Below are 69,103 nucleotides of genomic sequence, written 5' to 3'. Positions count from 1 at the left end.
CACAATCCTAAGCCTCGAAATAAAACTTCTCAACCACACAACGTGTCAGGTAGCCTCGAAACAAGATACGGACTTGGCCTCTGTGGTAGATGTAGCAGTTAGTGTCTACTTGGCACTCCTCCAAGATATTGCTCCACTGGCAAGCAGGAAAACATATCCTAATGTCGATTTTCGTAAATCGACACATCGAGCAAAGTCTAAATCTAAGTAGCCTATCACCTCCAAGTTCTCTATTCGTCAGTGCATGAGCATGTAATCCTTGGTCCCCTTAAGGTACCTCATCACTTTCTTTGCAGCTCTTCAGTGATCCATTCCTGGATTACTCTGATATTTACCTAACATTCCAACAGCAAATGTAATGTCAAGACTTGTACAAACCTAAGCGTACATAAGGCTCTCGACAGCCGAAGCATATGGAATGTTCTGCATTGCTTCCATTTCGAGGCTGTTATTCGAGCACTAGTTCAAATTGAACCCGTCACCCTTCACAATGGGTGCTATACTTGGTGAATAGTCTTTCATCCTGAATTTCTCTAAGACTTTATTGATAGAGATTTCCTAAGATAAACCTAAAATGTTGCGAGGTCTCCCTATGGATCTTAATGCCAATGAAATAAAATGACTCACTTATATCCTTCATGTCAAAACTTTTAGAAAGAAATTGTTTCACCTCATACAACAATTCCTGATCATTCGTTGCAAGCAATATGTCATCCACATACAGAATTAGAAAATAAACTTTACTCCCATTAATCTTGTAGTATATACATTGATCCATGATATTCTCTTCAAAACCAAATGAAGAAATGACATCATGAAATTTCAGGTACCACTTGTTTCAATCTGTATATGGATTTATTAAGCTTGCACGCTAGATGCTCACCGTCACTAGAGAGGGATCATTCAAGTTGCTTCATATAAACCTCCTATGCTCGGTCTCTATTGAGAAATGTAGTTTTCACATCCATTTGATGCAGTTCCATGTCAAAATGTGCAACCAATGCCATGATGATATGCAAGGAATCTTTCTTAGATACATGAGAAAAAGTCTCCGTGTAATCGACTCCTTCCTTATGAAAAAATCCTTTGGCTGCTAATATTGCTTTATATCTTTCGACGTTGCCTAATGAATCTCTTTTGGTTTTAAAGACCCATTTGCACCCGATGGCCTTCGAACCCTTAAGCAACTCAACAAGATTCCAAACTTTGTTTAGTGTCATAGAATTCATCTCTTCTTTCATGGCATTGTACCTTAATATAGATTCACTGCAACTCATGGCTTGTGAAAATGTCTCGGGATCATTTTCGACCCCAATATTGTAGTCGAATTCCTGTAGATACACAATATAATCACTAGGAATTACTGATTTTCTTTCCCTAGTAGATCATCTTAAGGTTGTTTACTCATGCTCCTGAGGGGCGTGTCCCACAATAGACTACTCAACAATGTCTGGAAACTGTTGAGCTGTTGGATCTACCGGATCGTCATCAACAATTTGTGGAGTCTCAATGATGGGTTGCATTATGAATGACAATCTATCTACTACTTGGAATGGGAGTTTGTTTATTCACATGATCATCCACAGGAAATGAATTCTAAGTCTAATCACTCCCACTAATCAAGTCATTCTCTAGAAATTTCGCATTTCTAGACTCCACAAATCTAGCGATATGAGACGAACAATAAAATCTATATACTTTCAGCATATCCAACGAAATACCCAGATATAATCCTCGAATCCAATTTCTTCTCTTGTGGATTATAAACTCTTATTTCAGCTGAGCATCCCCACACCCGTATATATATCTCAAACTCGATTTCCAACATTTTCACAACTCGAATGGCGTTTTGGGAACAACCTTAGTTGGACCACGATTTAATATATACACAATTGTCTTAAGAGTTTCAGTCTACAAGGATTTGGGAAGCTTGGAGCTACTAAGCATACTCCGCACCATGTCTAATAATGTTCAGTTTCTTTTCTTTGATACACCGTTTTGATATGGAGATCCAAGCATAGTGTACTGGGCAACTATCCCATTCTCTTGAAGAAACTTCGCAAATTGTCCATGTGCTTCTCCATCCTCAGTGTATCTACTGTAATATTCACCTCCTCTATCCGATCTCACGATCTTTATTTGCTTTCCACATTATTTCTTTAGTTCTGCCTTAAAAACTTTGAAGGCATCCAATGCTTCGTTCTTATTATGAAGCAAGTAAACATATATATATATATATATATATATATATATATCGTGAATAATCATCAATTGAATGATTTCTGACTACATGAGTCCATGTCTGGACTACAAATATTAGTATGTATGATCTCCAATAATTCCAAACTTCTCTTGACAACTTTCTTTGGCATGTTAGTATGTTTTTCCTTTATATAGTCTATACATGTCTCAAAGTCAGTGAAATCTAGAGTAGCAAGTACTCATTCATTCACCAACCTCTTTATCTTGTCAATGAATATATGTCATAATCATCGATGCCACAAAATAGAGAAATTTTTATTTTTAACACTTCTTTTAATCATAAGTGGAATTGTCTTGCAAATTAATTCCGAAAAGACCATCAGACATTGTACCATTCCTAACAAGATCAGATTTGTAAAATAAACCGCATAACGAATCTGAAAACTTAAAGGAATATCCAAGAGGTACAAATATGGAAACTGAAATCAAATTCCTAGAGAAATTTCGAACATAAAATGTCTTTTCTAAATGCAACACAAATCCAGAACTTAAAATAAACCAGCATGTTCCAATAGCCTCCACATGTGAGCGCACTCCATTTCCAGTATAAATGTTATGCTCACTGCCCATTGGCTTCCTTTGGTTTAGAAAACCCTACAAGGTATTGAAAATATGGATTGTAGAACAAAGTGTTAGGACAAATATCTGCAATATTTGATTCATAACAAACTAAAGAGATTGAAATACCTTTCTTCTCAAGCCACAGCTTAAATTTGAATGGGCATTTTATCGTTTCCATTAAGCTTAGCTTGTTTTTTCTTCCTTCCATGCGTAGCCAAATGTGCGCTCTCATCCATCTCAGCAAGTAGCCTCCCTTCCTCTTGCACACATATGGTCAAAAGCTCATTAATTGACCATTTTTCCTTATGGGTTATCGGAGATTTTGAAGGCCCCTACTGCTTCGGCAAAGAGTTCAGAATGTAATGCACCAGGAAGGACTCGAACATATCAACCTCTAGTTTCTTGAGTTGGGCCGTAATATCCCTCATCTACATGATGTGCTCACGCACATCTCTGACTCTAGTGAGCCTCATGGATGATAAATTAGTCATAAGAGTGCTAGCAAATTCCTTATCTGAAAACTCAAACTACTCATCTATGGCCTTCAGCGATTCCTTCACATTGTTACGCTCCCCAATGGAACCACGAATGCTATATGGATTTGCGTCTTAATGAACATTATACTCAAGCAATTAGATCGCTCCCATTGTTCATAAAGCGCAACCTCAGCCGGAGTGCTAGCATCTATAGGAGCAGGTGATTCCTCCTTCCTTATGGCGTAATCAATGTCATGACATCCCAAATGAAGGAGAATTCTCTCCCTCCATGCCTTATAATTATCACCAGTACTTATAATCAAAGTAAGTCACAGGGTTGTATAACTGCAAATTAAATAAAAATACATGTTCATGATCATAAAAGAGGCAATCTAAATCATGTTATACTAATTTAAACATGCATCAAGTGACAAATATGCAACAAACAATAAAACTGCCTGTGGGCTCAGTTTTATTTCAAGATTCATATTTAACCTTATGATGAAACTAACAAAATTATAAACATCTATTCATGTGGGCAAGTCGATGAATATAATATGTTATTCCATTCTAATTAATCATGTCCATATAATAAAAATTCCTGTGGGGGTAAAATTTATTATATAGGAGCAATCAATTACAATAGATGTTATTTTCCAATATGTGAAGTGAACGAAGCTTAATTTATGCAATTTAACATGATCAAAGATGTTGTGGCTACTCTCTAATCAGTCAAAATTACATAACTGATGTGACATCTCAATTTCATAAATATTACTCAATGAGCGTTAGTCACAACTAATGTAATCACATAAACCACTCCACCAAAAACATTCATGCAATACTCTAGGATTTATATATATATATGTAAGTCAAATAATGCATGTCACTTAATCTGTAGAAGAGTGGACAAGCATGGCCCCACATAAAATAAGAACATGGCCTAGAATCCGAAAGAAGCCACAATATTAACGAGCATAAAAATTATCAAAGTCTGGTCCATAAAAAAACCAAGGCTTAACCACACAGCTTACTCACAAACACGCATGCCCCAAATTTAAAAATCACCGGTCTGGCACATGTTTCAAAATTCATGCTAGTCATAGATTCGTTCATGAGCCAAAATTAATTCTATGAATAAAATCCTAGGAGAGTTAATATGCTCCCATAGAAGGCAACAAAGCATGCGGCTACTTGGATGCATGAATTCAACTAGAAAATCCTTTAACACAAAGACAGATTCCTCTTTCTAATGCCATGCGTGCCAATAACCACGAAAACACGTTTGAAGAATATATAATTTATAACAGCACACGATTTTCAAGGCACAAAATTACCCTAGATTGTAGCTATAAAACTACGATCACTATATATTCATGAAGATATCATAAGGGCATAGAACAATTTATCTCCGCAGATTCGTCAAGTCTCCAAATCAACGGATTAAATATTGATCCACAAAATGAAGAACATACAGAACGTGCGATAACTTCTAGCACAAAATTTCATAAAATCAAACCCAATCAAGGCGGAGGCTAAGTGGCTCTGATACCAAATGTGAGTACAAATCGAATAATTTTTCACATCATAGAGCACGTACTAAATGCGGAAGTGAGATTAGGAATACCTCTAGCCATTGAAAAGCTTGATGGATTGAGACGAACTCAACAAGAGGACTTGAACGATAGTTGCTGTGGGAAGTGAATCTAGTCCTTATGAAGCGGCTATTGTGACCGGATCGAGACAACATACATCGGAAGCCGAAATGCCATTAAGACTCTCAAGAGGTCTCATTGGAAGAAGGTAACTAGTTACCACAGGAGCGACGGTGAGGGACCTATCACAAGGGGCATAGTAGATTGTCCAAGGCGCGAAAAGTCTAACAATAGCGAATATAGAGGCGACAGAGCATACCGATGGAGAAAGTGATACTTTCACAGTTACGACAGATGAGGGGACAAATACTCTCACTACATCAGTTTTCGATTCGGGAAACTCTTACCATATTTGTCATGATAAAGAATTGTTTACCTCTTATCAGACAACAGATGGTGGTAGAATTCTTATGGTTGATGTTGTTGGGACTGGTAGAATTAGAATCGAGATGTGTGATGGTAGTGAGGTAACAGTATCAGATGTTAGGCATGTCCCTGGTATAAGGAAAATTTTAATCTCATTAGGGAGTCTTAATGCTCTTGGTTACAAGTACAGGGCACAAGACGAAATCATGAAAGTCTCAAAAATGCTCTCATAGTGATGAAAGGGGTATTACTAGAAGGATTATATGTCTCGCAAAATAAAACCTATTCTACGTCAGCAATCAAGTGGACTCTCGAAGAAAAGTACTTGGGTAATCTTGGCGTTGACAGGGTGAAGGAGTGCAGGCCAATGCACTTGATCAATATGCCCTTGAAATTCCTTGTCAATCGAATAATTGCTTTTGATAAAGCTATTTTGGTGGAACTGTGTAAGAGTTGGAGCCCGTGACAAGTGGAGAAGCTTGTGAAAAAGGTGGAGTTAGTGTTGGAAGTCACAGAGACTCTTGATACTGGAGACAACATTCTTTATGGAGTAGATAGTGAACAAGAGACAAGCAGAGGAAGTAGTCAAGGCCGTTGAAAAAATATGCGCTTGGAGAACTAATGGTTATGGAGAATGTTGAAGTCACGTCAAATTCGACTTTTCTTATGGTCGATGAAAGTTCTATAGCAATTCTAACGAAGCCTGACACCTCCGAAAAGTCCAAGGGTGGCTTGGACTTGAGCGGCACGCATAAAAATTAAGGTGGTGTCAATAAGGGTTGAGCCTGTGAGGGCTGTAGTAGAGCAGTCAACTATGAAAAGATAGATCGTGGTTTGGCTCGATGCGACCCAAGGTGGATTTTTGTTGGAGATGTCTTGCGTTAAGTCCAAAAGACTCGAAGACCCAAAGACCCGAAGTAAGGATGAAAGATCGACCGGAGACAAGGAGAAGCGTTCAGCAATTTGTGCTGCAGCACAGAACAGGTTATGATGCCGCACACATTGTACAAAGTTGAATAAGTTGTTTGTGTTGCAACACAAAAAACAGCGTTGTCGCACTTGAGGCCGAGTGAAATTTTCTTGTGCACGATTCAATTTCCACTTTAGTGCGATTTTCATTGCAACTCAAAATACATTCAAAGGAGAAATCGGTGGTCTTATGCATATCCTTAGAGATAAATATTTTAGCATATATTCCTTGGGAATATTTAGAATATATATTTGATACTATGAATGTGAGTTTTGTCTATAAATAAGGAGTAAGAGTCATGTATCAATATACGTTGTGTGAAAATCACTTGTAGTCCTTCTAGAGTTATTCTCTTGGTGTCTTTAGGGTTCATAGAGTAAGAGAGTTGTAAGAGTTAAGGAAATTGTGAGGCCTTTTCTCGGGTTGAATCTTTTAAGGGGGGTTAAAAAAGACGAGCGTGATCTCTGTTGTGATCTCATGTTTTCAATCTAATGGATACTCATGCTCTGTCCGTAAATGTGCTCTTCACCTTTGTGATTTTACCACATATATTTGGTACCATTTATTTATTTTTATTTCTCGTTATTCTAATATCGTTTGGGCATCTTATTACAACATAAGTTTTAATTGTTTTTTATGTGATAATATCAAATTTGCTAATAAAATAATAATGGTTTATATTCAAGAAGATTAATCTTGTGCTCTTTCTAATCAGTGAGCAATTATGTTTCAACACATGCATATAATCCCGACTGCCCTGTACTAACTGTCAATCAGCAAATTGTGTGCATGCACCTGAAAGAATCTGATTGTTTCTTTAATTTATAATTACACAATCTTGTCAAGGTACATCTAAGCCAATGCTCGTGATTTTTTCAAATTGTACATCCTCAGTAAGACATTAGATATTTATACCAATTAAATATTCATTTATATATATATATATATATATATATTTCTTATGGTTGCTTGGAATTAGTCAATCTTATATTTTTTATGTAACAAATTACTCATGCTGATTGACATCTAGTCTTCCTGCTTGCTGGATGATTCATAAATCAGATAGATCTGGGAAAAAAAATTAGATTGAGATAACAAAATATTCAGAAACACTTGGAGGAATATTAGATGCAAATCAAACTGTAGTGACACATGCTAACTATACATTTTCGATAAATAAATCCAAAGTGGTTGATTCCGTAAATAAACAAATCCCACGTTGATCAACTAGCATCTGTTATGTCCTCTTGTGTTACTAATTTGTTTCGTGGTGCTTGTCCAATAGAAATATTTTGAAACCAGCAGCTGACGTGAAACTAGAAAATCTTTTTTTCCTTTCTTTTTCGTCGGTGTGCACCCTCAGTATATGGAAGCTCAATGAATCTCAATTAATCTAGATTCGAGCTGAGTCGGTCCATTAAGAGAAAAACCTCTTCAAATCGTAATTTTTTTCTATTTACGATACTTGAATGTGAGACTTTATTTTTAAAAAGAACGTCTGATGAACCCCTAAATCAAATCCGCATAGGTTGAAATTAGAAATTCTTTCTATGGCAGTCGTGTAAGCATTCGGTGTCGTCCTATTGTCGAACCCATAAAGAAAAATGATCTGCCTAAGAATTATTGACTCGAGAAATGAGCTTTGCGGTCGGGAGCAGCCCATTGATCACTTAAGTGATTAATCCTAGATATATATCATGGGTCAACAGACATACTTGATCAACTTTACATGGCTTGAATGATTAATCCTAGTATATATCATGAGTCGACAGAAATAATTGATCAACTTTACATGATACTGACACAACTATTTCGTTTACTATATCGTCCATTTAAAAAGACAAAATTGATACTGTATTTTAGAATCGTACGTAACGCTGAGAGTCCATTCTAGACCAAGAATATGGTTGTCCATATGTGCCTGTGTTCATTAAATGATCGATATATGTTGTCAATCTTTTCCTTGGCAATGAAATTGACCTTTGCATGGCAATTGATGGAAACGCATCGATTGGGCTTTTGCATGAAGAATCGCTGGGATGGGTACTTAGGGTGGGGTTCTAAATTGCTAGGTCATATACGAGACCTTCCTTTGGTCCCCCCCACCACACACCCAAATAAATACGATGTTATCTTAAATTCTACTATATTACAGAAACTACGGAATATTTTAAATTTTTGTATTGTATGTATATCATACTGTATGCGACAGAGACCAATCATATACTAATTCGTGGCTACTCGAATTTGTGGAAGACAAATATGAAGGCAGTAGATGTTGACAGTGATCTCCACAAAAATTGAGGTGATCAAAGGTAACCACCTATATAATAAATGATTCTCATTTATATTCGAAATTTATAATTACAGTTTTTAAAAATAATTAGAACATTTTACACAAATTTTTTAATTTGTTGAGAACGCGGAATTTTTTCACAATCATACAAGAATTTATATATTATTTCGAGACAAATAACCATTATGTTCTATGTGTGGCCCAAAACCATTTTTTTTTTCTGGTAATATATGTTCTCCAATCCTTAATGCTTTTCTACATAACACATTTATTTGTAAGATAATTTTTTTTTCTTTTTAACAAGGGATACCATGGAAAAGGAATAAACGGACACAAGAGTTCCATTAGTAAGGATCAAAGTTGAAATCTCTTATTTCAAGTCAGTGACTTGTGTGACTACACTGAATTTTACCGATAAGAAGAACGGTTTTTTTGCCACATGGAAGGCCTTTGTTTTCCTCTTGTCCTCTCTCTGTTTTTTGTTTTTTGTTTTTTTTTGTTTTTCTTTTTGGTTAATCTCCCTCTCAAAATTGCAAGTCCTTTTCAAGTATGGATGTTGTGCTGTGAGGGGGTTGTCTCCATCTTGATGTTCTCAGGATAAGGAGAAACTTCCAAAGCAGATGACAATACAGAAACCTAAAAGCTCCAAGAATCAACCTAATCTGCCTCCTTTTTAGGTTTTAAAAAATACCAAAAAAAAAAAGAGTTGACGAAAGCTATATATATATATCACGGATATAATGGGACTGCCTAGAGGTCAATTGCCTCACAGACGCGGGTACACTGATCACGATTGTATGGGGAGGCCTTGAAAAGTAACTTCCATGAATCAGTTAGACTCGATACAGATAACCTATTTGGATCCATTTGGAGAGGAATTAGGATGTAGTTTAATTTGAGGGAATAATGATACATTTGGTTTCAAAGTTAAAATAATTTTGATTTTGATTGTGGAAAATGACAAATGGTTGTGTAGTGTATTGAGTCAAAGTTAAAGTTTAAATTTTTTACTTGAAAAATATGTATTTTTATTGTGTAGTGTGTTGAGTTAAAATTAAAATTAAATTTTTTGTGATTTTAACTGCGAAATAAAAAAGAGCAAAAAATCCTTATATTGGAAGGAAAAGTAAACGAGGGAGATTGAGTTGTTTGGTTGGTTTTGAAAACTGTGGGTTATTGAAGTAAACTAGACGACAAGTTTGCGGATATGCACGGGCTAAATTTATTAGACCGAATGATTTTCTTGCTTTAATAATTTTTTACGAAAATAAGAATTCTATTAATATCTTGAATTGAGACACTACAAACCAACGGAAATTATTTTAAAAATGATACTGAAATGGAATATTATATTAGCATGAGCTCTTACAGGATAAACTGGAGGTGCATGCAAGGAGCGGATCTACATTGAACCTCGTGGGGTCAATCGAACACACACAATTTTTGAAAAATCAAATGTGTTAAAATTTATAAATAGTTCTTTAATTTGATTAACTTTCTTATGAAATTCTCTAAATAAGTGTGATGTAAAATATAGTCTGGCCCCAGTTCTTCTCTTTGAATAATATTCATTAGTTTCTTTTTTGCGTTGACTGTCACTGTGCATAGGTGGTTTTCTTTCTCCAATTTTATGTAAAGAAAATGTTGGGAATTTAAGAAAAATTTATAAATGAATAATTACTTAATTACTTCTTTTGAGAGAGCGTATGCTTTGATGCGATTATTGATACACAAAGATTTTGAAATATGAAATCCTAAAGAGAATTTTTAATTTTTTATTATTTCCTATTTATGATACATAAAAATATTATTTATCATTTCATTTATAAGTATTTTTTTTTGTGAATCTTGATATTCGGAAGCTCAATTGGGTCTCGATTAATCCAGTTGAGCCGAATTGGCCTACTACGGGGTAAAACTCTCTCGGTATGAATTTTCTACATTCAAAAGGACTCGAACCTGAAACATTACTTATTTTATTTTAATTCCATCGGTTCTCCTACATTACATCAGCGAAAACTTCTTATAGTGAGTACTTTCATTTATTTTATTTTATTTTATAAATGTCTGTACTGAAGATATGATCTTTACACCTTTCACGGCGTCCGTTTCGATTAGTGAGATGGCATCATGGCACGTTATCACTTGTCAAATTGTCATTGATGGTTATAAGAAATATCACGTGAGAAGAATCCTCCACCGTCCTATACGTGGGATTGATATATGCGTCATTTTTTATATAGATATATAAATGAGGGAGGTTGAGAACTGTGGGTGTGGAATAATCTTGTGCCATCTTTTTTATGAATAGAATCTTGTGCCATCACGTCAATAAGGATTGTCCTAAACTAGCTGGACTTAATGCTAGCATCATTATTAATATATCCACATTTATCAAAAGAAAATATAAAGCAATGACGTACGTTTCGCCTGTTGATTTAGAGATCGCAGATTCAATATCTAATGGGACTATCTGTATTCATTTATTGGTAGTTTAAGATTTTTCTTTTATTATACTAGGTCTTGTGCCTCTTTCGTAACTGAAAAAAAAAATCCACATTATCATATATATATATTAGTTTCTTTGTTCGTGCTTTAATTTGCACAGATTAAAGATTATTTATTTAAATTTCTATAGTTTAATTTTAATGGATATGCAAAATAATTCTAATTGATATTAGTGATTCAAAGATATTATATTTTAATAATAATTATGAATTTTACAAATATATTCAAATTAGTCAATATAATTGAAAGTTAAAATAAATATGTTTCTAGAGATATATTGGTGTACATAAATTGTAGGTTCATGGAAAAAAAAATTGAATTTCCTCTAAACTTCTCGTCAATTTGCATATAATACACGTATTACTTTAGATAGTTTGAAAATTATTTATCATATTGAAAGTATTTATTTATCATATTGAAAATTATTATCTATGTAAAATATACTTATACTAATTAATCAGGTAGATATATATAATTATATTTATCCTGTAAAATTTTTTATTTATAGTAAATTGTATATATACTGAAATGTTTAATTATATTTATATGAATTTAGTAGTAATTTTTTGTTAAAAAGAATTTATTTTTTGCACCGAATATTATACATGTAAAATATACTTAAATTAATTGAGTAGATACTTTTAAGGAGAATTATTGTGTAGAATTACATATCGAAATATATGTAGTTATTTTTATATGAATTAACTGTCAAAATTTATGTTAATATAAACATTTCATAATTTGACTATAATATATACTTAATTTATGATTTTAACCCTATTAATTAATTTGTACTCAACTTTATATATATATATATATATAAATGTTGATTGAGTGGTAAGCAGTTTTAATCTTCATAAGGAGACACAAACTCGAGCTCCGAAGGCACACTTGTTATGAAGAAAAAGAATAACATTTAATACTTGATCTCTAAAATCGCAAAAGCAATATATCCCACAATTTTTTTTCCACCTAAAAAACTTAATCCTACCCAAAAAAATATAAAAATATATGTTTTGATAATGATCTTGAGCCGTTCCTTTTTTCATTACAAATGCTTTTTTTGCTTACAAATATTTATAGGTCAAGAAAAGGAAAAATATATAGGCATGGAAAGCGCATTATTGCCGCATATAATGGGAAGGGAAATATGGTTGTTTCCCACATGTAAAGTAAATCACTCTAATTCATCATAAAATTAAGTTACATACATTTTGAATAAAATTATAAATATAATTTTGTTTGATAACTTTTGCATAACAAATTTATTTTATATAAGTTTTTAATAAATTACTTGATTGTGTGATACCATCTTTTTGCGTGTATTATAAAATTTCTCATATATAATCTATTACGATCTTTCACTTAATTGTTTGATATTTCGACTTTTCACGGTCTTCTAGACTCTGGAAGCTAAAAATACTAGCTTATGGATCTCTTTATTATAACCGCAAACAGGCAAGGCAAAGCATTGAATAAGCTAATAAGCCATCGGCCTCGTTTTTCCGCCAAAACAACAAAACGTTAAAACATGCTAAGCTCATTCAATTGAGAATTACAAAAAATGGGAAAAAAAAAACTCTTGTCCTAACCCTCAAATAAAAAGAAAAGAAAAGAAAAGTTTTGGCTTCAATTTTGATTTACCAACAAAATGTTGATCTAGTGATAAGCAACTCCAACCCCATAAGGAGAATAATACAAATTTGAATTCCGAAAAATGGTACTTGTCGGAAGAATAAATAACATTTATTGCTTCATTTTTCAAAATTGCAAAAATAATATCTTTCATAATTTTTTTCTCCGGGAAAAAAATAAAAAAAGGATTACACAATGATGATAGAGAGTAACGGCGGCAAGTGGTAATGCGGCCTCCCTTCAAGTTCGAGATCAGTGGTTGAGCTATCAACTGACTCGTAAGGGTGCTGAAATTGTTTTATATATGCCCAATGATTGATGATTGGGTTATTCCAAACCCGTGATTTAAACTGCTTAATGTTTTGAGAGGAGCTTAATTATTACTCGAGGGCAATTCTGCCAAGCCATGATTGAGGATGATGATAAAGTTTTGAATGCAGATAATAGATTGAATATATATGTGATCTCAGAAAAGAAAAAAAAAATTTATCGTAATATATTAGCGAAGGGAAAAGAAAGCGAAAAAAGGTTTAATCTGAATATAAAAGTCTAATTCAAATTAGTATTTGAACGTTGTAGGTTACGATAATTTCGAAGGACTTATATTACCTAAATACGACTAGAATGAAACATTTTACGATTTATGGAATGGAATGTAATTAAGTTGAAGATGATCCCAAATACTATATGCACGCGTATAAAGGATGAATAAAGCTTAGCTCTTTGGAGACTTTTTATAGTGACTCGTCCACTCCATGCCATCGGCTGATGACAAGAACATGCGTACGGTCTGCTATTTTGTCCGATTCGGCACTGCCGAACAACACACAGGGGCAACTTTTGTAATTTTCAGAAAAGTCAAGGGCACTTTTATTGTGAGAGATAGTCGGAGGATCTTCCTCCGAATTTTTTCGGAGGAAAATCAAATTCCCCGTACAATATATAGGATGGCGTCACGAGTCATTTCTCATGGCCCATGAAAAAATATAATCAAAAAAGTCTACGTTTGAAATCTCTAAACTGGTCATGTATGCCATTTTATGATCTTATAATTTTTAAGCATATAATATATAATCTTTTGGTGGACAGATTTTTCAGTGTGAACCCTGATATCCGAAAATACAATGGACTCCGACTAATTCAGTCGAATCGAATCGACTCATTAAAAGGTAAAATTCTTCCGGCCTGAATTTTTCAGTGGAGATATGGTGTGTTTGGTTTTAGAGTTAAGTAGAGTTGAGTTTTGATTTTAATTGGATTATAATGATTGTATTGTTGAATTATGAGAAAAAGTATGAAAAAGTAATAAATAGTTTAGTATTAAAAATTGAATTGAGTATAATAGAATTATATGTGAATTTATATACGGGGTTCACCTTTTTGAATTGGAAGGGTTGATTTTTGTTGTATAATGAGTATAGTTAAAGTTAGAATTAAAATTTTAAAATAAGATTGTAAAATCAAACGAGATTGTTTAGCGACAAATAAAATTATAATTGGACCGACAAATTTGAGGTTGATAAGTTCTATCTTTGGTAGAAAAGTTTTAAGCATATATTCTTGATACTAAATGAATGAATGTCACATTGAGTCAACAAAATATTAGACGATCGCAACGCGCGCAAATGTTACCTGCAACATCCAATCAGAAAAGGACATTTGGTTAGAAGTTAGAACGCGTTCCGAATTTTTTATAACAATCAACAATGATCGTGACTGATTCGATAAATCTTTTACGGTCTCGATGAAAAATTTTAACCGCTGAGAGATCATTTTGTCTTTATCTTCACTGCAACGTCCCGCGTGTGCTCTCGGGACATGGGACTCCCCCTTGGGCAGACCACTTCACACATGCAACTCTTACCAAACAAATTTATAAAATAATCACGAAAATATAATTCAAAGGTAAATTTAGCTTTTAACTAGCTTATAACGATCCTAATAGATTATAAATTCGAAACTTATTCGAGCTCATAGACAAATTAATATCTAAACTAAATTAGTATCGGTCAATAAACTGAGGATATCGTGGTCGCGTCGAAATGAAATAATTAGCTAATAAAATGAAATAAAACGAAAATCCCATGACTCTCTCTCTCTCTCTCTCTCTCTCCTCGCCTCCGCGCTTCTCACAGCACATTGACGCGCCTGTCGCCATAACTGAAGAGCTTCCATTTTCTAGGGTTCATGATTGGGCTTCTTCTTCTCGTCCTTTAGGGAAGATATTTCTTGCTTCCTCTGTTCCTTCTTCTTCTTCCCTTCCTTCGTGTTCTGCAGCGGCGATCCTTTTTGACGGAGGGAACCGTCGACAGTTTTCTCGGAAAACCCCGACGGCACGTTTTCCACAAATAAAGAAACCCCTCACCCCCACCCCCACCCCCACAATTATTGTACCGTCTGAGACCAAACCAGAATCTTCTATCTTTTTCCGCCCTTTTTCCTTCTCTAGGGTTCCGCATCCCATCGTCTGTAGAAATTCCTTTCTTTTTCGGGGGGTTTTCTTCCGATCTCACCCCCACCCCTTCATCCCTCTCCCTCAAATGGAACCTCGCATTTGATCTCCGGGCTCGTTCATTTTCGCCATTTTGCTCTGAGATTGCCTGCTTTGTTTCGGTTGGGCATTTAGTCGAACGGGTGGTCCGCGGATAAAGTCGCCGGATATTCGGCTGCCCCCTGGCATGGGGTGCGCCCACGGAAAGTGCTGTGGCCGGTACCCGAAGTCCTCCAACGAGGGTTCCGGGGAATTCCACGAAGTGGGTCCCTTCGGCAAGCACGTACTCACGGAGAGATCGATCGAATGCGTCCCTGTCCCCTCCCACAACTTCCGGTTGGAGTACTCTGTTCTGACCCAGCGGGGCTACTACCCCGACTCGCCCGATAAAGAAAACCAGGACAGCTTCTGCATCAAGACGCAGCTCCGAGGTAACGCCAACGTCCATTTCTTCGGTGTGTTTGATGGGCACGGCCAATTCGGGACGCAATGTGCGAACTTCGTCCGGGATAGGCTAGTCGAAGCCTTATTGGAGGAGCCCTCCTTGTTGGATGACCCTGTTAAAGCCTACAACTCTGCCTTCCTGAGAACCAATCAGGAGCTTCATGAGAGCGGAATAGACGACTCGATGAGCGGGACCACTGCAATCACGGTCCTCGTTGTCGAGGATAAGATTTTTGTTGCAAATGTAGGCGATTCTCGAGCAGTTATTGCAGTGCAGGCTGGGGATAAGGTCCTAGCAGAGGACCTCTCCTGCGATCAGACGCCCTTTAGGAGGGACGAATACGAAAGGGTGAAGGCTTGTGGAGCTAGGGTTCTGAGTGTGGATCAGGTGGAGGGCCTCAAAGACCCGGATATACAGTCGTGGGGGGATGAGGAGAGTCAGGGCAATGATCCTCCAAGGCTATGGGTTCAGAATGGCATGTATCCGGGGACGGCATTCACAAGGAGTATAGGGGACAGCATAGCTGAGAAGATTGGTGTGGTTGCTGATCCAGAAGTATCTGTGTTTCAACTAAGATCAGATCACTTGTTCTTTGTCGTTGCGAGTGATGGGGTCTTTGAGTTCCTTTCGAGCCAAGCTGTTGTCAACATGGTAATTTCTTTAGTCCATATTAAGAAATGATTTGGCTGTTTGTTTCAGGATTCAGTTGTTATACAATCTGCCTTATAACTGGTGCAAAAGTCGAATTCTTTGTGTTATTTGATGCATAGTCTTAATTGGTTATTGCATTAGCAGATAATTTTTAGAATTTTTATCAGGATAAGCTACGACAGTCTTCTTAGCTTATTTTTTCTTAGCATGCTTCCACATTTGCTCTTAGATGCATGATTTCATTTATGTTTCTTCTGATGAGTCTCTTATGTTTTATTTTGTTGGTTTGTAGAGTTATTTTGGTTAATTAAACAATTTACTGTGTTTTCTGGATGAATTGGCAGTTGCCTCCTGTTCTTTAAGCATTTCCAGTCGGGCAAGTTCAAAGCGGTCTGATGTAATCTTATTACTTATGTTCTTTTTTTTTTTTCACTGCTTTGTTCTGAACAGTACGTGTGTCATTTCTCTCTACAGGTTGCAAGCTACTCAGATCCTCGGGATGCATGTGCTGCTATTGCTGGAGAATCTTATAAATTATGGTTGGAGAACGAGAATCGGACAGATGACATTACTATCATCATTGCACATATCAAGGACTTGTCTCATGTAATTGCAGTTTGATCTAGTATTCTCTTATGTATTCGTTGTACGTGAAAATGGTGGTCAATTTTGACTTCTAATTCTCGCACTTTGCCTGTTGAAACTCATATCCGTCTTAACTTTCTGGAGCAATTACTCTTAGGCAGGTGCTGACTCGATAGATGGAATGAGCAGAGTTTCTGTGAAGCCAACAATCCTGAGGGCAGCAAAGGGCAGCAAAGGTTCCTCTGTTACGTCTGGATCCGAGATATTTAGATCCATTCGGAGCAGTGATGGATCGGATTTACATTCTTGCCAGTGCAGCATCTCCATGAACAGAAGCCCGGCAATTGTGGTCCCATCACCTACACATCATCAGACTTTGCAGATGGTAAGTATATGGAGAGGCTCTGATTTTGCACTGCAGCCCTTTCTCTGGGAAACATGTACACATGAATTTAATTCTTGTAGAGCAAAAATTGTGAAAGATAGGTTGTCTTTCGAATATGCGTGCACATATCTTTCTTATCTTGAATATGAATATTTGGTTGGTCACAGGATGGGGGCTAAGAGCCGTTCGATTGGGGTCCGAGAGAATTCCGATTGGTTACTTTTGGTAAGGCTGCTATTTCATCCTCCGATGACTACATTCTTTGCCAACACTACGAGTCGGAGGACTCATTGCTCTTCTATGGCCTTGCAATTTCTGTAACTGTAAAGGGCAGGAGTAGATCAGGAGAGGAGAGTAGGAACTCCCATTTGGTTAGTTTCGGGATGGGGGAGGGGCTTTGTGAGATTGTGTCATTCCACTAATAGATCAATGTGTATTCATTTATGCTGAATTCGGTCAGTACTGGTAAAAGAATGTCGATTCGCCCTTTAGTGATGTTATCCAGAAAATTCAATGGCATCGATTATGTTTTCTATCTTGATATCTTTTACCCCTATATATCGACTCAAGATGTAACAGAAAAATAGATGAACACAAAAACATAATGGCAACGTTAAACAGGAAGTCAGATGCTTGAGCACAAAAAAAGGAATGTCATTAGGTTGCTAAAAAAAATCTCCACAACTCATCAAACAAGGAGATCGCACTGCACAAAGACTGCGTGCGAGTATGCACATATATAACTCGAGCCGCATAAGGTGGAAGTATCATTATATGTACTGTGGAAAAAAAAACAGAGAAAAATTCTTCCACCACAGCAATCAAATCAGCTCTACTAACAGAAATAAAGAGACAACTTCTCATCTATCACATTCTGCACTATGTTACATTGCTGCAGTAACCTGCTCAAATTTTCTGTTTGCTCGCTCACCTCAGTCGAATCAAACCCGATGCTACCTCTACTTCTCGATGCATTACTAATCGTATAATCAGCAGTATCACCTCTTGAAGCCATTTCTCTGTTCAGTTGATCTCCATCTCTCTCAGTATGATCTTCCCTGTGGTGGACTCCACCATTAGACATGGACCCGTTGATAGGTTCCGAAATCTTGGGCTGTGCATCAGGTTCCACCAAAGGACTAAGAGAGCGACCAACTTGAAGCATTTCGTCTAGAGATGGATATTCGAAACTATGATCCAGAAGCATGCCTTCTTCATTTATCGGTTCAGAAACATGCGAAGTTTGAAGCGGTACAGCATCTTGCTCGAGGATATAACATGTGGAGAGGTCCTCTCGCGACAAACTCATCAACCGCCAATTGAATATCCTCCGGAATATTGGCTCCCACATGGGAATGATAAAGTAGGCAGAGTCTCTGAGCTCAAGTCGGACATTCCTTTGCACCATTAAAGAAGCCTCGCTTCTTGCAAGTGGGTTTCCCATTATATTCGTCGACTCTGTGAGGTATCTAATCAAGAAGTCTTCAAGTAGCAATCTCCGCATCTCAATGTCCCCGCCTATATAACAACCTCTATTCAACCACGAAATGTCATCGTCGAAGTTGGGAAGCTTACAGTCTCTAAGGGCAGACAAAAGAGGATTGATCTTCGAGTCTGAGCTCCACTTTATGGTGGGTAAATACTGCTCAGCAAATCTCCGCTCATCACAAAACTCATTCAGCAGAACAATCTCGGGGCAAGGCCAACCCGAAGCGTTCAAATTTGCAGCACTTATAACTTTACTGAATGATTGATCCACAGCTTCATTGAAGGCAGATACATACCGGTTTACTTCCACTGCAGCACCAGTTCTCCCAAGAATTTCTAGTGACGAACTCAGATGGCTTTGAACGAGACCGCGCATTTGCACCCTGAGAAGAACAGGTTGAGGAGGCGATTTCCCTGCGAGCCATTGCAGCCCTTCCCTAAGCCGCCGGTCACTGTAAAACCCATCCAAGTGGTTCGTCTGTTCATCTTCATTTAGGAAGACCACTGTGCAACTGCCTACCCTTGATGGGTCAACTTCATGGAGGCCTAAGTTGCTAATAATAGCTGAAGGAGCCTCTTTGGTGAATGAGTCTGATAGTATCAGAAGAGGCAATTGGGAACCTGGGGGCAATGAGTTCAAAAGGTTCCGAAGTCTGATCTTTTGATGTTCCAAACTGATCCCCGCACACACAAGAAAAAGAACAGCACATGCTCCAAGGACAGATTCATTCAGATTGTCACTGTAAGTTATGTCCTTAACTACAGACAGACAGCAGGTTAAGTCAGACCTAGATTGGGGCGCTACCCATTTCCTCCATATTGAAAGACCAGGATTAGAGTGGACTAGTTCATCATCCTCCTCGTCTTTGCCCGGCATCAACTTTGCAAGCAGCCAATCCAATGCTGTTAAGTGGGTGCCTTGGCAAGTCTGATTGCGCATCTCACTATCTGAACCATCCATTGGGGAGCATAAAATGATTTTCCAGCAGAGGCATTTAGCTTCTGGGTTTCTATCTGTGAGTGTGCATGCTGCCACATCGGCAACGTTCAGCCTTGACCATGATTGCTCATGCTTTCCGTATCTCGCCCTTGTTATGCGGTCAATATCAAAAATGCCAAAGCTGCCCCCATGCTGCATGAGGAAACAAGCAATAAGAAGCTCGTAAAAATGAATTGATAGGAAAAGAGTCAGATGCCATCAGAATAAAGCCTCCTTTCCAGTGAAAAACAACAATATCATCAGTAACCACATTAAAAACACCAAAAAATACTCAATTTCCCCCCCTTTTCTTTTGACAAGTAAAATCACTAATGATTTCTTTTTCCTTTTAGCAAACGATATAACGGGGGACAAGCTTGGCGGAAACCACATTAAAGAGAAATCAACCGTGGGCAAAAACCAATTTGATCTGACCATTTCCTCAAAACTATACATGATATTCTGCAATGCCCAGAAGCAAGCAAAGAGGACCATAACAATAGGCTAAGAATTCAAAGAACTGTGACTTGATGACATAAGTTGCTGCTAATAATGATGAGGGAATTGAAACTTACATCTTTCTTCCTTTGGATAGGCGGCCCTAATGTCAACGTATTCAATGCATCAGCTCCCACTAATTGCCGCTGCTCGCGCAACTCCCTCCTCTTGGAAGACCGCCGCTTCCACGACCTGCAAATGGAATGAAGATGCAGGAAAGTTATGAAGAGGACGAGAGAATTGCCTCAATCTCAAAAAGAGATGACAAGAGCACAAGAACCTCAGAATCAGCTTCAGTTTTGCTTCAGCCACTTCTTTGTCTTCATCCTCAACCAAAACTTCTTCTGCTGCATTTTTTTGACATATGTCTAGGTCATCTTCAAACTCTTGAGGATATTCATTCAGAGGTTCTTCATTTTCCAAGCCGCTTATGGCTTCACTCCTAACCAAGGAATTTTCAAAAGCACCGTTGGAAACCCCAAGGGACATGTCTTGTGGGAACATTGCTGGAACAACTGGCGGCAGCGTCACTTCCATTGCAGAAGGAATACTCGTATCAAGAGAACTCCTTGAATTATTACTAAAGTTATCCACTATATTAAATGAAGGTGCTTTAGGCGAGCTCGGAGTCATTGGGAAATTCAAAGAATTTCTCGAATTATCACCGAACTTGAATGTTTCCCCAAAATTAATTGGCGGAACTTTGGGCGAGGGAGGAGTCATAGGAAAGTTCCAGGATAAATTTGCAGATGAGGCCACTGTCTGGCTGCTTTCCTTTTCTCGACTTACTGCAGGAAGTTTGAAGGGTAAATGCTCTTGATTGTTCTGCTTCGGTGATTGCCTAGCTTTGGAATCATCTGATTTTTCATCTTCTTCCATTTGACTTCTCTTTTCTGCAGGTAAGTGAGTCTTCTTCTGTATACTGAAGCTTCTATCCAACTGAGCTTTTGTCCCTTTCTTGGAAGGTGAGGATATGGATCGGTAAGACAGAACATCATCCACTATCCTAGGAGACTTCTTTAGGTGAACGAGGTTGGAACACTTAGTAGGATAATCCCTATCACTGTGGAGAAATGGACCTTCTTTCACCATGTATTGCTCTTTAAACTCCTTTATGACAAACCCATGGTACTCTAGAACATTCTCTATGTCTTCTTCCTAGTTCAATTGCAGAAACATCTAATCAGCGGAATTCTACAGAATCAAAGAAAAATTTATATCAATATTGGGTTAGAAAAAGAATACCTCCATTGCAAGCCAACTGGCGACAACAGAAACAGGGAGACCTTGGTTGCTCTGTAGACCAGAGTGCAGGGAAGCAAGTGCTTGGGATCGTAACTGATCAAAACAGCAAAATGTGTAAGGACATTACTTTCTCATAATTGGGCAATGTGCAAAGAAGGCAAAGGAAAATGAAGCATTAAAACATATGCAAGAAATATAGTGTGCATTCCTAGTACTTCATCTTGAAGAAGCTAGAGCCCGAAGTTTAATCTTGAATTTCTTGATTACTGTGTGTACTGGGAGAAACAGTAGATGTCTACAGCCGAGCTTATAGATGAAGCAGGGTTTAAAGGTGCTTCTTGTACATGGATGTCACACCTTTCCAGCAGCTTAAGCTAACAAATCGTTTAATGAGAAGTAAAGATCTGAAAAAGCATATCTCGTCAATAACACTACAACAGAGGATCGCCAAGAAAAGATCACGACACGTAAAAGCAATTGAAAATTTAGAACCTAAAAGTTCCATTAGATAAACTCACACCTTAGCAAAGTGCGCATGCATCAGGCAAGCTTGAAGGTAACTTGCTTTTCTTGCAAGCCGGAAGAAACTAATAAAGTTCCCTGTCCTACATGCCCTGACGAGACCAAAGAAAAGAAAAGGAAAAATACTGTTACGTAATCATGTCAAAGCCAAAGTCAAGCTACAGTAACTGAAAGTAAGCTAAAGGAGAGCAAAAACCTTGCTACAGCACGGGCAAACCGGATCTCTGATGATTGCCTTATCTCTGGAGTCATCTTCGCAAGATCAAGTGAAAGTTCTGCAGGTTCAACCTAACGGCAATAGCTTAATATTTTGGAGACATGTTTTTGAATCCTTTACAGTAGTAAAGGGTGATAAGCAATAGCTCACTTTATATCCAGGATGCCTGTCCAGTTTTAGGAGCGCGTAATATCCTCTAAACTCCTTCTCAGTGGGCACGTCTATTCCTTTCCTCCTGTGATCATCATACAATTGGAACAATTCAGCTGATGCTTTGTTCATTTGCTCTATGTTGAGGTGCGCGTCGAATCCCTCCGAGAAGCCCTCCCCCTTCTCATACTCGCACAGTTCGTGCATGGCGATTATGTGAAGTCTGATCTGACAAAATCAACCACAGCACCAGTTGTTTAGCCATCGGGATAGTTTTCAAAAAAGTGGACCAAATGAACCACTCAAACTAAGAATTGAAACCTGGGCTGGTAGTTTCTGCAAATAAAGCCATCGAACAAGCTATTTTTTAATATTTCTTTCTATAAGTAAATTTTCATTAAAATTATTTGCATCAGAGGATCTTTCTACGATTGTGGCCCCCTATATTACAAAAATATCCTTATCTTGAAGGATGTATTTAGTTATTCTATAATTCAAACAATTAATATGTCTGAATCCAGTTATCTGAACACCACCGACATGAAATTGACCTAGGAAGAAACTTGAAAGTGCATCTGTACAAATACTGGTCATGCATTTCAACAACGTATGGGGAAAATAAACGTAAATGAATACAAACCATTTGTTCAAGCATCTTCACAGATTCAATGTTAAAAATGTGCTGCATCCTTAGGTCCATTCGGACAGCTCTCATCCTATCCCAGAGGAAGTTATATATGCCAAGAAACCGATCATCATAAGGTTGATCCAGCAGACTTAGCAAATACTCCATTGTCCTTTGTAGGACCGGCATGGGCCTTATCAAGTTTGCCTCCCTCTCTGCTGTCCTATTGTACTACAGGAAAGTCGGGTGAGAAACATGTCATACTCAGATCCCATTTCTGAACTTAAAGCAGTATATAAGAGATTAAGTAAGCTTACCTTCTTCACAGCAAGAAACTCAGCTGTTTGATTTCTATCTCCATCCACGCGTTCATACTGGTCTAGATCTCCTTTCCGCTCACGTTCTGCCCTTTCCGACTCTGCAAACATGAAAATTACTATCATTAAATTTTGAAAGCATAGTTTAAGAAGCCATAATGGACTTGCTAGTCCACACAGAGAACCTCAGCTCTGGCCGGTTCCTACTTTGAATTTGAAATGCGAATAAACCCATTGAAGCCTCGCTTTCCTTGAAATTATTGAACTGGTATTTTTAATTAAAAAATTAATATCTTACAATTTATTTTTGCAAATCTTGTTGGACTGCTCATCTTTAGCTGAAAACATGAAACCCCCAAGCTTGGCCAGTTCAATGTCTGATCCGACTCATTACAACTACCATGGAATGCACAGGATAATAAAGATGGAGGTATAATTTATCATACCTGGACACATATCTCGGCATAACCCAATAATGATACCCGATGGTTCCGAGCCGTCATAATCCTGTACAGGGTCACTAGATGGGTAATCCTCTGACAACTCCATAGAAGCTTTTCCAGAGAGATTGCCCCCCTCCACCATGGAAGTATCACGTCTCATAGAAGCGACTTTCGAATCAATAAACTCAGAGCCGCTCTGCGGAGATTCAATCAACTCAACTTTGAAGCGCGCCAGTCGCTTAGCCTTCGCCTGCATCTCCCTGTAACTGATTGGCATAAGTATAAACGCATATTATGCATAAAAAATTTATACAATGTGTCAAAGTTTCAGGATTTCACCGTTCAATTTCATCATGAGAAGAATGGAACTGCTGCTGTGACTCTTGGTTGGAAGGCAGCAAAGAAGGCGACCTGGTTCTTTTGGAAATAGGAGAACTGCTAGATTTAGTTGCAGGAGCTTCAGCAGTTCTGTCCAAGAAAGATGAAGAAGCATTCAGGCGATTTTGAAAATCTTGATCAGCCGAAGGTGGAGATAATGGTCTTGTTCTTTTAGGAACAAGAAAGCCATCAGATTTAGTCGCTGGAGCCTGAGGGACCATATTCGGGGATGAAGAAGTCTGCCGATTACTAGGTTGAGGGCGATTAAAGAGGATTTCTCGCTTGGTAATTGATGATGAAGGAGGTGGCGTAGTCCTGGAATCAGACAGACAAACACAATTATTTTGTTAATAAAATTATCAGCATACAAGAAGATAGAGCCACCAATTATTAATCTAGTTGATAAAAGTTTCCTTTAAACTGAAGAGTTTCTTTAGAGAGATAGAAGGATATATTTCCAGATCCCACCAATTACCTCTTAGGTTCAAACTTTTCGAACTGCGAGTTCTGAGCTGATATGTCAATGGTCATTGGTAAAGGAGGAGACTTGATATTTCTGGGTACTCCAACATCCACGGGCTCATTTACAGGACTTCTTTGCGAATCATAAGGCCTGATATAAGTTGGGGCCAGGGATGGGTCTTTATGAGCTGTGGAATAGGCATAGTTGCCTGGTGACTTGGCTTGACTGCTCCAAGTGGTGGAAATTGTGGCGGCCCTTCACAAGGATTGAACAGCAACTGTCTGAGTACTCTTGATATTATAGATAGACATCGGAACCAAACCTGAACAGAACCAGTTGAGGCATGGACTTCCAGACTCGTTGGTCCAATCAAATTCACAGGTATTGTTCAGTCAATCCCACTTAAATTGTTCATATAGGAAAACTATTAAAATCAATAACAACGCAAAAAAAATAAAATCTTCCAGTTTACCCATTTAATGAAAAAACAGGCTACTCCAACAAAGATCTGATAGTGAACCATCCAATGTGATTATAACAATTCTTGTGCATGTGGGTCTGCAATGCAAATCGAATCAAAGACATGGCTGATTTCCCATTGAAACTGTCAAAACAGCCTGTCAATCTGGTTTTGATACCCACACTTGACATATATGCATCTGAGATGCAAAGTTAGATGTGCAGACTCAAGGCTGTCACAAATGGCCTCCAAATAGAAGGAACTAGATTTAATATAGATGCTCATCTGTTGCCATTTTCCAGTGAAGAAAATTGATAACATAAGCCCAAATATTTTTTATGTTACCTTTAAGACCTTTACCATGGATTAAAAGTGAGATTTCAGTCCAAATAAAGAGGATTTTCAAGCTTATAGTCATACTATCATCATCTACGAAAGTAAAACTTGTGAAACACAACAAATCTTATAGAAAATTATTGACAAATTTTAAAAAATTATTACCGTTGAGCTTCCCCATAATGAGGAATTTCAGGGGGTGAATAGTTGTTCCTCAAAGCCAAAGGGGGTGATCGAGCTGGTCGTGGGCCGGAGGTACTGTTATGTCAATGGTTGTTGGCCAAGCATCGAATAAGCGTAAGAAGAGAAGAATAATTCGACTCAAGTGATAAATTAATCCTAACCAACTACAGATAGAGAGAGATTTTAAAAAGTCGAAAGCCTACCGTTGGGCTTCAATCGGAGATATATAGGGTTCCTCAGATTCATAGATGTCTTCATAAGATAACGGAGGCCGTGAGTGTGAAGCAAAATTGCTGAATTTATGGGCAAAAACATTAGATCATGAACCAAATCATAATAGTGGTGCAATAAGCATATTAACAACCAAACATAGAACCAATATCCTGCACATAAATAGCTTTTAAGTTGGTTCAAGAAAAATGTCTATAGGGAACTTGCCTGGTAGTGTCTCTTTGCATAGTCTGTACAGGCAAATTGCTTCTTTGATCTGGGGATCTGGCAATCTTTGCACTGATGCTAGTACCAGAATTACGCGAAGCAACCAATGAAGTGATAGCAGAAGACCTTTGATTAACTTGCGGAATATTATCCTTATAAAAAGGTTTTTGCCCCTCAACCGCCTTTGGAAAGAATTCATTTGGCCTAGAAACATAAAAATCTGTCAATGTACCTATGTGATTAAAAAAGTAAAATGGAGCTGTTTTACAAATTTTAGAAACGACTGAACAAAAGAAAATTTGTGAATGATATCATCAATCAAAAGAAAGAAAACATTTAGCTCTAATTCCTTTTTCCTTATTCACTCAATTCTCAAAAGACATCATCATCAACCTCTCACATCACCCGATTAACCTCTCCATGTTTTGGCATTAAACTCCATCGAACAATTAAACATGATTTCCGTCCTGACTTATTAAAGGAAAATAGCCAGATCACTCAGCGAATCTGTAAAGGCAGTCGAATAATTTAAATATGACGAGATCACAAAAGGCATAGTTTTGATGTACAGAATAGCCTTATAGAAAAACTGGGCATTGACGCCCTCTTTTAAGGGCCTATTTCATCAAGATTCTAACTGTGGCATGATTATGATATATTGCCCGAGTCCTAGCATGAAACGATGAGCACTTAGCAGTGTGAAGTCCTAGCTAAACAGAAGGAAAGAGTACCAATAATACATACAAGGAGAAACTGGACATAATGGCACTCTATATTTCTAACAGATCATTACCTCTGGGCAACTGGAGCTGACAAAGGAACACGTGAAGCAGAAAAGTTGCTTCCAGAAGAGAAAAGTGGGGACTGCCCTCTGTCTACACCTTCAGGTCTGCCATTAGTGTCAAATTATGTGAGTGCATACCGGATAAACAGATATAGTCCATCCGTTTACTCTTAGTTGCATGGCTCATAAGAAATACTTGATATGACCAGTGACCCCTGACTTGGACAAATTTTCATCTTCAAGTTCAGAAGTCCCCAAAACCAATAAGGGGTCGAAGAAAGGAGATAGAAGTGGTTCTTCCATTTTTCATATACAAGAGTACACGACATCGCATTAAAGTACACGCATACACGAAAACCATTAGAACCGATACCATGACCAGAGTAGAAGAAAATTCCATAACCAAACCAGCTTTAATTGGCACGAAAGCTAACAAGAGGACATGAAGTTCCCTCCCAGTCAGAACTACTCATGTCACTACTAAACCAACGAAGATATGTTCAACTGCAAATACAGTAGCTACGATACAAAAATCAAGAACAGGTCCTCTATTGCAAGCGGACGATACCTCAGCAAGCAAGCGTATAGCAGTAGTACACGATAGCAGCAAGCGGAGAAGGGAGAGGATACCTGAGAGGAGATCGAACGGGAACAGGGCGAGGGAAGGGAGGAGCAGGACGGGGGAATGGAGGAGCTTGCGGAGGTGTTTGGAGCGGCTGAGATGGTGAGGAAGAAGGCGGGCGGGAGAACTGGCCGAAATTGACATTTCTTGGAGGAACTGAAGGGCCCGATTGGATCCCAAACCCGCCGTACGACATCGCCTCTCGTTCTTCCGTCTCTGAGCTCCTCCTCTACTCAAACATCGGCATGAAGATTGGCGAGAAGAAGACGGAGAAGGAGGAATAAGGTCTTACTGAGTTGACCTTTCACTCCGTCTGCTTCGCGATCGACCTGTCCTTTTTTGTCACTGACCGTGGCTCCGGCTGTTCCGTCTGCCGGGGATTTGTTCCCAGTCGGTTTTTGAGCTCCGGCGACGACACGACGAAGAAGAAGGCGAGGAAGAAGCAGTAGAAGAAGAATGTTGGGCTGCGTCTTCATCTTTCTGCACTCTGTGGTTTTATGGGCCGTAGTTGAGGCCCAATTTCCCTGCAAGCTAGATGGGCCGAAGAATAGGCCCAAAGTGTGTAGGATTAGGCCTTTTAGTGAAGATGGGCCCCTCTGGGCTCAATATTGACTCTTCCTCGGGCATTTTTGCTTCATCCGTGACTAAAGTTCGTCCATGAGAAATTAGTTAAGACTTTTTTTTTTATCATTTACGACCGCATATTTGCTTAAAGTTTATATAATAATAACCATATTTGATTAATCTTTTTTCGTTTCTCTTGTAAGGTCAACAATATTGGCAAGAAAAGTGAGTTGGATATATGTTTTTGTACTTTCACTTCAACGGGATATCACCCAAGAAATAGGTAGAGAAGTTTTTATTTTATTTTTTCAGACTATATCGAATATGCATATTAAAAAATAATGGGTTTTTCTTTTTCCTAAATAAAAAATATATATTTATATAGACATCATACATGGAACTTTCAGATGAGTCGCTCTTACTTTTATTAAAGTCCCAAAATCATGGGCTATTTGCATCTTACATGATATCATTAGATATGTTGCTTCTACTTTCATAATCAAACATATAATTGTATATATAAAAATATTGCTGCTCGTAAAATCTATGTTAAGTTCAAAAAAGTACCGTAATTCTATTATGAATAAATATATATATATAATTGCATATATACCGAGGTCTAAAAATTTTACGAGAATAAAAGGTTGTCCTTATACTTATTTTGTAATTAGTTGTAAAGCTAATAAAAATTGATACTAGAGCAATACGAAACAAAAGAAAAAAAAAAGTATCTTTGTCAACGAAATGGGATGTCTACCAATGAGCACAAAAATGTCATTTTGAATATGAAGAAGTGATTTTTTTATTAAAATTAAAAAAAAATTGGTGAAATAAATAAATAATTGTGAATGATAAATGGAGGACAGTGTGGATCATCACATTTTCAATATCCGTGACTGAAAATGGGCCACGTGTCACAAACTCTTTGGCCTCAAAGTATATTTTGTTTTGGTTGGGAATGGGAATAACGACGGGCCCTACCGTCTCCAAGATGTCCCAATTTCATGGAGGGCAATGTATCACCAAAAAATTATGTGAATTTTGGCATTCAGGTACATTCACACTCACTCTTAACTCAAAATTAAAAAGATTTATATTTAGTTGTAATCAATGAATTATCATATTCGGTAGGGTTATTTTTATCTTTTTTATCCTCCGTGAGAATTACATGCCTCTCTTACAATTGAAAAAGAAATAAAAATAAAATAAAACAAAATAAAATCATGCAAATGAAAATCTCTGCAATATCCACAGAGCAAGAAATTTTAAGTCCTATAAAAAATTACCGGAAAAATTGCTAATAGTAGTCTTTTATTATTCTAATCCCCAATTTTCTTCAAAGATTGAGCTTGGTTTCAAGAATAACTATCAAATTGGACAAAGAAGTGATGGCATTTGCGATAACTGGCATCGAGTTGCGTGCCATGGATAATTCCTTCAAAAATTTTATAGACATGGTCCTTTTTTTTTATGACACCCAAAATATATATTTTCCCATTGAGTGTTTTCTTTTTGTTACATAACCTACATATATATATATATATAATTCAAGTATCACTCACGATAAGCACTTCTTAAAATGATTTCAAGAATCCACCCAACACAAAATGATTTCAAGAATTACAAAGTGTCTTATACATCATTATATACGTTACGTGCTATAACGTATTAATAGTAGTAAAATGTTTAATTACCTCGTGCAAGAATACGCATCAATGAGATATTTTCTATTTTCCGTGGTCCGCTATACCGCCTCATCACACAACAATGGACACAAAACTTCGAGAACATCACACCGCGATTTGTTTGTTTCTTCCAAAAGGAGTCTAATTTTATGTATTTATTTAGGCCTTTTTTAGCAAATTAGAATTGAAAGTTGAAGGGGCAAGATGGGAAGTATAACATATTTCAACGATTTTTAACTTTGGAGGGAGAATGGATCCAACCGAAAATCAGACTCAAATTAGCAGCTGCTGACTGCACTTTCGTCCACTCATGTCACTCATCATCAACCAACCTCTATGCTTTATCTCCCGAAAAACAAAAAAAACAAAAAAAAAATAATGTAATAGGAAAATCTTAAAAAAGACAACCGCCATTTTTGTTCCAAGAAGCTGCGAACTTGAAGACCCATAAAGGAAAAGCTCTCTCCTCTCTGCCTTCCAATAACTCAGGTAAAGTGCAGCTTGTGCTGTTGTTCACAATCGATTTGATCATGCCATGGCCTCCAAAATGAAAAAGACTTGGTTCTGCAGTTTCCGAGTGCTCATGTCTCGAGTATTAGTTGGTGATCATAACTGAATACTACGTCGATAAGTATGAAATATTGTTGTTTTCCATACTACCAGGAAAGTTTATCTCCATCCAAGACTTTTTGAGCTAGAGCATGTAGATGTAGGATCATCTTATCTATCGTGCCGAGTGTTCGATTAGAATGAATCAAATAGATGATTTCGTGTCCTGTTCCCTGACTCTCCTTTGCCTTCTGTTAGGTAACTAAGGAAATTTTCAATAAGTAGAAGCACCTCCGAGGATGGAAGGATTACTTATGAGGACAGCTCCTACAGCTCCTGATATCCGGACACACGGGCTGCTCAGGGGACACCATTCGGAGCAGACAGAACTCTTTAAAGAAAACCGCTTTTCTTTGAGGATCCGAAGGCACGGGAGAGTCGGAGCTATCCGATGTCAAGAATCAGAGCAGAGAGGTTTTGCCAACTCGAAGCCAAAGAATAACGAGCCACCACTCTCGAGAGCTCAAGCTGTGCTTAGTCCAGTTTCTGACCCAACTTCAGTTGCGAAGAAGGTAAACTATATGCTTGTCCTTTGCTCATAAGGAATTATCAATTGACGGCAACTCATGCGTCGAAGTTTGAGAAGATTGGTTTCCATATTTGCAGAGAGTTTTCACGTTCGGAAAAGGAAGGAGTGAGGGCAACAAGGGCATGAAGTCCTTAGTAAGCATCTTTTCCATCAAATTTGATTCATTAAACCTCTATTTCGCGTGTTTTTATTTCAAAATTCATTATAGTACTGGTATTGCCGTAGTATGCTAGAAGCTTATGTGAATTTGTGCTGGGATATGGCAGTTGGGAGGAAAAGGGGCTAATCTCGCAGAGATGGCAAGCATCAGGCTATCGGTGCCTCCAGGTCTCACGATATCGACAGAAGCATGCCAAGAATATCAGCAGAATGGAAAGAAACTGCCCGAAGGCTTGTGGGAGGAGATACTGGAAGGCCTTAAGACGGTAGAGAAGGACATGGGAGCTTTCCTTGGAGAACCCTCCAAGCCCCTGCTCCTCTCCGTTCGATCGGGTGCTGCGGTGGGAAACTTAATATTAGTTCTACTTTAATTTGTTTTTCATTCATTGTATGACTCAGCAAGATTTGTTTCCCATAAATATGCAGATATCAATGCCGGGAATGATGGACACGGTGCTTAACCTTGGACTGAATGATGAAGTGGTGGCGGGTTTGGCGGCGAAAAGTGGGGAGCGATTTGCTTATGATTCGTATCGTCGATTTCTTGACATGTTCGGAGACGTTGTGAGTAACTACTTCTGCCCATGCTAAACTCGTCTGACTAATTCTGTCAAGTGGAAATAATTTAATCGGGTGGGGAGAATCACCAAAAATTATATCTCAAATTATCGGGCTCTGCATCATTATGTTCAAACCCAGCTTTAATTGTTGTTAGACAGAACATGGAAGAAACCGATTTCCCTTTTTAATATGTCATTGAAGGTCATGGGGATCCCACACTCATCATTCGAGGAGAAGCTAGAGATGTTAAAGAGCTCGAAAGGAGTTAAACTCGATACTGACCTAACAGCCGGTGATCTTAAAGAGCTCGTGGAACAGTACAAAAATGTCTACCTTGAAACCAAGGGCGAAAAATTCCCTTCAGGTTCTAAAACAAGAGCTGAGACCTGCCATTTATCACAAGATTTTTGTTTTCTCTAACAAAAGTATTTCATCCGCTGGATTGCATCTTTCTTCAGATCCAAGAAAGCAGTTAGAGTTGGCCGTAAAAGCAGTTTTCGACTCATGGGACAGTCCAAGGGCCATTAAGTACCGAAGCATTAATCAAATAACGGGGTTGAAAGGAACAGCAGTGAATATTCAGTGCATGGTTTTCGGAAATATGGGAAACACTTCAGGGACTGGAGTTTTATTCACTCGGAACCCGAGCACGGGCGAGAATAAGCTCTATGGCGAGTTTCTTATCAATGCACAGGTAATAAGCATGACTTTAGTCACTCTTCTCATAATGATAATTCTTTTGGTTGTCATAAGTGAAGTTAGCTAACCTTGAGACAGGGAGAGGATGTTGTGGCCGGAATCAGAACGCCGGAAGATTTGGACACGATGAAAAGCTGCATGCCTGAAGCTTACAAGGAGCTTGTGGAGAATTGTGAGATTCTTGAGAAGCATTACAAGGACATGATGGTAAAATTTCCAACTAGAACAGCATGATAAATTAAAATAAAATAACATGGATGGTAATAGACAGTAAATCGACCAGACTAGGATTTGTGTGACTTGGAAATACGATCAGCATAAGAAAATTGAACTCATAATGGATTTCCTATTCTTCGTAATTATGTTGGTCATTGTTTCTTTCATTTCTTTCTTTTCCCCTTACAAGTGTAGGATATCGAGTTCACTGTTCAAGAGAACAGGCTGTGGATGCTCCAATGTCGTTCAGGGAAGCGAACAGGTAAAGGTGCAGTGAAGATTGCCGTGGATATGGTGAAAGAAGGCCTTGTTGACATTCGTTCAGCAATAAAGATGGTTGAGCCTCAGCATCTCGATCAACTTCTTCATCCACAGGTAAATTCTTCCTTGTTGATCTTCAAGGATAAGTTTCTATTCAAAGTGAATAACCGTCGGCTATATATCCTGGAAAAAAACGTAATCTCTTTTTTGCTGAATGGAAAAAAAAAAAAGACATGACATCTTTTTCTTGGCATGGTTTAGTTCGAGGATCCATCAGCCTACAAAGACAAAGTGGTCGCCACTGGATTGCCGGCGTCACCAGGAGCTGCTGTGGGACAGGTCGTGTTCAGTGCAGAAGATGCCGAAGCATGGCACGCACAAGGGAAAAGCGTCATTCTGGTAGCATTCCTTCTCTCGATTTGCTGGACAAGTATTATCAGCTCTTCTCATATATGCCGGACTAAAGATCAAATGCATATTCCACAATGTTACCGTACAAGGCGCGCTATAAAAGTTGTTCTGCTATTGTTTTAGATATTGATATACTCCTAGTAGACATCGTAATACCAAATTAGGCAGGACTACGGGGCATTCTTTCTTATATTGGACACCGGAACCCCTTCTCTCACTAGCATCTTTTAGAAGAACTGTGATTTCATGGTACAATCTTCCCGAACTTTCTTTTTCACATACATGAAACCAACCAATTGATTCAGAGAGGTATGTCGTGATCATCGACCCCCTATATTTTATGAAACAATCTCATGGAGGACAGAGTAAGTTCGGGTATTTTCAACTCTGCTCCAACAGAAAGATCTTGGAGAAATCAAGTTGCTTTCTTTCATTATTTCGGTTCTCTGTTGAAACTGCCTTATTACCACCAGTGACTTGGATTCTAGCTTTAGGATATGTTTGGGCTTTGTCTTGACTTCGAAAGTGCGGTTACCCTTTCATTTCTTTTCTTGTTAAAGGTAAGGACTGAGACGAGCCCTGAGGATGTTGGGGGAATGCACGCTGCTACTGGGATCTTGACAGCGCGGGGTGGCATGACTTCTCATGCTGCAGTCGTAGCTCGGGGTTGGGGAAAGTGCTGTGTCTCTGGCTGTGCCGATATTTGGGTTAATGACACTGAGAAGGTATATTAAAGGCTGAAACAATCATGGAGACTCTTGCTTGTGGTTAGTACAAAGAGTGAGACCCAACAATTTGATTTGTGGAATCCCAGGTGGTCACGGTCAGCGACTTGGTGATTAATGAAGGGGAATGGATCTCGCTCAATGGATCAACTGGCGAAGTGGTTTTGGGGAAGCAGCCACTTTCCCCGCCAGCTCTGAGCGGGGACTTGGAGATCTTCATGTCGTGGGCTGACGAAATACGTTCTCTCAAGGTGCTGCAATCCTATATACTGCCTGCTATATTAATAGTAGATACCGTACCATTCCGTTATCCAACACGCTTAAACTTTATCACCTGCGTTTATCTGGCAAGTGCTTTTCGATTGGTTTGCAGCAGTTCCTTGAAACCTCATGTTGAAATGGCATTCGCAGGTTATGGCAAATGCAGACACACCTGACGATGCTCTAACGGCAAGAAACAATGGAGCCCAAGGAATCGGACTTTGCAGGACGGAGCACATGGTGACTGGCTTACTTTTATATGCTTATGAAAGCACTTCCATTTGAGATCTACATTCATGTTACCATAAAACTTTGGGTAAAAATGCATAATCTGCCGTCAAATGATCGGATATTTTTCCTGTTCAGTTTTTTGCTTCTGACAAGAGGATAAAAGCTGTAAGAAAGATGATAATGGCAGTCATTCCGGAACAGAGGAAGGAAGCTCTGGACCTGTTACTTCCTTACCAAAGGTCCGACTTCGAGGGAATATTTCGTGCCATGGATGGTAATTTTCTCACCTATGATTTAGCTCTCATTGCATATTATTATTTCTGGATGGCTTACACTTGAAGGTGCTGGGCCCGCTTTTCAGGTTTACCGGTAACAATCCGGCTGCTAGATCCTCCATTACATGAATTTCTACCCGAAGGTGACCTCGAACAGATTGTTAGTGAACTGACAGAGGACACCGGGATGACCGAGGATGAAATCTACTCTAGAATCGAGAAGCTGTCCGAAGTGAATCCCATGCTCGGTTTCCGAGGCTGCAGGTTTGTATAGCATTCTCGGCATGTATTTCAAAGCCTCTACTGTCTATGAGTATGGACATGATGTTCTTAATCACGCGATGAATCCTGCAAACAAGCAAATCTTTTATGAATTTCCGGTCGTTATTTCTGAACAGGTTGGGAGTATCCTACCCTGAACTTACAGAAATGCAGGCACGTGCAATCTTTCAGGCAGCTGTCTCGATGAGCAACCAAGGTTTTAAGGTCCTTCCTGAGATAATGGTTCCTCTTGTGGGAACACCACAGGTACAACCTACGGATCTTTGTTGTTCTGTCTTCGTACTTGACTAAATACGTCAGTAATCTTACTTCATCAGAAGAAAGCGCATTGATCTGAATAACACATTGACTGTTCAATTGCTCATTGAACGCATTACCGAACTGGAATTTATAAAATGCTTGACATTTGGCAAAATTGTTTTCAAACAAGAAGTATCGAGAAGAAATACATAATAATCTCAAGCATGACGGGGTCGGTGATAGGCTTATCGAGCTAATACTTACAATCACTTCCTTGGTTCGCAATCTTCTTCTCAAATATCTCGTTTGACAAGTTATTTGAAGAGTCTCCAGACAAAATTTTAATGATTTTGATGGATAGGAACTGGGACATCAAGTGAGTCTGATACGAAGTGTCGCCATGAAAGTTTTCTCTGAGATGGGAACCTCACTGAGCTACAAGGTCGGGACCATGATTGAAATCCCGAGAGCTGCCCTCATAGCAGACGAGGTACGAGATTGTCTTACCCTCTATCGGGAGGGCTAGCGCTCCATCATTCTGCTCATAAAAATGTAGGTTGTATCCTCTTGAATTGTTTGGATGGTGTGTAGATCGCTAAGGAAGCGGAGTTCTTCTCCTTCGGAACGAATGATCTCACTCAAATGACTTTCGGGTACAGCAGGGATGACGTGGGCAAGTTCCTGCCAATTTACTTGTCCAAAGGCATTCTTCAGGCGGATCCTTTCGAGGTCAGTCTGTCTAATTAACTTTTCACTCAAACAAGTGCAATTACTCCTGGTTAAGTAGTCTGTGACAGAATACTTTCAAGAAACTTACATCTCAACCAAAATACTCCGTTCATGTTGGTTGCAGGTGCTCGATCAGAGGGGCGTGGGGCAGCTCATCAAGATTGCCACGGAAAAGGGCCGCAAGGCTAGGCCTAACTTAAAGGTATGCATGGAATCGACAAGGCTGAGTTCCGAAAAGCATCTCATTTTCTATTCAATTCAAGCTCGTCTCCTCAACTTTAATGCACTTGGATTAATCTTACTCTTTTCTACCAATGGAATATCAGGTTGGGATATGCGGAGAACACGGTGGGGAGCCATCCTCTGTTGCGTTCTTTGCCGAGGCGGGACTCGACTACGTCTCCTGCTCTCCTTTCAGGTCATTCTATTAGCTACAGAATTCTATGTTTCTTCCAAGTCCACATTCCGAGCATGAAAACGCCGCATGCCCTTTAAGCGAATGTTCGTACTTGGGGGAAACTTGGCCTTCTCTTCCGTCTTTCCTTTGTACCGAAACTCCCCTTTCCTGAAGCTGAAGTTGTTGTCTTGGCAGGGTTCCTATTGCAAGGCTGGCAGCAGCACAGGTTGCAGCCTGAGACATACTTAATTGACAGGATAATATATTTTCCCTTTTTGGCATATATCTGTAGATAATTTTGGGTTTTTTATACAGATAAAAATAAACAAACAACAAAAAATTGTTGATGGATATAGCGACAGCTCCCTTTGTAAGTATTTGTGCTGATGACAAGCAAATTCTTCATAGCAAGCTGCTGGAATACTTTGACCAATAAATATTAGATTGATAGAAATGATAGTGTTGTACTTTGTATAGGAAAGAACTATCTCACCATGATTGATTTCGAGTGGATTTGTATCATCTAGGAGATTATGTATAATTAGTTTTACATGTCTTTGATCGAGTAAATACCGGATAACAACTTCGACCCAACATTCTAAAGCCGCTCGCTTGTTGTCATCCTTTGAAAGGATTCATTGCATCGATTCACTATCGTTCATTTTTTACCGTAGAAATGCATGATGATCCTCTAATATGCATCCTTGCACGAGTTTTAAAAAAAAAAAGGATAGGAAAAAAAATAACTGTCTTAAACTATTCCAGCACCACCGACGACGTCGTCTCGTTAAACCTCGGCAAGGTTTCTCCGATGCTAGCAGAAGCGCAGAAGCAGCTGCTCTCTGTGCTCTTCGTCTTTGGGCTCTGACTAGTTGAGCTCTGCCCGGGGGGAGTGAGAACGGTAAGATTCGGGCAGAACGATGGCGGTAGAGAGCTACGTGGTGGTGCACAACATAGCCAAGCGCCACAACGTGGGGACGCTCGCCCGGAGCGCCACCGCCTTCGGTGTGTCGGAGCTGATCCTCGTCGGCCGCCGCGACTTCAACGCCTTCGGGAGCCACGGCTCCACCTCCCACCTCCGCTTCCGCCACTTTCACTCCCTCCTCGACGCCCGCTCCTTCCTCAAGGTATCCCCTTCCTCACGCCCTCACCCTCCTTGCTCCGATTAAGTTCTTCTCTCTAGGGTTTTCTCTATCTGGGCCTTCACCTTGCGCACCATTACGACCTGGGCGCCCTTCAATTTTCGATCTTGAATTGGTTTTACGTGTGAGTTTGTTGCAATTGCCCTCAAGTTGTCAAATTTTCAGCAGGAGATTTCAACTGAGTTACTATAGCATTGGCAATTTGGATTTTCTGATGATGATGTTCAGGAAATGTTGTGATCTTGAATCGGTTGGTGTCTGTGGGTGTTCTGTTTTTCTTCTTTTAGGAGAAGGGTTGTGACATATGTGGTGTGGAAATCACAGATGGCGCTGTAGCTGTGAACGAGCACCCCTTCAAGAGGAGCACCGCTTTCCTTCTCGGGAACGAGGTAATTAACCTGAGTATCCTCTAGTCCCCTTATTTTTCCTATTGCCTAAGCTTATTTCGGTTTCTTAGATGTGTCTGCATTGATAGTCTTACACTCAGCTGGCAATCCTAGTTCATTTGTTAGTCACTAGGAGCATATAAAGTTAGCATTTTTCGTGTAATAACGTGGCTCTAGAGATTACGTCAAAGAATGTACATCCTCCGAGTTGGGACAGGATATACTTATTCGATGACTCAGATGTCTTTTAGCCGTGAAGCATCACAGGAAATTTCTAGTGACCTGTTTCCTTCTGTCAACAGGGAACTGGTCTTTCCGCCAAAGAATGCAAGATCTGCGACTTTTTCATTTATATCCCTCAGTACGGGTCTGGCACAGCTTCGCTGAATGTTACAGTTGCAGCTTCCATAGTTCTGCATCATTTTGGAGGTAACTGTCGAGAACATTTTTGGTTTCGGATACCCTTTGAAAGACAATGGCAAGTGGAATAACCCGAATCTATTGCATGTGTTACTTTGGACAGTTTGGGCAGGCTTTTCTGAGAGAACTCGTGATGGTAACAAGTTTGTTGTGGCTGAGAGACCCGTGAAGCAGGGTGGAAAAAATTTCTGTGCCGAATCAGTAGAAGCTTTGATCGAGGAGCGAAAATCCAGAAGGGAAAATGGCTCTGGTGTCTTTGATGATACTGCAAATGGAAACTCATCCGAAAACCTTCTTGATTCATTGTTCATTGATGAATGATTCCGAGGAAATGATGTGGCCTCGAAATACTAGACTTGGATCGAAACTAGAAGGAAAAGCAAGTAGTTTTGGAGTCTACTCTTTAGCTAGTGATTCCGGTCAGAGCGAAAACTGCCCAATGTTCTTCCAGAGTGGAGCTTGGCATTGTGTATGCCTCATTTCAATGCAGGGAGAAGTGAAGCTCAATTCGATTGCCTGTCAGCTGGGAGATGAACTTTGAAAAGTTTTTCCAATACGATATCAACCCAGTTGTTATTGGGGGTGTACTCTTTTCTTCTATTATTCTTGCTTAGTTTGCGAATATCGAGTTTAACACTATTGAGTTGTGCTGATTAGTTGCTTGTTCATATGAACTGCGAGATGTACGTGTATATGGACTGATATAAGGATTTATGATAGTAACACACAAGACTAAAATTAAGATCAGGTCTTTAATAATTTAAGACACATAACAGGCGACCTTACATTGGACAGTCAAGCACACAGAACAAATATGATTACAATGAGAAAATCGAAAAGGAAAATATAATCCTTATTCAGGCAGCTGCAAGCTCGCAATACCGACAATATATAAATAGAACTATAAATGACTCGGGTTGTATAGTTTTGGACCCCTAACATACTTCATCTTAAGAACTTATGCCATGATCGTCGTCCTCGCTGTCATTCTCAGGGGGGTACCCAATTCCATGGCGCTTGTTCGGGAACATCATGAACACAGTTCCCGCCATCGCACCGATCAGAGGAGGCAGAGCCTTGAGCATGATCGTTAGCTTCTCATTTTTCTCGTACTTAGGGGAGAAGCACTCCATTGTGTTCGAGTCCAGGAAGGCCACGGCACCGAACACCATAAATGAGAGCACGGCATGGACAAAGTCCTGAAACTGGAGCTTATACTTAGACAGGTCCACCGAATCATCGCCGCTAGGCCAGAGTCCTTTGCGGGTGGCGATCCCATAGTGGACTGACCCGTCAAGGTCCACATAGCTGTCAGTGAAGGACGAGAAGAAGCAGGAGAGCCCGCAGAGACCGATGAGTGCCGCGCTGAGATGCCTGTTCATACGGCTGTCGCACTCGCCATTGTCAGTAAAGAGAGGGTTGAGGAACTGGAACACGAAGACCGTACCGGTGGGAAGGAGCTTGATGAGGCTCCCGAGTCCCGAGAATGTGTTGTCCTTGATGCCCTTTCGCGGGGTTGTGCCCTTCGAGCTTGTTTTGTAGGCCATTTCTCGAACAAAATCGAATTATAGTACCGAAACCTCAGCTGTAGGAGTGAAATGTGATTGATGATGATGATGATCTTGGGCTTGTGTGGGTGGAGATGTATTTATAGTTGGTGCGGGGGGAAGAAGAGCAAGTTTAAAGAAGAAGAAGCCATTGCTTCCAAGAAAAAAAATGAAGCCATGGAGTTATGTTTTTTTTTTTTTCCGGATTACAAAAGAGGCCCGAGACCTAATATAATAATAGAGAAATTTTAAATAACTAATAAAAGGACACAGGTAATCCTATTAGATATCAAACCTATTACCTCTAGGTCAACAAGCGAAATGTGCGCCACTATACAACACCCGTTTTTGATATTATGAGGTTGGTTTTGCTTCCACTCCTAGGAAAAGGTGAGGTGAGCTTCCTCATTTGTCCAATCCAAGCTTTAAGCATGAGGGTATGGATGTTTCCATTCGAGCACATGACCTCAAAGTACTATTGCAAAACATACAAAATCGCATCTTGTAATGGAGTGCAATCGATCCGCGTAAACTTAGCTTCACATTGACACTTGATAAGTGATCAACTGAATCCAATGTCATACGACAGATTTCTCCAAATTACTCAAGAATAGTGGAGCAATCGCGTTAAGTTTCTCGATCCTCTGTCTTAGGATTAATAAGTTCTATTTCATGCTATCTTGGCTCGAACTGATGACTTCTACCGCATCAAGGTGATACCATGTCGCTTGAATCATATCCCTTCCTTGCTCCCATCAAGAAATCAATACGAGTTTTTCTAATTTGACTTACTCCCCGCTGTCATCGAATGAGAAAGGATAAGAAAATCACGAAATTGACGTGAGGAGATAGGTATAGATATATTTCTAAGAGCAATCGCTGTACGTGAAATTGGCATTGCTCGGATCCGATCGGGTCGGCTTTCAAGAATGTTCATGGGAAAGACCTCAAGCAAAAGAAACTGTCCCATGCTTAGCACAAAAGAGAAGTGCAATATGAGATGGTTGCCCACACTCTTCCTGCCAACTGATGAAATAAAAGGATTTTGAGACTTTATATTTTATTTGTGGGAGGTATGACGTTTAACAAGTACCTACAAAATCGAAATTCCAATGTAAGCCACATTAAGGATTGGGGATTGTTTGCAAGTTAGCCATTATCATATTCTACTTTGAGAATTTTGCATGCTGTTGATTAGGTCTGGTGATGACACAGAGCAGAAACACCAATTGCATGGACAGTGGAGTGATGCTTTTCAAGTTTTTTCTTATTCTTATTTTTCTTTCTTTCTTTTTCCTTTTTTTCCCCCCGGATAAATTAATTCTTAACTCGGCTTGTACAAGAGGCTAAGCAGTCGAATTTTTCGAAATTTCTTATATTTACTGGTCTATTATAAGGTGCTTTTAGAAGAGTATGTCATGTAGCAGCTAATGAGGTCTCTAGCTTAGCCTCAAGATTACGAATGCGCACACTTTCAGTTTTACAAGACCTATTATACGCTGCAGAAGAGTGGAATCGAGCTAGTCTTCTTCTGAAAATTTCGAAGGTTGCGCTCTCGCCACAGTTGATATATATTACACGTCCAACACTCCTACCCTTTGGTGGGAGGGAGGGATAATTTTCCCTTGGGGACGGTTCGGATGAAGTGGTACCATATGGAGCCCTCCGACTTGGCAATTGTCCCCCCGAATTGGGTCTTATTGTTGCGGATGCTCCAAGAGACTGCCGGTGACCTTGCCAGCCACCGCGGGCGTTTGTGCTCGACGTTGAGCCCCCATTGGCCACTCTGTTTCTCCCTCTCTTCATGTGGTCCATATCTGGTAGGTATCCCCCGTTTAGGTATTTATATATAAAATGATCGTACATTAACACTTGGGTAATTAAATTCTCTTGCGTGTATCCGGACCTGACCCTGACAGACCTTCGTGAAGACCAGTTTCAATTTTCTGCTTCGGATTCCGACATGCAAAGCCCACTTTGAAAAAGTCCAAATCTTCGTAGCCGTCCATTCAAATTATGGACTTTCGAACTGGACCCAGTTGTTCGAGAAAGTGAGCAGTGTTCTCGAACTGGAATTATTAGTCGTTGTCAGTACCGAGAATGTTACTGGTACCCTCCCCCCATGATCTTCCAGGAAACGGGACCATCTTAACACACATTGAAATAATCAACAGTCGAGTTACGGGTAGTTCCACTGTTTATGTCATGAACGACTAACCAGCACTCGGGAGTGAACTTCCACAACTATCAAATGGCCAAAACGTCCTGACGATCGACAAAGTTTCCCATGAAAGCTACAATTCCCGACCGAGTTTCTAGCAATGCGAACGATAAAGTTTCCCATGAAAGCTAGGATTCCCAACCGAGTTACTAGGCAATGTGCTACGATCAGCAAGACAACAGGCGATCATCTGCAGACTTCTTCCCTGGTCGCAACAGAAAGCTCTGTCCACCGCTCGGCACCGCAAGATGGGAATAACCCATAACAGATTGAAGTAATTTCAATCCTGACCTACAACATTGCTGGCCAATATCAAGTTATCATGTCATCGACATGAGGGTTATGAGATTACATGACAAGCTACCCCTTTCGACACGAGTTAACTGTACCGCTCGCGCTCAGGTTCTGATCGCGAAATCCCTGTTAGCCTGTAAAGCAATTGCAAAATTGGTGAACCGATCCCGTCAAAGTGTAGAGAGCTTCCCGAATACGGAAAGCCTTCGGGTTCTAAGGCGATTGCTATTCCGTCGAGATTCTTGCAACAAATGAATGGACCTGAAATTCCATCTTCTTTACATAACAGACGCTAAGCATCAGAGACTCACAATAGGACTCCTTACAGCTAAAAGCTTGACAAAAAAGAAAGAAGACTACAGCATCTGAAAATTTATAAAAAAAAAAAAAAAAAGCCACTCCGAAATCTAGGACTGGTACCTAATACAACTATTTCCCCATATTACAATCAACCCCCCATACTTTTCCATTTCTTCCAGAACCAACCTCGGCCGACTACAACAGCCTAACATCAACCCACAAAGATCACGTCTACCGTCAATTTCCAGAGACATCCTCCCAAACTACGAACCTAGCCAGTTACAACAGCGGAAAAATAAATATTATCAACTACTCGCCCCAACTATTTCTCCTATTTCCAGATCGGCCCTCCATTTCCAAAAAAATTAACGGAATGGCCCAGACCTGGGAAACATCGAGAGAAAAAAAGTTACAGAGACGGACAACGGTGGAAATGGCAGATGGGAGAGAGAGAGAGAGAGATCTGATGACGGCGAAGCTCCGTGATCGGATCAGGTCCGATCGATCGACTAATCATCCAATCGGAGCAGCCGGCGGAGGTCTCTGGTGGCCGAATCGTCGAAGGAGACCAGCTTCTTCTTTGAAAAAGACGGCAGAGGGAGCGAGCTCGGCTCCGGGGAGACCGCGAAAGCCGACCCGGCGTACATGTCGCATTTCGTCATCATCGGAGACCGGAGCTCCGTCGCCTGGGCCTGCCTCGCCCCCCTCTCGCCTCCTTCCTTCTTCAGGGACAGCTCGCTCTTCATCTTCGAGTCGAGCGACGCGCCCCGGCGGAGGATCGTGACCGACCGGAGCTCCGTCGCCTGGGCCTGCCTCGCCCCCCTCTCGCCTCCTTCCTTCTTCAGGGACAGCTCGCTCTTCATCTTCGAGTCGAGCGACGCGCCCCGGCGGAGGATCGTGACCTTCTCCGCCACGAGGCCGGCTCTGCCGTCATCGGAGCTCCATCTCCTCGGCTCCGGCTGGGCCGGCCTCCTCTTGTGGTCCGGTTTCTCGGATCGAACCGGTTGGTGCTGCTGCTGCTTCCGGCTTGGCCTGGGGTTTGGGCTTGGGTTTGGGTTATGGTTAAGGTTGGTATGATTGTTAGAGTAGGAGTTCCCGTAGTTACATCCCCTCCGGCGAGAGAAGAGCGCCGGCGAGGTCCTGATCCTGCCTTTCAGGCAGTCCTGCGGCCGTAAGATCTCAGTCCCCATACTTGGTTCTTCTTCAGATCTGAAACTGTACAGGAGCTAGAAAAGAGAAAGAGAGAGAGGGGGGAGGAGGCAGAGGAAAAACGCCCCGTTCACTGGATCTCCGTCGGGAGAGGTGGCGGAGAAATGAGCTGCTGAGCTCTGGCAATGGAGGTCCCGAGGTGGCGAAGGGGCTGGCTTTTATAGGGGGAGGGGTGGTGGGTGCGAAGGTGAAGGAGGGAGGAAAGAAGATGACGACGAGGGTTTGGGGTTGGTTGGGGTGGGCGGGGTGAAGCGGGGTTAGGGTTCCAGGGGAGGAAGGTCCATGGGAACTTCGCTGGTCTCGACGCGTGAAAGCTAATTACACGTCATCGTTGCCCATTGGAAAACGCCTATTTTCAGCATTTTCCACCGTTCAAACTGGTCAGCTTGACTGCTTGAGGCCTTTTTCTTTTTTATAAATAAATAAATAAATTCTGTTTTTTTCCCTGTATTAATTGTCGTTACAATAAATAAAAAAAAATTCTGTTGAATTTGCAGTTATTGTATATAGTTGTTTTGGAGATTATAAACTGAGAGCCGAATGAGAAAATTCGCCGTTCGATCCTTCAATGTACGGTCGGATATCAAGAGGGAGATCGAGATTGTTCGGGTAACAACCATTGAGCGTTGCACTCAACTTACCCTGAGACCAGATAATTGTTGTTAACAAGAGCTCAGTTTTAGGAACCAGTCGGATGAAAATTGCTTAAAATTAATCTCTTCGGTCCAAAAAAAAATTGATCTAATAAAAAGATTAATCCCATCGTAAAATTAACTCGAAATCCACTGAATTCTGAGGGGTGATTGGCGTTGGAAGGTTGTGTTTGAGCGGGAGCACGCTAGGACCGAATGTTTCATGTACTGCTTTTTTATATGATATGACAACAAACTGATTGATGATGCTAGGTGGGATTTCTCCTCTCTCTCTTTACTAAAGGTCTTAAAGATCCATGAGCTTATACAAAAAGTTTTCACCCGTTTCCAAGCAATGGGATACTTCACTTTAATCTCCAAAACCAATGCCTGCCATTTCCTCCATGTTTTCATCAATTTTTTTACATTTTGTATTTATTAGTTATAGAGACAATTAGTAAAATCTGAAGTTAAATATGTCCAGTTAAAAAAATAGAGGTGAATTCTACACAAAATTTTGACTCATTATCTTTTTAGTAAAATGATGAGATGCTCTTGATTTATTGATTGAGATTAATCATTACTAGAATTCAACTATTTTGTCTCAAGATACTTTCAATGGGTTTTTATATCCATGCTCCATAAGTAAAGTTGACCTACATTAAGTCAGTTCGTCCACTACATTATACCTTGTAATTTTTTTTCTATGAATAAAATCATTGTATTAATGGCAAACTTAATTTACAATGGTTAACTGACAAGACCATCAGTGGAAACATATACTAGGCTGCCAATCACGGGATCAACCACTCGCTACCAACTAAGAAAATAAACACACCAACGCGAATGATTGAATAAACATCCCTTATTAAACAAAAACAAAAAACAGCCACACATCTGATATTACAAAATCCTTGAAATAACAATTCAATACTAACCAATCGAGAACTAACCCGACCGATAGGTCCTTGATGCAATCACCATAAGGAACAATGAGACAAACACTGAAGTGGCATTGGGCAAGGTTGGTAAGTCGTCGACGTAGGACGCCCGAGCAGCCAAGGAGTTTTTTCTTAGAGCAGGAAATAGGTAACCATTCCAAGTGTCAGCACGGATCAGGACTACTCTGGGAGGAAAAGCCACCGATTTGACCCATCTGTGACAGGGGGTCTGACAAGACCCGATTGGAAATTAGCCTGATACGATCTGACAGTATCTAGGTCAGATCAGGTCCAATCGAACAATATTCAACCTACCTTGTTCGAGGTAGGCACAGATCTGGAAGCGCGGTGGAGCGAAGATGGGGGCGAGAGGAGCACAATGGAGAAACGACAGAAGATCAGTGGAATAGCAATGGAGTATTGGTAGCGGAGTGGTGTTTGAAGAGTATCGGTAGCCGAAAACTATCAGTTAGAAAAGATCCTTTGGTGGGAGACCATTGGGGTGAGAACCCCAACTTCAAACCCACCTTCGATCTTTGTGAGTAAAGGGCAGGAGCACAGAGAAATGGAAGGGACATAGAGGGAGAGCGATTAGGAGGTTAATGGAGAATCGTTGCCTAATGCACCCAACCGAAGTCAGGGGCATCGGCAGTGGCGGTAGATGGACTGCAAGGGTTTCAAAGGCGAAAGGGGGCTTAAGGGACGACGGATATCAAATTGAGAGTTGCAAGTTATATGTCAATATACCTGGTAGTAAGGGTTTGTGGGTCTAGGTACCATGTTTTTTTCATTATACTCGGACCATACCCTATAAGAGATATGTTTTAAGATTTTATAATCGGACACCACCTTGTTGAGTCTTGGAATTGAAACTCATCAAGAATCTGTATTATACCACGGATTTCGGGTACCTTGTTTAAACCAATAAATTTTTTTGCCTCGCTAAATAAAATCGAAAATGTTTTATCAATTATCAGCACGCAAAACAGAATGTCGACATAGATTTAGATTTTTTTAAAATTAGTGACTATATTTTTTAAATATACGAATATCTAAATATATATATATAATGGGAAAAATTATTATCTGAGTCCAGGTATCAGTTCTGATTCAAGTTCTGGATATCCTATATGCAAGAACCGGAATCGGAACCGATTTTCACCGATACTTATTTTAATACCCGAACCCTACCCCATTTTCAATACGAGCTACTCGGATCTTACCCTAACGAGTAGGTTCTGACCGGTTTTAGGTATATTCGATATCTATGCACACCCCTATGTTGTAGTTATTAACCTAAAATTGTCACATATCTAGCATGGTCCTCATTTTTTTCTAAATAAGTATGGTTGTCATTTACTTATTATTAGCTTCATTAATTTTTTGGACTAATTAAGTATTCATAATTTGAGAATATGGATATTGCAATCCTTTTATTTTTTATTCTTATTTTTTATTGGATCCTTGATCATCTCGAGAATCAAAAAATTATTTGAAATTTTATATGGATAGCGAGTACATAGCTTACTTTCATAATTTTGTCACCAAATTGAGATTTACATACAAAACAATCGGTGACCACATAATATTTTATTATATTGTAATAATTTCCAGTCAAATTAGAACTCTCCCAATCAACAAATGTTAATGATGGTGAAGAAAATAATCATCATCCAATAATAATTACTAAAATAAAGATTAAAGAATTTAAAGGAGAAAAAAGAAAAAGAAAAGAAATGGAGGAAGGTTCGCTTGACAACTGTCTCGTGCTGAGGTGTCTTATGGCGTTATTGCAGTTCATGTCTCTTGTCGTTTAGCCGTTTGAGACTCCAGGTGTGTCTTCATCCAGTGGGGCAAACATTGAATATGAGCGAGCTAAAAATTCTAGTCGAGAACCCATCAAAAAATAGAAATTCTTTATGGAAAAGAAAAAGGCATAAAGAAGGAAAAAGGGGAAAAACATAAGGGGGAAGAAAAACGAAAAAGAAAAGTAAAGGACAAATAAGAAAACAAACGAAAGAAAAAGGAAAGGAAAGCATTAAGGAAGCACCCTTTCGATTTCGCCACACCGAAGGAATAGGAGTCGAGACAAAACTGAAAGTTACATACAGCATCGACGGGTTGGATCTAACATGAGTATTCAAAGTTAAGAAAAAGAAATACAATTCCGCTAGGTCGAAAACTCGAAATGACGGTCTAAGTAAAACTTGGGGATAGAGCGGCACATCTGAAAGATCCACAAAGAGCAGTCGTGGAAAAAGGAGAGGTAAATGCCCCGTTATGAGGAAAAGATGAAAGGGCGGGCTAGAAAAGTTAGGGGATTGAGAGGTGTGGCGAATCCCGAGGTGGACGACCATAACAAAAGGTGAGCTCAATAAAAAATAAGAAAGAAAAAATAAAAATAAAAAACACCCCACTAGGTTGTTGCACAATGCACAATCTGGGCAAAAGTTAATGATCAAATAGTCAAATCATCAGTCAATCTCTGAGCAAATATGAAACTTGCACTACTATGTCATCAATTGAAATGTAGATGATCGGTGGTGTGTAATCCAAGTTACTAAGAACAGCCTACAAGATGACTAAATGGGTGCATTTTGAAGCAAGATTGAATCATCGTATCCTTTAGAGTCTCAGGGAAACATGATTCCTACCTTCTAATAAATCATTCATTTGTCGTAACAAAAAATCTGAGTGGGTTCTAATTGTTAGTGATATGACCTAGAGCCTAATTTATGTATTTGGATAATTTCTATTATGGCAATCAAATTTATCATATTATTATATTTTGAATGCTTCATTCTTAAAAAGTTAAGAATATGAGTGACGAAATAATTCGATAATAATATTTTTAAACTGTTTACACTCGTATGGGACGTAACTGGACATTATTTATCTTGATAGATTGTCATATCTGTCTGTATCCATGACTAGTATACGAATACTAATGAAAATGGAGTAGTTAATTTCATACTATCTGATAACTGTTATCATGACAGACATGTAGATGCTTGTATTATAAGTAGTCGAACGTAACTTGCAGATAATATTCATACGGTAATTTACTAATGTCAATGAATGTTATCTAGATCGTATTAGTGCATATAGTCTTTAAACCTGAGATGGAACGCCATCTCATGTATAAGTGATTAGGATTTGCTAATGCTAATGTATTTGCGCTTAGCATGAGTATTCAGCAGATAGTAATTCTAGTTAGTTATACTTGGAAGTAGGTGTCCGATCAAGACGAGATTCACTAACCTGAGTAAACAGGGAAAATGTCTTATGGAAGTTTGCTTTGTTTTGGATCGAGAAATTCTCGGCCGGGATAGATAGACTTGAATATAAATGAGTTTTTATTCAAGTGCTACAGATCTAATAGTGAAATCAGAGAGTTCATATGATCGGCTATAGAGTTTGTCATTTACCGTAACTCTAGTTAGATCGAGATCTTATAGTGAAGGGATTAAGTGCATGGGATATACGATCAAAGATTCATCTGAATGTTTCAATTATACATTCGTCATCATTTGGATTGTCACGATATGCTGCTAGGTGTCACTCGTGAACTTTGGGAACCAATGACATTTTGTAATTATGTTTTCGGTTACATAAAGAGTTTATGGTAGTGTCAAATGAGTTGATACTATATCACATTGCCATTTGATGATGAATATAGTTAGTCACACAAATTGAGCGTGTGTAAACCAAGAAAAAAATTAATTCTAATTAAGGAAGTTAATTATGAATTAATTATCGAACGAGACTTGCAATGTGGTTGCAATGGTGCTAGCACATCCTGGAGCCGAGTTCAATATCAAGGATAAATCTAAATAAGGAAATATGACAGTTTATATAAATAGATTGTTTATTGATGAAAATTTGTGTCAATGACTTGTTTGATCTTTCTTTCTAACTATAAAGGCAAGTTATTAGATGACTTAAATTTTGAGGACTCTTTTGTGATTTATTAATTAATGTGGATTAATTAATAAATTACATTTTAGTCCATAGGATAAAGATATATATATATATATATATGTTCTTACAGTTAACCCTAGAGATTGATCTATTAATAAAGACTCGAAATAAAGAAAGAGATAAGAGAGGCACGACCGGGAGCATTTAGCTTAGCCGCACCTACTGCCCAAGGCTGATTGGAGTTTTATCGACTTCGGCATTTCAGTATTTTCCTTGACGTCCTTGAAGAGATCCCTTCATTCCGTGATGATTCCGTTTGAGACCAGTGACCTAGATTGAAGTGTATGGGTCGAGAGGAGTCTAAACTCAGTGGGGACACGCTCATGTGGATGACCTAGAGACTGGACACTTGGACGGTTAATTTGATTGACTCGAATCGACAAGGTTAGTATAAAAGTCTAAACTTTTTCTTATAGATTCAATATGTGATGTTATCTATTCGTTTAGAAGGCGCTTATTATGTCAAGATGTGATATTGAAATTTTTGATTAAACGAGCACGCGATAAAATTTTGATTTTTACAATATTTAACTTTTTTGCGGCGCACATGCTCAGTTTTCCAACACTAGTCACCTCTTAATTGGCTACCGTAGAGTTGAAATCCGAATATCCTTTCCTAAAAGTTCACTCATAACAAGTATGAATTGATTAGATTGGATGTTGATTCAAATTGGCTAAGGAATCATCTTCACGACACCTTTTGAAGAACTTCAGGCCCGATTCACGGCAAATCGTGACCTCTTGAAAAGCTTCAATCCAAATTCGCGATAATTTGTGACACCTTTCAAAGAACTTCAGACCTAATTTGCGGCGAACTCCAGCCCCCCCAGAAGAGCTTCAATCCAAATTCAATGCAATTCGCGGCACCTCTGGAGGAACTTCAAGCCTAATTGGCGAAAAACCATCCCCCCTAGAGAACTTTAGTTCCAATAGGAAGAGTACTTCGGGACTCTGTGTAGGGGCACAAAGTTGACATCCAAACAAGAATAGCAATTCGCACACATAGTTGACATCTCAACAAGAATATGCATTCTAGGATTTCATTGCACTTGTGACTCATCCCAGAACTCGAAATACGAATTCCTAAATTTTCCAATAAAATGTGGAAGAAGTAGGAATTATTGAGCGTCTATGCTATGAAATTGGATGCAGTGGACCTACTAAACCGAACCAATTCGTACCAAGCTTATTTTACCCGCAAAGTTCAACGAGTCGATGATGTTAGGCACAAGAATCACCCTCAAAACTTATCGGAATTACAGGATAAAATTCTCTGAAGTCGGAATGTTGAAGTAGGGAATCCGAGAGAACTCACTTACGCACTCAAATGCGCATCCCGAGTTCAAATTGGATTCAAATTAGGCAATCCACGAGCCTAAAACATGCATTATTGAGTCACGATCTATTTTGCGATTTTCTCACTCCGTGATTCAACCCGAGAAAGGAGAATGAGAATTTAGAATGAATTAAGCATGCAATGGTGAACAGTGAACAAATTCGGGATGTTGGAAAGAATAACTCATTTATGACTTGTTTGGTTTCAAATTTCATATTTAAAAGGGAAAAAAAAAGATCAAAGCAAAACCTCTCTTAAAAGTTGGAAGAACATGGGAAGAACAATGAAGAACATCAAGCCCTCTTGAACTCCTCCCTTTGGCCGCAACTTCCACCACTCATCCAGCCTCAGTGCGCCAGCCCTTGGCCAAGCATCCGTACAGACGTTCTATCTCAGCTGCTATGGTGAGCTTTCTAGCTTGGTTTTCCTCTTTTCTTCTCACTTGTGAAGTCCATTTTCCGATCCGTGGCCTCTATGAATCTTAACCTGCATCTATAGCAGTTGGTTCCTCCTTGATTGAAGAAGGTGAGGTGATTGATCCGTGCTTAGATCAATCCCAACTTGAAGGCCACCCAAGTCTATGGTAGATCATGGATCGTCCGAGCTAAATCTTTCTAAGAATCTCTTAAGAAAGATATAAATCTCCATCCCAGTATCATGCATAGGCCTTCATGGTGATTGATGTATTGATTTGGAGCTAAATTTCGCTTAGCCTCCCTTATACTTGCATGAAATCGTTTTAATTGAATTTAAATTGGCTAAAATCGGCTTGTGTGATCCAAAAATGAACCAACACGAATCTAGAATGATTTGAACTTGGCCTAAATAGACTCAAATCTACTTAGAAACAAAGAGATTGACATGAAAATGGACTAATAAGGCGCTCGGGTCATCCCTCTCTATTCAGTCGAATAAAAAAAAATCTAGGTAAGTTTTGTTTTATGCAATTTCATGACAGATTCGTGATGGATATGTCAATTTTGATGATCTCATGGAGTTGGCATCATTGTTATCGGAACAAGATCAGATTGGCCGGTTTGACCTATCCGAATGGGAACCGGCACCTTGATTGGTCTGGTCTTGCTCTAGGACCGAAAATGCATAATTGAACCGGTGGAACCATGAACTGAGCGATTTTTTTGCGAACTCATGGGAACCCAAGAGAGGCAGTCGAGCATTCTTTTTTTTTTTTAACTAGCGGAGGAGCAAAACTAATGAAGATGGAGCTGGGTTTCGAACCCAAGATCTCCTACTCTTCCTTTGCTTTGCTACCAACACATTGATCAATTGTGCTAAACTTGCCCTTTGAGCATTTCAGTCATTAGATACTACGAGTGCGTTTGGTTTCAGAGTTAAAATAACTTTGATTTTGATTTTGACTTTGATTGTGGAAAATGACAAATGAGATGGTATTATAAATTTGACTTGGGAAACGTGTGTTTTTGTTGTGTAGTGGGTAGAGTTAAAATCAAAATCATGATTCTAAAATCAAACTCTCAATCCAAACGCAACCTACATATCTACGAAAGATAGGTTCCTTGAATATAGTTTTTCTAATATTGTATTTGGTTTTAAAGTTAAGTTGGTTTTAATTGGTTTGTAATGATTATATTGTTGAATTATGAGAAAAAAGTGTGAAAAAGTAATGAATAGTTAAGATAAAGTGATGATTAAATAATGACTGTTTTATTAAATTGTGAAAAAAGTAATGAATAGTTAAGAGAATTTAGTATTAAAAATTAAATTGAATAGTTAAAAAATTAAAAAAAGGGGAAAAGTAATAATTGTGTTGTTGAAATGAAGATAAGTGAAGTTGAGTTGAATTGAGTTGAGTTAAAAAAAAATTCTAAATCCAAATGCACTGAATTTTTTATGTACTTTTCCCCCAATGATTGTATATTTATTATTTATCATAGTTTTTCTAATAATACAATTATTTATATATTTTCATTAAATGTGCAGTTCGATTCATCGAACTCATGATTGAATCCATGAACTATAAATTCATACCCTTACTGGTCCAGTGTCCGATCCGGTTCTAATAACACTGGTTGGCATGGTTGGTCCGGGTTTGATGATAATGATGATGTTCATGAGATGTTCTTGACATGTTCTTGAGATTGTAAATATTTGATATGTTTGGGTAGAGCCATGTTAGAATTAAAGGTTTGTGGTGTTTGATCTTTACAATGAAAACTAGAGTGTTAATAGTTGTTCGCATAAACTAGAACCACACGAACCGGTTAAATCACTCAAAGACGGTTCAATGGACTTAATAAAAGGTTTCATTATATTGTGGATTGAGCTCGAACCGATGAGGCACGAGAACCAAGGAGAACCAGGATTTAAGTTAAGCGAACCGAAAAAATGGGAAGGACCAACCCGACCCACCACATGAGACCCGCGAAGCCTCCTAGGCCCGGGAAGGCTCTTGGGTTGGATATGTGTGGCCGATCAAGGGTTGGCTCCACTCAGCCTTTTTGGCCCATTGTGAGCCCATTGGACTCATTTTGGGCCATGTAGGCCTGATCAAGCCCATTTTTTCCCATTTCAAAGTTAAAAGATGACAAATAATGAATTTCGATCCAAATCGAGACTGATCTTGAAATGATTTCGGTAAATAAATTTCAAACGAACCACACAGAGAGGAAGAGTGTAAGCATAATCATGAGAGACCATATGGATTGGGCCAAGCTAATTGGGCTTGGCCATGTGGGACGAATGAGAGTGGGTCCATCGAAGGCCCAAGAGGTAATCAAGTCCATCCCATATGCCCATTTCAATTAACTTGATCCAATCCATTATGCGAATTTCAAAGACGCTTGCGAGGAAGCGAATGACCACTAATGAACTTCCACAATTAATTAAAATTGGCAAGTAAGTAGGCCGAGTACCAATTCTCGGTCGATCAGGGAAATCCAGTCGTAATAGAACACCCAATCCCGAAATCTCTTGGTTCCATAAACCATGACCTTAACACACTTAGGAGGTAGTAGTATGTCCCCTCCTATGGGCGACTTACCGAACCGAGACTTCAACGATCTCAAATAGTTCAGTGGCAACTCCTTCCCTTCGGGAAAACTAGTAGATAGTGACCCAAGCATTGCATCTCATTTTAAGTGCGGATCCAACGTCTGCACAATATACACCAGGAGTTTGGGACTATATTCACCCCTTTCCGACTGATATATCCCACCAAAATGTAGTCACATTGGTGAAAATTCTGTTTGAAAACCAAGGACAAGAAATATACATATGAGAAATTTTATATTACACATATGTATTTACATACTTATACATAAGTATACACATAGTTGCATATTTTTAATTTCATTCCACAATTTGCATAGTTATATATATGTATATAAGTGTATATCCAATTTGCTTGTGTCTTTTTCTAGCATCACAATACAATAGTATATTTTGAATTCAATTTTTAATTATAATGTACCTTGTAAGCTTGGGTATAGTGCATCAGAACATGTGGTGAACGAATGCAGTTGAATATGCTTAAAAAGTCGTACTTCGTTGACGTGGCATCATAATATGCAGCGAATGAATTGTTATCCTAGTTTTTAAACTAGGAGAGTTAAGAGAATCTTTGATATTTAAAATATTTTCAAAAACATTTGCTTTATGCCCCAAAATTTGATATATAAGAAAATATATTAAATTATAGATTATACCTGCTGTGGTTACTAAGGTAAAGCCCAAAAAAAAATTCTAATATTTATTAAGCAAAGAATGCACCAATAACAGTAACTTTGGATCAGGGGACTGGTGTTTTTTTTTTCAGCCTTGGTGGTTAAAAAAAAATCTAGATTTACTACTTCATCTTTAACTTCTTGCTAATTAATCCTTAAATTTCTCATAATAAAAGAACTCTTTAATTTATGGTATCATTATATAATATCCATTTTGAGAAAGTGAATGCTAGAAAATATTATACCATTTAATATGTAGTAGAACATATTTATTCCAATTGCATTGCAAGGAGAGATCACTTCTATTTTTTTAGAATAATCATTTTAAAATTTGAATACGCCCACATATCGTTGAATGCTAGAAGCTAGTATATGTAATATATACCGCTAAATGCGATTCCGGAGGCAAAGACAATGTAGGTCTAAAGCATTGCATTCTCTCGCCTTGTCAAGCCCGGGGGAGCAGCACCAAATCTCGCGACGATCCAGGTCCAAACCTTGAAGAGGAAGAAACCTGTGAGTCCCAAGAGGGCGGGGACGATTTCCGTCCTAAGGCTGATCCATATCTTCATGAAGGAATCCATTACGGCCATGAATAGGCAGAGAAATAATGCTCAAAACGTCAGTTGTTGCTTGCATGATGATACCGTCTCCTCCTCCTACGGTGTCTTATCAACTGGCCGCTGGACAACTTCTTCTTGCTTGACAAGCGCTTCCTTAATTTCGGAAGGAGGCAAAGGACGAGAGAAACTTGATTAGGCCAAGGAAATAATTAAGTAAGAAATTATCGATCAAAGAGACAAGCAGGGAAACAAAGAGGAACAAAAGACCCGAGTGTGTTTCTCGATATCGGGCCAGGTCCAGTTCCAATTCCAAATGAATTTGAAACAAGAGACCATCGAATACATTTAATTTTATTTGTTCTTATATATATATAGGAAAAGTACAAAAATCCATTGTGATTTAAACTTGAGATAAATTAAATCCCATGATTTTTCTATGACAAATAACACCATGTGATTTAATGGATCTCATCATTAATTTTTTCATTACTTTTGGTCCTTAAATTTTTCTTATTGTCATTATTACCCTAAGACTTTTTACATTTTTGCAATTTAATCCTAAATTTCGGAAAAAAATGAGGGAAAGGGCTTGGGCCCTGATCGGCGACCCCGATCCCACCACCAAGGTTGCCGACACCCACAGAAGACGCCAGAAACCTCGAGGGTGGGGTCGGGGCCGCCAATCTACAGCCTCGACCCCACCTCCATGGTCGCCGACTTCCTCTGTGGGTGCATGCAACCTCGATGGTGGGGTCGGGTTGCTGATCGATGGCCTCGGCCCCTTCCCCTTTTTTTTTTTTTGAATTTTAGGATCAAATTGAAAAAAAGTTAAAAATTTGAGGATAACAACGGCAAAAAGAAAAGTTTGAGAACCAAAAGTGAAAAAAAATTAACGATAAGGTCTATTATGTCTCGCGAAGTGAACCACAATGTGTTATTTATTCTTCGAAAAATCACATGGTTCAATTTATCTCAAACTCAAACCATAAAGGTAATTTTTATAGTTTTCCCTAGTAGTACTTAATGATCATGCTGTAAGCTTGATATTGGTTAGCGATCAGCAAGATGAATGGAGGAAATCAACAACCCATTTATTTTGTAAGCCATGTCCTGGAGTCATCAGAGAAAAATTATAATAGAACGGGCGACAGAGTGAGAAAATCTATATACATACGAAGAGCTAGGGGAGCGGACTGCAAAAACTTGTTAATCACAGTATACAAAAGCGAAGTGCAAGAAGTGGATGGGCCACCTAACCTAAATTAACAAACCCATAGCTCCACGTCGATTGACTTTTCTAATTTAATTAAACGAACTTTTACTATATATTTTATTTGTGTTATATATAATGAACTTTTTTATACACAAATTATTCAATGAATTTTTCTATATTTGTCCATATTATTTGTATATATAAACCTAAAATTATGAGATTTTTCGTAAAAACTGATGTTTTCTCAAAAATTAGAATGTCTTTCCTCCTGTTGTGTGATTCTTTTTCAAATTCAAAATATGAAATATTTTATAAATGTAAGACATGAAATCATTTTATGTAAAATTCTTCTACTTATTATTGTTTTTTCCTTCTCGAAAACTCTACTCTTCAAATGCAAGTCTACATGTATTTGGATTATTATCTAAATATATATATATATAATGTTGTTCACGTATGACTAAACTATGTGTTTGTTTGCCCATCACGACTTCTAATTTTTTGACTCTCACCGTTGGTGTTTATTGTCTACTTCGACAAAATATGTATCTTTTGACATCCACTGTTTTCTATATATATGTATGTATGTTATATGTATTAATACATCCTGTCATAAAATTTGACAAAAATTTATTACGCAACGCACGGGTATTAGTTTATTTATGATAAGTGAAACGATGGCCTCCTTCATTTTAAGTCTAGGATGAGTGTTACAGTGCAAATAAAAAAAATTAGAACATGAATAACAATAGAATATTTATGAATTGATTGGTAAGGTTTCAACCAAAATAAGAATTGATGGGTAGGAAAAAGCATTTACAAACAAATAAAAAGTTGAATGAATGAGTAGGGATTTTCCTTTAGTACTATTAGTTAAGGGGGGTAAATAAGTCGGGATGGATTGGATTGGTTCGGATTTTGCAATTTCTTATCTATGCAGGTCGGATTGGGGAAATACCTGCTCCAAAGGGCAAATACACTTTGAGAACCCAACCACAAGAGACTGAGTTTTTTGGGTGGGCGAGCTGGTGCGTCACACGCCAATAAAAAAGAAACGCCAATAATGATTTTAATAACTTGACTTATAGGGGCGTGTATGAGTATTGAATATATTCGGAGTCAGTTGGAACTTACTATATGTTCTGAAATATTTTAATTGAAAATTGGAGAAAATTCAGATAGGAGAATGTCGAGCCGGTGAAATTCGATTCCAATTCCAAGGCAGAGGGTGGTCAATGTCCATCAATAGAACTGCACGAGTATTAGATATATTCGGAATCGGTTGGAACCAATCACAACGGGTAGGTTTTGGGATATTTTTATTGAAAATTGGAGGAGGTCTGGATAGAAGAATAAGGGACCGATGAATTGAGGGTGGCCAATGTCCATCAATAAAATTGCCGGGGTGTTTATGAAATTAAAAAATATATCATAATAAGGAAAGGGAAAAGCAAAAGGAAAAGGACAAAAGGAAAAGGTTGAGAGGGAAGAAGAGACAAAAAGAAGAGAGAGAGAGAGAGAGAGAGAGAGAGAGAGAATGCCATCAGGAACGTCGGACTTGGGGATTCCCGAGGACATACTGAAACTCCTGCCGTCCGATCCGTACGATCAGCTCGACGTGGCCTGCAAGATCACCTCCATCGCCCTCTCGACACGTGTCTCCGAGCTCGAGTCCCAGTCGTCCGCCCTCCGCGCCGAGCTCGCCCAGCGGGACGCCCTCATCGCCGACCTCCGCTCCCGCCTCGACTCCTCCGAAACCGAGAAGGTTCCCCCCACCTCTCCCTCCTCCTACTTTCACCCCCTTCAAGCTACTGCACTTTACTGTGATCACAAGAAAGGCCCGCTGTCTTGAACGTTGAAAGTGAAGGTCAAAGCTGTAGCCTTTCGTAGTTTTCGGTTTAGCCCACCAATTGTATGTCAACCTCATCGTGAAAATTCATGTTCTTGCTTGTTTAAGTTGGAGCAATGGACACTGTTACTTACCCAGAGACGGTTCGTGGGTGTGATTCCTTGACATGCATTGTGGTTCATTTTTATATTTTTATTTATGTTATTCTATTTTTATAGGAAAGGTTGGTGAAGGAGAACGAATCGCTATCGCATACAGTGCAGAAGCTCAGCAGACACGTTGAGAAGGTAACGATGTGTCCTTTAGTCTGGGTTTCATCATCTACAAAGTATGCTCTTCTGGGTCAAATTCATTCTCTTTCCCTATTTCCGGGTTGTCAATTTCTGGGCATGGTCTTATTCTTTTGTATGAACCTTCTGTTTCTCGCAATGTTCTTGAATTCTTATGAGAAGATGGAGTCCCTGCTTATCTGGGACGCTCGATTTTAGTGGTTATTGTATTTGACAGCTTTTGTTGGAAATATGATGAAGTAATAACTTGACTTAGAACTTAAGGTATTGCTGTTGATTGCTTAAATTAAATGGGCACCTTAAGTTGACACTGGCCTGCTCCATGCTATTTAGATAAGAGTCTTGAGATACTTTTCTTTGCCGAAAATAAATTACAAATAGGATAGCTGACCAAATAATGGAGAAAAGAGATTGGCATACAATAGAACTTTGAAATGGTGGTATCCATTTCAGAGACGTGGTTTTATTTTCACCTTTAAATAATGGGTTATGTGGGTTAATTGAATGGTTGATCGTGCTGTTTTGTTTCATGAAAAGTATCTCCAGTGAGTGTTGGACTGTTATAGTGTACCCATTCCATTAATGGTCGGGAAGATGACGTGCAGAATTGTCTTGTTTTGTGTTGCCCAACTGATTACCTTAGGCATCATTCATCAGATAAGGTCTTTATGTGAAGAGCGTATTTTAGTTAGATTTACTGAATGTGCAGTTGGAGTTCTTAAAAAAGACTCTTGTACAGTCTCTCCAGGAGGACAAGCAGACTTCTGCACTTCGCACTGAATTTTACTCACAGGAGAGAGCCCCACCGATAATTGCCAAGCCAACACCGATTGGTATGACTTAATCATTTGATTTACAGATAGCTGTTGCCCTCAGGCTTCTTTTGCAAGTTTCCCAGTGTTTTGGATTGCCCAAGTGCAACAGTGGTTTCCCCGCATCTGCTTGTTTGCCCTCTAGGAATAGATTTTTATTGTCAATTGAAGTATTCTTGTAATTAGTCCATGTAAATATCATATTTGCAAGTTCATAGCAAAAAATTTAGCAATTTTTTTCTGTCTATTCTGAAGATTTACATTGTTATAGGATTAATATATGCTCAGGTGACTCAGAAATTCAGCGTCCACACATTTAGAAAGTTTAATACTATAAAACCCATCAGAACGTCTTGCAAGTGAATGATTATTTGGTTGAGCAACTACAGTATTTCGTTATCTTGCGATTGATGGAGAGTTCATTTGGTTCTCTTAGAAGATGATGGCAGCCTGCCTCCTTCAAGGTCTTCGTCGATTCAGAGTGAGTTATCTGAGATGGAAAATCCATCAGTTGGGGTTCGAGATACAGAAGGTATGCTGCTGTTTCCATATTCAAGGAGAAAGAAATCTGCCCTTATTGCTGAAAGAGCATATTCAGAAGCTGAAAATATAAGTAATCCTAAAGGATGTAACCCTTGAGGTTCCTTCGCTATGCCTTGTTTGAATCCTGACATCTTGTTTTTGTTTCTCCATTTTTAGTTCGGATCATTGTGAAGAAACCTCCTTTACTTAGGGGTTAATATCAATATAGTTCAACCTTCACTATTTTCTAAGAGAATGTACGTAGGATGAAAACTGTACCAGATCTACTACACCATTATAATTCCGTCGAATATCCAGTTTACACTAAATTTATTTATCCGTGGCAGTGCCAACCCAGAGTCTTCATGTCCTCTTATCAGAAAGAAGCAGCCCTGAGCTCACTCCTCTGGATTCCCCTCCAAGTTTGTCTGGATCCGTGTCCCCGTCACGATCTTCCAAGTTAGTGTACTCGAGGCGGCACACAATGTCCTTATCAAGTGCAGGAAGCGCATTCGATGATCGGTCTTCTATGCACTCCTTGTCCAGCATGGAAACAAGGTCTCAGACAGGTACTCTCATCCTGAAATATTCTGGCTAATTCGAATCACAAAGTTAAAATGTCATAGAAATTTAGCATGTTGCTCTTTGGGTGGCTAATTTGCTTCCAACTCATTAGAATTTCTGCCTGCTCGTTTCAGGAAGAAGTCTAGTTGATGCGAGAGAATTCTTGCGGAAAGTCAGGTTTGAAAATAAACTCAATTGCTTCACATCAATTACAGTGAATAGAATATCATATCATCCCGTAAAATGAGCTGTGACTATAGTTTCTACAGAAATTGAAAGGGCACCATCATCCTGCTTGTTCTTTCTGATTCAAAATAATGTCCTCGTTGTGGACATAAAAGCCGAGCCATGCTTTTGGTTTATCTGGGTTCTGTCACATAACCATTTCATTTTGAAATACAGGACGCGTCTTTCCCATGAGCAATTTGGCGAGTTTCTAGAGAGTGTCAAGGATTTCAATTCTCACCGACAAAACAGAGAAGTATGCAACTCCCCCGCAGCTGCAGAAATGCAGTTACTTTTCCTGTACCAACGCAGTAATTGTGGGCATACTAACTTTCTCCTATGTCTTTCGGCTCAATGCAGGAGACACTGCGAAGGGCTGCAGAGATCTTTGGCACAGACAACAGTGACCTTTACGATACATTCCAGGGACTATTGGCTCACAACACCCATCGGAGTCGCTAAGCTGGGTCTCGGCATTCATCAGAGTTTGAAATAATCACATTGAACCCCATTCTGATCCCTCTTCTAATTTTTGTGTACAAAATGTAATATCCAAAGGTCATGAAGGTAGCAACGTTATTCCTGTCTCTTCCTCCATGCCTAGTTTATGTTATTTCAAGAGTTCTGTAAAATGCGGAACAGAACATTGGGAGAAACTCCGAGTTTCTAAGTCGGAATGATCCGAACAAAACCCGATTGAAATAATTTTGGGCATTACCAACTGCTTAATCTTGTTCCTTTTTTGACCAATGAATATGAATATCTTCTGATTCAATTCTCATTATTTCCTTTCCTTTATTGGGAGGCGAATCCAAGTCTTCTCCTTAAAGCTGGGCTTTTGGGGAGCCCCCAAGAACAGCTGTTTCAACATTTCTACCTGAAGAAGATAACTCCCCATGTGCGTATCTTTGCGTGAAAATCTTAACTAAATAAAATCATCACAAATCTGGTTCCGGCTTCCCTGGAAGGAACGCTAATTTTACTATATTAACACGTTCGGAAATCAGACAACATGGGCAACAGAGATATTTCAGGAGGACCAGACCAGGTTGCCTGCAGGTGGTGATTTATTGATTTCTTGCGTGCTGCCAGCATACAGACCAGCCCAACTCTGCAAGATTTTCTATTTCTGCTCAGCTAGATAGAGAGAGAGAGAGAGAGAGAGAGAGGATATTCATGAGAATGGGAGGAAAAGGGAAGGGGTGACGAAGCCGAATCTTGAGGGGTCTTGGTTCTGTTGGGTTGTGTCGTGTTTTGGGTGATGAGGTGGAAGAGAAGATGAGGAGCTATTATTGGGCGGTATTAGAGGGGAAGAGGAGGAGAAGAGTGAAAGCATAACGACCGTTATTTCTCATCTCTCTCTCTCTCTCTCTCTCTGTGAGTCTCTGCCTCTCTCTGTCTCTGTTGTCTCTGTGGGTTTTTGGCTCCTGGGTTTCCATTGCCTTCTGTGGTGAGGTCACCTCTCTGATTCATGGAAGATACAAGGGAGCTGCCCTCATCTTCTTCCTCACGGTACCGGCCCGATTTTCCCTGCTCTCCCTTTACCATTTTCGATCATTTTGTTCCGGGTTTTGTGTGAATCCACACTGATAACAAATGCCGCAGTTCCTTTTCTGTCTCCATTTTAAAGCCGGTCGAATGAATGAATTCCGAGCTTCTGTGTTGTTTTCTGAGAGATATTATGCAGCTGGTCGAATTGGGATTGAACTGCTTGCAACAGAAACGGTTTTTTTATTTTTATTTTTTTGGGATAAAGTACAACAGAAATGGTTAAGAAAGGATTGCTAAGGGGTGGCTGCATTTTATTTTCTGCAACTTTTGTTTTCATATTTAAATGGCAATGGGAACAGTGTACTTGGTCCCGACGTCTTAGGTTTCATGGTAATTCATACGTTGGTAATAGTTCGTATTAGGCTTCGTATTCCCTTCCTTTTCATTTGCTTGTTTTTCATGTAAAACCGTGGAACAACATGACGAGGAGCTCCGCCTTTATGTTTCTTGTGATTGTTGTCCCTCGAGATATTTCAGCAATGTATCACTTGCTTGGATTTTTTGATATATATGATCCCTTGGCTCTGTATTTATTAACTGTTTGTGACATTTATTTTCCTCATTGATAATTTGGGTTTCAATTGTTTAATCTTATCAGTAAGGGCTCCGATAAAGAGAACCAAGACGAACGCCACCCATCTCGAGGCAGGAAGACGCGCGCCGGTTTCTCCGACTCCATATCCGCTCACGGTAAAGAGAAATGAATATCTTTTATTCGATCCATTTTCTGCCGCTTCTTATGGCTTGATTGACACCCCACATTTAATTTGGATTGTGGCATAGACTTGGGATCCTTAGAGGAGGAGGAGCAAGTGGATGAGCCCTCTCCAAGAGGAGTCCTTGATGAATGTTCAGTCTGCCACGAATCGGACAGCACTTCCAACACAAGCACTTCCAACTCTGAGTGCCGATCATGCTCAAAGGGCTCTAACCGCTGGCGGGGCTTCCTCAAGTCCCTTAAGAAGGGACCTAACATGCGATTCTATACGTTCCCTCTAAAGAGTGTCCCGAAGCTCACCAGGAGGAAGAGCAGAAGGATAAGGGAGGATTTAATACCAGGCCTGAATGCCGACTTAGAGACTGAGCTCTGCTACTTCCGGCCCTCATGGAAGAACTTCACTCTCTCGGAGCTCAAAGATGCCACCGACAACTTTAGCCATGGTTTGTCAGGACTCAGGAGCTGCTTTTGTTTGATCACGTAGTGCATTTCTTCAAGCATTTTGAAATAGATTTTTAGAAGCTGGCATCAGTGCTGTGATGTAATGAACGGTGACACTGACGTGAAGATGGTGGTTGAAGACATTTCGAGGAGTTGCCAGTTTGGCGAAAACTTAAGCTTTCTTGGTTCAAAATAAAATAATATATATATATATATATATATATGTATAGATATATATAGAAGACCGCTTCCTAAATCTTGTTTTCGAAACACGTCTGGAAACAATCTTTAAAAGTAATTATCGCAACATTTTCTTGAACAAAAAGTAGTTTTGTGTTTTGAAACCAGAGAACTGTTTTGCTGCTTATTTCCAATTATCCCTTGAATTTTCTACTTCGTTTTGAATGAATCTCTGATTACATTTTGGGTCTAACACGGACCTCTTTTTGGTCTTTTGAAGACAATTTGATTGGTGAAGGTGGGTGCGCGGAAGTATACAGGGGCAAATTGCCGGACGGTGAGTTAGTTGCAGTGAAACGGCTGACAAGGGGAACGCCTGAAGAGATGACAGCAGATTTCCTGTCCGAGCTCGGGATTATTGTTCATATCGATCACCCGAACATTGCTAAGCTGATCGGATACGGAGTCGAAGGGGGAATGCATATTATCCTCCACTTGTCTCCCCATGGAAGCCTTGCATCTCTGCTATACAGTTCGGTTTGACTCATGGAACAATATCTAATCTCGGGCATGTCTACCAGTACTTTACAATAACCGCGTTTTCCTTCTCTTTTCCGCTTACAGATTGCGGGGAGAAGCTCGACTGGGGAATCAGGTACAAGGTTGCCCTTGGGACCGCCGAGGGACTTATGTACCTTCATGAAGATTGCCAGAGAAGGATCATCCACAAAGATGTCAAGGCTGCTAACATTTTGCTTTCGGAGGATTTTGAACCCCAGGTAGTCTCATCTTTCTATTCTCTGAACTTCGAAACAGAATGTTCACAATAGGTTATCAGTTTTTCATGCCATTGTTTTCCTTTACTTGAAAAAAGAATGAAAAATTAATAAGCTTTAGTTGCGTTTCCAACGATGTATTTTTAGTTAAAAAAAAAAAATCAAAACGAAGTCTTTGTTCTCTCAAGAAAACTGGGGGAAAATGAACTCAGAAAGCATTTCTCGATGCTAGAAATTAGAACAGGATCGGTTATATAAAAGAGAAAAGAGCTGGAGCATTTTGGATAGGTCAGACCTAGAGGCCATTTGCCATCCGACTGTGACCCCTGCCATCCATTGCAGATTTCTGATTTCGGGCTTGCAAAGTGGCTACCAGAGCAGTGGAGTCATCACGTTGTCTCACAGATTGAAGGGACATTTGGGTCTGTAACCTCATTCTTTTCACTCCATGAACTCGTATCATCAATATAGTTCCTCCTAGTGATCTCTTTGTTTATTTGCCCAACAACAGATACCTTCCTCCTGAGTACTTCATGCACGGGATAGTGGACGAGAAGACCGATGTTTATGCTTATGGGGTGCTGCTCTTAGAACTCATCACAGGGCGCAAAGCCTTAGATAGTTCACAGCAGAGCCTTGTCATGTGGGTAAGTCCAAGACACTGTATCCCATGTGGTATTGAATGATTAACCAAAATTGAGATTTTTACGGGGATATCTTCATGCAGGCAAAGCCTTTGCTTGCCAAGGACAAGATTAAGGAGCTGGTGGACCCATGCCTCCGTGGTTCTTATGACCCAGAGCAGATGGAGCATGTGGTCATGGCAGCTTCATTGTGCATTCAGCAATCTTCGATCCATCGACCTGATATGAGCCAGGCATGTCTTTTTTAAATCACATCTGAATGAAACTTTTCCATTGGACAATAGTTATGTGGCTACAAGCAGATGCTATCTTGCATGGATAATTTGTTTGATATGATTTGGAGCATCTGTTTCGGAGGAAAGACAACCCTATATATATTCCGGTTTTCCGGAAAAGTAGACGAGCCGTTGATAGAAAATATTCTTTCAACAAATTCGAAAACTGCAAGCATGGAACTGTTCTCTGGGAGTTCTTATTGCTGAACTTGGGAAAAATGCTAACAGTGAGTTTCACATTGATCATGTTAAGTTTTAAAAGTTTTTAATGTCATGACAGATTGTACGGATCCTAAAAGGCGATGAAGAAGCTCTGGAACTGGGAAGGCAGAATAAAAAGCCATCTCTTCAACGAACGTACTCTGAAGAGCTCTACTCAGCTGACGAGTACAATGCAACCAAGTATCTGAGTGACTTGGACCGATACATGCAGGTTGTTCTCGGTCGGTCCAATGATGGTCAGGAGCCTGACAATGTCCCCGGTCCTGATGGAGCCGAAGATGGGAGTTGTTCAAGCGAAGAAGACCATGTAGACCCCAACGAAGCCGAACATGAAAAGCGAAGCCAGTCACAATGAAGCCGAACAGGGAAGCTGCCAGCATAAGAAGGGCAAAGACGAGCTCGAAATGGCATTGTAAAAGAGTTATTTTAACTAAACAAGTGTTGATTCTTTGGATTCTCTCGATCATGCAGTTGCAATCTGTTAACGTTAATTTGGATTTCATTGCAATGGAAAAGGTTTCTTAGGGAAATCAATTTGTATCATCTTTTATTTTCTTTTGTTCTGCTTTCACATTATTCCGTGTATCTATAAACCATGATTTCTTTTCTTATTTGGGCATTGGGGCACCGAAGCCCACCACCGTTTTTGTAAAGTCGCCGATAACCGATTTAAAAAATTCTTTTTGGAGCCCACTTAGGTTTGCTTCAGTGAACTATGTGGAACTGCTAATTGCCACGTAAGAAAATTCCACTAAAATTAAAAGAGAAATTGAGATCGTACTAAACGTGATACAAAATCGAAAATTTATATATTTTCATGTGATTGGAATTAAAGATCGATGAAAAACGAAGGTAGACTAATTTCAAATATAATCGTGAAGGATGCTAAATAATTCAATTAATTAATAACCATCAAATTATGAATAATTTGAAAGTAAATTAACAAATTTTTATTTATATATAATTATATATATATATGTTTTTTTTATTATCTATATGCTACCTATATTATTAAATATTCTAGAGCCTGCGACATCGCGTGGGGTTGGACCTAGTTCTCAAGAATATCAATACAATATTTTTTTGCCAATAACTGGGCATTTGACTCCTGTTCATGAACTGGTCGATATTGCCACCCGTCACAATTTATAATAATAGTAATAAGTTAGTTTTTTCTACATTTTTCTCGTACTTGTAATATATAGGGAGTATCTCGCATATGAATTCTCCTTAAAAGTATAATTCTATTGAGGCTTCGAAAAAAATAAATTTCTTATTATTTGGCAAGATAATTTGTTATTTAGAAAAGGTCTTGTTGTATTCAAAATAATAGATATTGCAAAATATTTTTTTTTATTATTTAACAAATTTCTTATTATATTTAAAAACAATAAATTTCTTATTAAATAACAAGTGTCTTGCAAATCAATAAGTTTCTTATTATTTTTTCGTCGACAATCATTCGACAACTTGTGACGTGATAATCTCCACTTAGCCTATGTAAAATCCTCCTTTTAAGGAGACACCGAATAGAAGTTTATCTCAACATGACATTATAATTGCTTTTTTCTCTCTGTTTGCTTTTATTTATTTATTTTTTTGAAGTTTCTGTTGATATAATTTTCAACTAGGGAGTAACTCGTAGGGTGCTGCGAGAGCTCAGAAGGATATAAGGAATAGGTTATTTCATTTACGGGAAAAGGGGGGGACCAGAAAAATAGTGAATACTTATGACATGAATTTATAATATTGCCCATAGTTTAGTGACTCTTATTTTTGGATGGGTATTTTTGGAAAGTGAACGTTATACCACTCAGGGTCTCTCCTATAAACATAGTATAGACTAATAATTCAATGCAACATACGTATGCGTATACGTACATACACACTTTCATGTATATTTCGAACTTGTAAATAATATTGACTTAACGATGAAATCAATGTTGAGGAAAACAGATCTCATTACATTATGTCTAATAAAAAAGAAATGATCGGATATGTGATTTTTAAGTATTTCAATTGGTTCTTAAGAATAATTCAGAGTAGTTGTTTTAATTTTTTTTTAAAATTTTTTATCCCAAATGGCCCATGGTTTATCTGTTTTGTCAAATTTATCATATGTTTTTTTTGTCAGATATATCATATGGTTTACTTTTTACATCAAATCTATCCCGGCGTTATCTTTTATGTCGACATCTAACGGCCGTGCTGACGTGGTGCCCACGTGGCAAGTGTCGCCTACTATCGCTCCACGTGCTACGTCAGCACAATCGTTAGATGTCGATGGAAAAGATGATCACCGTATAGATTTGATGCAAAAAGTAAACCATGAGATATATCTGACAAAAAAAAGTATATGATAGATTTGACAAAACGGGTAAACTATCGGCCATTTGGGGTAAAAACTCCTTTTTTTTTTATATATATTTCATAAACCTCGTTGTATAATTAACTGAGTTAGACATTAATTTGAAGAGAATTGGAAAGTAAATCTCTTTCTCTAAATCATGTATGCATCTAAATTTATGTTTCTTATTGTGAAACATACCCATCTTAAATTGATCTCTGAAAGAGAAAATCAACAGAAACAATTGGAGATAAGAATGGAAAACATAAATAATTGAAGTTTCTTTTGCAACTCTTTTTTGGGTGAAAGAAGGGCGGAAGCCTGGAATATATTAAAGATTACGGAGGCAAAACATGGAGTCCCATGGACAACATAGAAAGAAGAGTAAGAAGATCAAGCAAATGGGGGGCAGCAATCTAAACAAGTAGTCTAAAGGAAAGGAGTAAGCATAATTTGACAATCAATCGGCACAATCTTTTCCTTCAAGGAACGTATGCCTGAATGCCACCGCCCAATCCCTTGGAATTAAACAACGTAAGTCCAATAGCACCATTCCACCCCGAATCACGATCATGGTACTCTGTAAAGTTATCTTTCTTTAGACCCTAGTTTTGTCGGTGAATTTTAGAACCTTGTTTTTATTTTTTTATTGTTATAAATGAGACTCAAGGCATAGAACAATGAAAAATAAATCATAAATAACTAATAAATGAGAGAAATCCCGAATAACTAACAAAGAGGTACGGCACGGGTAGTCTCACTAGGTATCGAATTTGTGACCTCTAGGTCAGCAGGCCTAAATAATTGATAAATAGGTAGGGGTAGTCTTAGGGCACGTCACGAGTAATCCCACTAGATATCGAACATGTGATCTCTAAGTCAGTAAGCCGAAATAACTGATAAATAGGTACGAATAGTCCTGCCAGGTATCGAATCCGTGACCAATGAAAAAGAAATCATAAATAACTAATAAATGAGAGAAATCTTGAATGACTGATAAAAGGACACGACACGGGTAGTCCCACTAGGTATTGAACATGTAATTTTTAGGTTAACAAATCTAAATAACTGATAAAGAGACACGGGTAGTCCCGGTAGGTATTGAACCCATGACTCTAAACCTCGTACAAGGAAATAAAATAAAGCTAAGTAAATGGGCACATAAGTTCCATCGGTGAAGATTGAACTCATAATTTCTTGATTCCGAACAATGTATTATGCCACTGCACCAAAACTCTTTCCTCGCGTTACACTTTCTTTTGATCCCTTGTTTTTATTTTTAACATGCTTTAGTTGTACATATCCACATAATTGCTTTTTACTCACCTTGTTTTCATTTTTAACATGCTTTAGTTGGACATTTCCACATTATCGCTTTTATCAGTTACTAGTCGGAACTTGATCACAATTTTGATTTTTTTTTGTTTGATATTTTAATGATAATGTAATTCTATATATAGGCATAAGCCTTTTTTTTTCTTTTTTGTAGGATGGCATAAGACGTTTCTTTTAGTTTATGTAATCTTTGAG

The 69,103-nt window shown here is 39.0% G+C and overlaps 8 protein-coding genes and 1 long non-coding RNA gene across 18 annotated transcripts; 5 read left to right on the top strand and 4 right to left on the bottom strand.

Annotated features, from left to right (window-relative positions):
- The first annotated feature begins 14,824 nt into the window (after window positions 1-14,824).
- Window positions 14,825-17,821, top strand: LOC116208665 (probable protein phosphatase 2C 35). 3 transcript variants are annotated; one of them, XR_004157109.1, is made up of 4 exons: window positions 14,826-16,316; window positions 16,791-16,922; window positions 17,063-17,286; window positions 17,454-17,821. XR_004157109.1 is itself a non-coding variant. In XM_031542204.1 (4 exons), exons 1-4 carry the CDS (start codon window positions 15,408-15,410, stop codon window positions 17,463-17,465), a joined length of 1,281 nt encoding a protein of 426 aa, XP_031398064.1. In that variant the 5' UTR covers window positions 14,828-15,407; the 3' UTR covers window positions 17,466-17,819. The 3 variants fall into 3 exon arrangements, 2 of the variants coding, with proteins under 2 accessions (XP_031398065.1, XP_031398064.1); XM_031542204.1 differs by having other exon boundaries at window positions 14,828-16,316; window positions 17,059-17,286; window positions 17,454-17,819; XM_031542205.1 differs by lacking the exon at window positions 17,454-17,821 and having other exon boundaries at window positions 14,825-16,316; window positions 16,791-16,962; window positions 17,063-17,204.
- A 153-nt stretch (window positions 17,822-17,974) lies between these two features.
- On the bottom strand, window positions 17,975-27,873 carry LOC116208663 (SAC3 family protein B). The gene is made up of 17 exons (XM_031542203.1): window positions 27,443-27,873; window positions 26,822-26,917; window positions 26,029-26,232; window positions 25,794-25,883; window positions 25,573-25,665; window positions 24,624-24,866; window positions 24,110-24,463; window positions 23,774-24,030; window positions 23,328-23,428; window positions 23,026-23,241; window positions 22,386-22,613; window positions 22,215-22,306; window positions 22,017-22,110; window positions 21,497-21,589; window positions 20,532-21,409; window positions 20,329-20,443; window positions 17,975-19,906 (listed from the first exon to the last, which is right to left on the bottom strand). The coding sequence occupies exons 1-17, from the start codon at window positions 27,628-27,630 to the stop codon at window positions 18,122-18,124; spliced, it is 5,127 nt and encodes a 1,708-aa protein (XP_031398063.1). The 5' UTR covers window positions 27,631-27,873; the 3' UTR covers window positions 17,975-18,121.
- Window positions 27,874-30,014: 2,141 nt separating this feature from the next.
- LOC116209290 (pyruvate, phosphate dikinase, chloroplastic-like) lies at window positions 30,015-36,749 on the top strand. Its single transcript, XM_031542886.1, has 21 exons — window positions 30,015-30,172; window positions 30,491-30,804; window positions 30,899-30,955; window positions 31,088-31,321; window positions 31,407-31,544; window positions 31,743-31,905; window positions 32,000-32,235; window positions 32,319-32,447; window positions 32,652-32,831; window positions 32,979-33,116; window positions 33,689-33,853; window positions 33,943-34,104; window positions 34,265-34,354; window positions 34,481-34,619; window positions 34,707-34,884; window positions 35,019-35,148; window positions 35,504-35,632; window positions 35,734-35,871; window positions 35,996-36,073; window positions 36,198-36,289; window positions 36,464-36,749. The coding sequence occupies exons 2-21, from the start codon at window positions 30,532-30,534 to the stop codon at window positions 36,504-36,506; spliced, it is 2,892 nt and encodes a 963-aa protein (XP_031398746.1). The 5' UTR covers window positions 30,015-30,172; window positions 30,491-30,531; the 3' UTR covers window positions 36,507-36,749.
- Window positions 36,518-38,884, top strand: LOC116209293 (putative TrmH family tRNA/rRNA methyltransferase). The gene is made up of 5 exons (XM_031542891.1): window positions 36,518-36,638; window positions 37,034-37,395; window positions 37,698-37,799; window positions 38,099-38,225; window positions 38,320-38,884. Exons 2-5 carry the CDS (start codon window positions 37,189-37,191, stop codon window positions 38,535-38,537), a joined length of 654 nt encoding a protein of 217 aa, XP_031398751.1. The 5' UTR covers window positions 36,518-36,638; window positions 37,034-37,188; the 3' UTR covers window positions 38,538-38,884.
- Window positions 38,885-38,949: 65 nt separating this feature from the next.
- Window positions 38,950-39,852, bottom strand: LOC116209294 (protein DMP2). Its single transcript, XM_031542892.1, has one exon. The coding sequence runs from the start codon at window positions 39,761-39,763 to the stop codon at window positions 39,167-39,169; it is 597 nt and encodes a 198-aa protein (XP_031398752.1). The 5' UTR covers window positions 39,764-39,852; the 3' UTR covers window positions 38,950-39,166.
- Window positions 39,853-42,472: 2,620 nt separating this feature from the next.
- LOC116209292 lies at window positions 42,473-43,973 on the bottom strand. Of its 3 annotated transcripts, none has more exons than XM_031542889.1 (2): window positions 43,382-43,973; window positions 42,473-43,264 (listed from the first exon to the last, which is right to left on the bottom strand). In XM_031542889.1, exons 1-2 carry the CDS (start codon window positions 43,766-43,768, stop codon window positions 43,088-43,090), a joined length of 564 nt encoding a protein of 187 aa, XP_031398749.1. In that variant the 5' UTR covers window positions 43,769-43,973; the 3' UTR covers window positions 42,473-43,087. The 3 variants fall into 3 exon arrangements, with proteins under 3 accessions (XP_031398749.1, XP_031398748.1, XP_031398747.1); XM_031542888.1 differs by having other exon boundaries at window positions 42,473-43,324; window positions 43,442-43,972; XM_031542887.1 differs by having other exon boundaries at window positions 42,473-43,969.
- A 1,275-nt stretch (window positions 43,974-45,248) lies between these two features.
- Window positions 45,249-46,054, bottom strand: LOC116208853. The gene is made up of 2 exons (XR_004157143.1): window positions 45,676-46,054; window positions 45,249-45,589 (listed from the first exon to the last, which is right to left on the bottom strand). It is a non-coding gene; the product is annotated as an uncharacterized LOC116208853 (long non-coding RNA).
- An 11,571-nt stretch (window positions 46,055-57,625) lies between these two features.
- Window positions 57,626-61,151, top strand: LOC116208576 (uncharacterized protein At4g15545-like). 6 transcript variants are annotated; one of them, XM_031542098.1, is made up of 8 exons: window positions 57,626-57,922; window positions 58,225-58,293; window positions 59,006-59,129; window positions 59,548-59,640; window positions 60,011-60,199; window positions 60,329-60,371; window positions 60,597-60,675; window positions 60,780-61,151. In XM_031542098.1, the coding sequence occupies exons 1-8, from the start codon at window positions 57,695-57,697 to the stop codon at window positions 60,879-60,881; spliced, it is 927 nt and encodes a 308-aa protein (XP_031397958.1). In that variant the 5' UTR covers window positions 57,626-57,694; the 3' UTR covers window positions 60,882-61,151. The 6 variants fall into 6 exon arrangements, with proteins under 6 accessions (XP_031397958.1, XP_031397957.1, XP_031397956.1 ...); XM_031542097.1 differs by having other exon boundaries at window positions 59,545-59,640; window positions 60,780-61,148; XM_031542096.1 differs by having other exon boundaries at window positions 57,627-57,922; window positions 59,036-59,129; window positions 59,978-60,199; window positions 60,780-61,148.
- A 408-nt stretch (window positions 61,152-61,559) lies between these two features.
- On the top strand, window positions 61,560-65,769 carry LOC116208575 (receptor-like cytosolic serine/threonine-protein kinase RBK2). The gene is made up of 9 exons (XM_031542092.1): window positions 61,560-61,931; window positions 62,569-62,660; window positions 62,754-63,131; window positions 63,590-63,841; window positions 63,934-64,088; window positions 64,428-64,507; window positions 64,597-64,732; window positions 64,813-64,962; window positions 65,285-65,769. Exons 1-9 carry the CDS (start codon window positions 61,891-61,893, stop codon window positions 65,579-65,581), a joined length of 1,581 nt encoding a protein of 526 aa, XP_031397952.1. The 5' UTR covers window positions 61,560-61,890; the 3' UTR covers window positions 65,582-65,769.
- The last annotated feature ends 3,334 nt before the right edge of the window (window positions 65,770-69,103 follow it).

Source organism: Punica granatum, chromosome 5 (genome assembly GCF_007655135.1).
Source record: "Punica granatum isolate Tunisia-2019 chromosome 5, ASM765513v2, whole genome shotgun sequence".
In the NCBI taxonomy this organism is placed as follows: Eukaryota; Viridiplantae; Streptophyta; class Magnoliopsida; order Myrtales; family Lythraceae; genus Punica; species Punica granatum.
The sequence above is the reverse complement of the archived record's forward strand: the minus strand, read 5'-3'. Positions and strand labels throughout refer to the sequence as shown.

Coding starts and splice junctions, on each gene's coding strand:
- LOC116208665 (XM_031542204.1), top strand. CDS start 15,408: ATGGGGTGCGCCCACGGAAAGTGCTGTGGCCGGTACCCGAAGTCCTCC. Junction 16,317..16,790: donor GCCAAGCTGTTGTCAACATG/GTAATTTCTTTA, acceptor TTCTCTCTACAG/GTTGCAAGCTACTCAGATCC. Junction 16,923..17,058: donor ATATCAAGGACTTGTCTCAT/GTAATTGCAGTT, acceptor AATTACTCTTAG/GCAGGTGCTGACTCGATAGA.
- LOC116208663 (XM_031542203.1), bottom strand. CDS start 27,630: ATGTCGTACGGCGGGTTTGGGATCCAATCGGGCCCTTCAGTTCCTCCA. Junction 25,884..26,028: donor ATGCAAAGAGACACTACCAG/GCAAGTTCCCTA, acceptor CCATAAATTCAG/CAATTTTGCTTCACACTCAC. Junction 22,307..22,385: donor ACAGGCATCCTGGATATAAA/GTGAGCTATTGC, acceptor TATTGCCGTTAG/GTTGAACCTGCAGAACTTTC.
- LOC116209290 (XM_031542886.1), top strand. CDS start 30,532: ATGGAAGGATTACTTATGAGGACAGCTCCTACAGCTCCTGATATCCGG. Junction 34,355..34,480: donor TTTGCAGGACGGAGCACATG/GTGACTGGCTTA, acceptor TTTCCTGTTCAG/TTTTTTGCTTCTGACAAGAG. Junction 35,149..35,503: donor CTCTTGTGGGAACACCACAG/GTACAACCTACG, acceptor TTTGATGGATAG/GAACTGGGACATCAAGTGAG.
- LOC116209293 (XM_031542891.1), top strand. CDS start 37,189: ATGGCGGTAGAGAGCTACGTGGTGGTGCACAACATAGCCAAGCGCCAC. Junction 37,396..37,697: donor ACGCCCGCTCCTTCCTCAAG/GTATCCCCTTCC, acceptor TTCTTCTTTTAG/GAGAAGGGTTGTGACATATG. Junction 38,226..38,319: donor AGTTCTGCATCATTTTGGAG/GTAACTGTCGAG, acceptor TACTTTGGACAG/TTTGGGCAGGCTTTTCTGAG.
- LOC116209294 (XM_031542892.1), bottom strand. CDS start 39,763: ATGGCCTACAAAACAAGCTCGAAGGGCACAACCCCGCGAAAGGGCATC.
- LOC116209292 (XM_031542887.1), bottom strand. CDS start 43,768: ATGGGGACTGAGATCTTACGGCCGCAGGACTGCCTGAAAGGCAGGATC.
- LOC116208576 (XM_031542093.1), top strand. CDS start 57,695: ATGCCATCAGGAACGTCGGACTTGGGGATTCCCGAGGACATACTGAAA. Junction 59,130..59,544: donor TGCCAAGCCAACACCGATTG/GTATGACTTAAT, acceptor TGGTTCTCTTAG/AAGATGATGGCAGCCTGCCT. Junction 60,372..60,596: donor GAATTCTTGCGGAAAGTCAG/GTTTGAAAATAA, acceptor TTTGAAATACAG/GACGCGTCTTTCCCATGAGC.
- LOC116208575 (XM_031542092.1), top strand. CDS start 61,891: ATGGAAGATACAAGGGAGCTGCCCTCATCTTCTTCCTCACG. Junction 63,842..63,933: donor CCTTGCATCTCTGCTATACA/GTTCGGTTTGAC, acceptor TTCCGCTTACAG/ATTGCGGGGAGAAGCTCGAC. Junction 64,963..65,284: donor ATCGACCTGATATGAGCCAG/GCATGTCTTTTT, acceptor ATGTCATGACAG/ATTGTACGGATCCTAAAAGG.